This window comes from Hypanus sabinus, chromosome 24 (genome assembly GCF_030144855.1).
Source record: "Hypanus sabinus isolate sHypSab1 chromosome 24, sHypSab1.hap1, whole genome shotgun sequence".
NCBI classification, from domain to species: domain Eukaryota; kingdom Metazoa; phylum Chordata; class Chondrichthyes; order Myliobatiformes; family Dasyatidae; genus Hypanus; species Hypanus sabinus.
In genome coordinates this window covers 20,610,987-20,670,015 of record NC_082729.1, presented here as the reverse complement: position 1 = coordinate 20,670,015, position 59,029 = coordinate 20,610,987, and the positions used below count along the sequence as shown (strand labels likewise).

At 50.4% G+C, this 59,029-nt stretch overlaps 2 protein-coding genes across 4 annotated transcripts; one reads left to right on the top strand and one right to left on the bottom strand.

Moving 5' to 3' along the window:
• The first annotated feature begins 19,204 nt into the window (after positions 1-19,204).
• Positions 19,205-30,990, top strand: tsen34 (TSEN34 tRNA splicing endonuclease subunit). 3 transcript variants are annotated; one of them, XM_059949410.1, is made up of 4 exons: positions 19,674-19,814; positions 24,468-24,865; positions 28,398-28,736; positions 30,728-30,990. In XM_059949410.1, the coding sequence occupies exons 2-4, from the start codon at positions 24,472-24,474 to the stop codon at positions 30,910-30,912; spliced, it is 918 nt and encodes a 305-aa protein (XP_059805393.1). In that variant the 5' UTR covers positions 19,674-19,814; positions 24,468-24,471; the 3' UTR covers positions 30,913-30,990. The 3 variants fall into 3 exon arrangements, with proteins under 3 accessions (XP_059805394.1, XP_059805393.1, XP_059805392.1); XM_059949409.1 differs by lacking the exon at positions 19,674-19,814 and adding an exon at positions 22,772-23,732; XM_059949411.1 differs by lacking the exons at positions 28,398-28,736; positions 30,728-30,990 and having other exon boundaries at positions 19,205-19,814; positions 24,468-24,607.
• Positions 30,991-31,416: 426 nt separating this feature from the next.
• On the bottom strand, positions 31,417-41,304 carry grwd1 (glutamate-rich WD repeat containing 1). The gene is made up of 7 exons (XM_059949408.1): positions 41,039-41,304; positions 39,699-39,816; positions 38,689-38,857; positions 37,507-37,720; positions 34,035-34,177; positions 33,136-33,333; positions 31,417-32,365 (listed from the first exon to the last, which is right to left on the bottom strand). The coding sequence occupies exons 1-7, from the start codon at positions 41,289-41,291 to the stop codon at positions 32,057-32,059; spliced, it is 1,404 nt and encodes a 467-aa protein (XP_059805391.1). The 5' UTR covers positions 41,292-41,304; the 3' UTR covers positions 31,417-32,056.
• Positions 41,305-59,029: the final 17,725 nt, after the last annotated feature.

The window sequence follows — 59,029 nt, the reverse complement described above, 5'->3', positions numbered from 1 at the left end:
TCCCACCGCTGCCTGTAAAGAGTTTGTACGGCCTTCCTCTGATGATGATGCGGGTTTCCGCTGGCTCTGGCTTGCTCCCACAGTCCAAAGATGCACCGCTTGGTAGGTTAATTGGTCATTGATTAGGCTGGGGTTAAATCGGGGATAGACAGGCAGCACAGGAAGAAGGGCTGAAAGAGCCCTCTCTGTGCTGTATCTCAATCAATCCATCAGTAAATAAATAAGACTTTTGCACAGGACTATATATTGATGTATACAGTCCTGTGCAAAAGTCTTAGGCACATATATATATAGCTAGGGTGCCCAAGACTGTAGTAATTTTATGTATTGCACTGTACTGCCGCTGCAAAAAAATATTCATGACAGATGTGAATGATGATTCTCTACTGTGGACTGAGAGTGTGAAGGGGGCCCCTTATTTAAGAAAGAATGCACTGACAGTGGAGAGGAGATTCATCAGAATGATGCTGAGAATGAAAGGCTGATTATATGAGGAGTGGTTGACGGCTCTGGGCCTGCACTCACTGGAATTCAGAAGAAAGAGGGGTGCCTCAGTGAAACTTATGGAATTTTGAAAGTCCTTGATAGAGTGGATGTGGACAGGATGTAGTGGGGGAGTCTGGGGCCAGAGGGCACAGCCGCAAAATAGAGGGACATTGCTTTACAACACAGATGAGAACCCAAAGGGCTGCATGTCCTGATTCTGCTCCTGCGAGGGGTGATTGTTAAGTGCGTGGTCGAAGGTAGAAGGAGTCAATTTTAGAAAACCTAGCACATTTACTTTTCAACATAGTCCCCTCTGTTTACACACTTAGTCCAGCGCTCATGGAGCATACGGATCTCGGACCTCCAGAAAGAGTCCACAGCAGGAGTGATTGATAAGTTCGTGGCCTAAGGTAGAAGGTGGTGTTATTAACTTCAAATTTTCTGCATAATCATTCAAAGAGTTGAACTGCATGTGCATGTGACAAAAGCTGTATAACTCATCTTCTTCTACCTTAGCCATGGACTTATCATCACCCATCTGTGGCCACTTTCTGGAGGTCCAAGATCCGTATGCTCCACGACCACTGGACTAAGTGTGTAAATGTAGGAGGGAACTATGTAGAAAAATAAGTGTGCTAGGTTTTCTAAAATTGACTCTTTCTACCTTAGGCCACAAACTTACTTATCACCCCTCGTATGTCTAATGGTCTTATGGCTCTATGCGCAGGGAGAGGGGAATCATGGTTGGGAAAGAGAGAAGAGAGAGGGGAAGGAGCAGGAGGCACCAGGGAGACATCTAGTAATGATCAATAAAACAATTGTTTGGAATCAAATTACCTTGCCTCTTGTCTCAAAGCTGAGCATGTCTGCAACAGCAGCAACCCACCACCTTCCCCCAACTCCCCCACCCGGCACTCCTCTGCTACCTGTCCTACACCGCTCCTGTGGCGTTCCACCCCCGCCATTCCCAATATCCTTTGCTCCTGCCAGATTTACAAAGCTGCTCTCTGGTCCACATTGACAAATTCAGTACTGTGCAAAAGTCTTATGCTCACGAGCTGTGTGTATGTGTCTAAGACTTTAGTGCGGTTTTGTGTGTGTATGTAAATATATGTGTTTATATATATATATGACTTTAGCACATTAAGAAATATATATATGTAAAAATTACAGTGATATATATTTCTTGTAATTTATAGATTTTTTATCATTATGTATTGCATTCTACTGCTGCCACCAAACAACATATTTCACAACACATGCCAGTGATAATAAACATGATTCAGCCACACAAAATGCTGAAGGAATTCAGCAGGTCAGGCAGCATCTGTGAAGAAGAATAAAGTGCTGATATTTCAGGCCGAGACTCTTCATCAAAACTGATCTTTCATTCTTTATGATCTTGCACCTTACTGTTTACCTGCACTGCACTCATGACGCTTTATTCTGCGTTCTGTTGTTGTTTTACCTTATTCTACCTCAATGCACTGTGTAATGATCTCATCTGTATGAACAGTGTGCAAGACAAGATTTTCACTGTATCACTCACATACCCCAGGAAATTTGTCGGTTTGTGGCACCAGTACTACAAGTTACAATAAGAATATTAAATAAGTGCCAAAAGAGAGCAAAATGGTGAGGCGTTGTTCATGGGCTGCTCCAAAATCTGAAGGCAGAGCAGAAGAAACTATTACTGAATTATCAAGTGTATTCAAGTGCATTCAGGCTTCTGTACCTCCTCCCTGATGGTAGTAATCAGAAGAGGGCATGTCCTGAATGGTCAGGGTCCTTAGTGATGGATAACACAAAGTACACTGCAGATGCTATGGTCAAATCAACACATACAACACGCTGGAGGAACTCAGCAGGTCGGACAGCATCCGTGGAAACGAGCAGTCAACGTTTCGGGCTGAGACCCTCCATCCTGATGAAGGGTCTTGGCTCAAAACACTGACTGCTCATTTTCACGGATGCTGCCTGACTTACTGAGTTCCTCCGGCGTGTTGTACCTTAGTGATGGAAGTTGGCTCCTTGAGGCACTGCCTTGCGAAGACGTCCTCGATGACGACCAGTCTCTGCTTCATGTCTGGCCTGCTACAGTCTGTTTTAATGGTGAGCAAGGTGAGATCCTCACTGGGAAAGAATTCAGGGAGAAGGCAGGAGAATGGGGTCGAGAGGGGTAATAAATCAGCCATTATTTCAGTGCCAATAGTAAGCCAATTCCAGTTTCAGTTCCGATGAGGCAACCAGAACTGAATGCAATACTCCAGATGAGGCTCAGCTAGGGTTTTATAAAGTTGAACTGTAACTTCCCCACTGTTGTGCCTTGCAAAGGCAAATGTGCCCCACGCCTCTTTCCCCACCCGATCTGTCATGAGCCCTCCAGGCCTCTGCAGCTTGCTGTAGATCATTGGGTTTCTCAAGCACCTCTAATTGCTCATTGTTGTCACTCAGTAGCAACTTTATTAGGTGCATCTGTACACCTGCTTGTTAATATAAATATCTAATCAGCCAATGACACAGTGCATAAAAAAGTGGTTCAGTTGTCATTCAGAATGGGGAAGGAATGTAATCAAACTGGTGCCAGATGGGGTGATCTGAGTATCTCAGAAACTGCTGATCTCCTGGGATGTTCACGCACAACAGTCTCTGGAGTTTACAGAGAATGGTGCATGAAACAAAAATCATCCAGTAAGCACATTGCACATTTAGTATTTCAGTTATATTTGAGTCATCTGGTATATATAGATATTGGTTGATTTAAGCATTCTTGCTCCTTTAAATAATTCATTACGGGTGATTTGTACAAATATGTGAACTTCACACATCATCACTCTACCATGTGCTACGTGTGCGTCTCACTTGAAGTAAACCCAAAGTTAGAACCACATTTTCAAACCCCATTGAATTAGTTTAATGTCTCAGAGTTACAAAACACAACAAAAGGACGGTTCTGTGGGCAAAACCACTTTGTTAATGAGAGATGTCAGAGGAAAATGCTTCAACCAACACATACAATACACTGGTGGTACTCTACAAGCCAGGAAGCATCTATGGAAAAGAGTAAACAGTCGACATTTCAGGCTGAAACCCTTCTGGTTCAACTGACAGGAAGGCAACAGTAACTCAAACAACTACACATTTCAACAGTGCTGTGCAGAAGAGCATCTCTGAATGCACAACACATCAGACCTTGAAGTGGATGGGCTACAGCTGCAGAAGATCATAAATGTACAGTGGCATCTCGAGAGAGGAAAGGCTCGAGTGCTTAATCTGCTCTTCAGGCAACACCCACGCCAATGTCTCAGAATTCAATCTGCTAATCCTTCCTTGCACTAAGGGTTCGAGTTACAGAGAGAGACAGAGCAGGTTGAGCCATAGAAGACTGAGATGGGATCTTACAAAGGGGTATAAAATCACGAGGGGTAACCTTATAGAGATCTATAAACAAGGAGGGGCATGGATAGAGTAAATACACACAGTCATTCACTGCACAGCTTGATGAATCAAGAACCAGAGGGCACAGGTTTAAGGTGAGAGGTCAAGGGTTTAATGGGAATCCAAGGGCAAACTTTTTTAAAACACGGTGGTGGGGGTGATATGCATATGGAATGAGCTGGGCAGGGAAAGTGGTTGAAGCAAGTATCTTAAAAACATTCAAATATCATTTGAACAAGTACATGGATCAGAAAGATTTAGAAGGATGTGGGCCAAACTTTGGCAAATAGAATTAACATGGTTGAGGAATATACTGGTCAGCGTGGACCAGTTGGGCCAAAGGCCTGTTTCTGTGCTGTACGACTCTGTGAGTATAATCCCTTCCCTGTTACAAGGTTTTCTCTGTGGGGGGGGGGGGAGAGGGAAAGGTGGAGAGATGTGTGGCAAGGGAAAGAGATGAGGAGAGAAAAAGAGAGAATAAAGGGAAGTATAGAGGAACAGAAAGAGACAGATGCACAGAGAAAGAGAGAGAGAAAGAAAGGAGGTGGAGATCGATGCACAACACGTAAAAGGTAAACATGCTGTGTGAGGTGGAAGCAGAGAGAGATGGTTGTACAGTGTAAAAGCAATGAGGGAGGGAGACAGAGAGAGGCAGGGAGAGCTCAGGAAGATAGAAAGGTACACATAGCTAAAGAAAATGGCTGAGAAGCAAACAGAGAGAGAGAGAGTGAAAGAGGAGGAGGGAGAGAGAGTAAGTGCAGGAAATAGAGAAAGATGGAATGAGAGAGAGGAGGTGTGAAACAGAGAAAAAGTGAATGAAATTGACCATAAGACCATAGACCAAAATGACCTAGGAACAGAATTAGGCCGTTTGGCACATCATATCTGTCTTGCCATTCCATCATGTCTGACTTATTGTCCTTCTCAACCCCATTCTTCTGCCTTTCCCCCCATAACCTTTGATATCGCGATGAATCCAGAACCTACAACCTCTCCCTCAAATATACCCAATGACTTGGCCTACGGAGATGCCCATGGCAAAGAATTCCACAGATTCACAACCCTCTGACTAAAGAAAGTTTTCCTCATCTCTATTCTCAATGAACATACCTCTATTCTGTAGCTGTGCCCCTTGGTCTTAGACTCGCTCCCCCCACCCCCCCGATGAGAATCATCCTGTCCACCTCCACTCTATCCATACCTATCAATGTTTGTTAGGTTTCAATATGATCCCCCCTCATTCTTCTAAATTCCAGTGACAACAGGCCAGGAGTCATCAAATGCTCCTCAGACGTTAACCCTTTCATTCCCAGAATCATTGACATGAACCTCCTCTGAACTCTCTCCAAAGTCATCACATCCTTTCTTAAATACAGGGTCCAAACTGTTCACAGTACTCCAAGTGAGTCCTCATCAGAGCTTTATAAAGCCTCAGCATTACATCCTTGGTCTTTTATTTCAGTACTCTTGAAATGAATGCTAACATGGCATTTGCCTTCCTCACCACTGACTAAACCTGCACTAACCTTCAGGGAATCATGCATGAGGTCTCCCAAGTCCCTTGGCACCTTGGATTTTGTAATTTTTCTCCCTGCTTTGAAAATAGTCCAGGCTTTTATTCCCTCCCAATTAATTTTTCAATGGTGCAATATCTACACTCACCTCTCTTTTATTCTTCATTTATCCGAAGAAACTTTTAGTATCTTCTTTGATAGTATTCGCTAGCTTATCTTCATATTTCATCTTTTCTCTCCTTATGGCTTTTTTAGTTGCCTTCTTTTGATAGTCAGAAGTTTCCCAATCCACAGATTTCGCACTAATTCTTATTCTATTAAAATGCCCTCTCTTTTGCTTTTATGTTGCCTTTGACTTCCCTGGTCAGACACGACTGCATCATCCTGCCTTTCGAATATTTTTTCTTACTTAGGATATATCGCTCCTGCACTTTCCAAGTTGCTTCCAGAAATCCCAGCCATTTCTACTCGGCTGTCATCCCTGACGGTGTTCTTTTTCCAGTCAATTTTGGCCAGCTCCTCTCTCATGCCTTGGTAATTCCCTTTAGTCCACTGTAATATTGATATATCTGATTTCAGCTTCTTCTCAAACTGCAGTTCTATCGTATTATGATCCTAAGGATTCCTTTACCTTAAATTTCCTAATCCAATCTGGGCCATTACGTAACACCCAATCCAGAATAGCCAGTCCAGAGGGCCAAGGGCTCAACTACAATCTGCTCGAAAAAGTCATCTTGCAGGCACTCTACAGATTCCTTCTCTTGGGAAGTAGTGGGAGAGAGGGAGAAAGAGGTAGTGATACTGAGAGTGATAGAGAGAGAAAGAGAGGCAGTGATAAGGAGACAGGAAGAGACAGGCTCAAATGACAGAGAGAGATTGACAGATAAGGTGAGGTAAAGAGAGAGGGAGGGAGTTTGAAACAAACAATAAGTTCTAGAGAGACACATATAATAGAGGCAGGACCTGAGGAGCGAGGCAGACAGGGAGACTGAGGGACAGCTGAGCATAGAGACAGATAGGGAGATAGGTAGGCAGACAGCGAGAGAGACAGAGGGGGTAGGGCAGGAAACTGAAGAGGATGTCATAGTGTGATGGGGAGATATGTGAGGGAGGTACTAACTGAGGCTGAGATTCACCTGGGACCCATCCAGTCAGAGCTGAGTTCAGAAAGCAACCCCCACAAGCAGTGGACCACAGCCAGCCACCACCCACACCCCAATCCCCCCTCACCGGCGGAGACCCGGAGACGAAGTCTGCTCACTTCCTGTTCTCCGTACTTGGCGGTGATATCAAAGGATGACAGGTGGTCCCCTTCCCCTTCACTGTCTCTCCCCCACTCAGCCTACACCCCACAGGCCAATACCCACCCCCGCTAACAGACCACCCACACACTACACACACACACTCCCAAGCCTCCTTACCCTGAGTTTTGGCTGCTCGGCTGGAGTTCAAGGCAGCTGCAGATGGCTGGCACATCGGAAGGAGTGGAGGTCTGTGTGATCGGTGACAGGAAGAGCATGAGCGAGAGAGAGAGAGAGAGAGAGAGAGAGAGCGAGAGAGAGAGAGAGAGAGAGAGAGAGACAGACAGAGAGAGAGAGAGAGAGACAGAGAGAGAGAGAGAGAGAGAGAGAGAGAGAGCAAGACAAACAAAGGGACCAAGAGGGAAAGAGTCAGACACAGGGGGAGAGAGAAAACAGAGAGAGGGGCAAAGGGACAAGGAGGAGGGAGAGGGAGAGAAAGAGGCAGGACAGAGAGAGAGATGGTGGGGAGAGAGAGAAAGAGAGAGGGAGAGAAGAGAGAGAGACAGACAGAGACAGTGGAGGGAGAGGGTGCAATAGAGGGAAAGGAGTGAAGGGAGAGAGACAGAGAGTGTGCGGAGTAGCTGGGAGAGAAGGAGGAAAGAGATCGAGGAGATGGAGAGGGGGGAAAGAAAGTGAATTAGGGGAGAGAGAAGGAGATGCAGAGAGAGTGCAGGAAGAGAAGGAGAGGAGAGAGAACGTGAGCGAGAGAGGGGTGAGAGAGTGGAAGAAGGTTCAGGAGGGGATGAGAGCACAGGGAGAAGAGGATGTGAGGAGTGTGTGAGGGTGACAGAGGAGGGAAAGAGAGGAGATGAATCAGGATCAAGTTTATATTCACTGAATTATATGGTGAAAGCAGCAGTATAGTGCAGAGACATAAAATATTATAAACTCCCCTCCATCACATATCACTCCTTGGAAAGCCCTCTCCTTTGTCTCTCACTCCCCCTCCTTCCCTTCCTCTCACCCTCTTCCCACCCCAACCTTTGGACTATGATGTTGTGCCAACACTTTAACCAAGATCAAGATTAATCGGAACTTTTCCTACATAACCATTTTTCTTTCATCCATCTGCCTATCTAAGAGCCTCTTTAATGACCCTACCACCACCCCCAGCAGTCTATTAAGTCACCACTCCAAAGCGAAAGCCCCAGATCGCTCAACCTTTCCTCATCAGTACTGTTCCCTCTCAGCTGCACTGCCGCACAGTGACTGACATGCTCCTGCACACATAGCCCTCGTTGCCACGCAGATGGAATTTTCTTTTATGTACAGCGAAAGTGTTGCCCCAAAATTATCGCAGCAATACTGTAATTTCAAACACAAACAAGAGAAAATCTGCAGGTGCTGGAAATCCAAGCAACACACACATAAAATGCTGGAGGAACTCAGCAAGCCAGGCAGCATCTACAGAAAAAAGTACAGTCAACGTTTCAGGCCAAGACTGTTTGGTAGGACTGGAGAAAAAAAGATCAGGAGTAGATTTAAAAGGTGGGGGAGTGGAGAGAGAAATACTAGGTGGTAGGTGAAATGGGAGGGTGAGGGATAAAGTAAGGAGCTGGGAATTTGATTGGTGAAAGAGATACAGGCCTGGAGAAAGGAGAGTATGATAGCAAAGGACAGAAAGCCATGGAAAATGGAAAAGGGAGGAAGAGCATCAGAGGGAGGTGATGGGCAGGCAAAGAGATAAGGTGAGAGAGGGGAAAGGGGATGGGGAATAGTGAAGGAGACAGGGGCATTATTGGAAGTTCGAGAAATCGATGTTTATGCCATGAGGTTGGAGGCTACCCAGACGGAATATACACTGTAGTTCCTCCAACCTGAGAGTGGCCTTCCACTATCTCCAATCGGATCCCTCCACCAAGCATATTTACACTCCCCCCACCCACATTTTTTGCTTTCCAAAGGTATTGCACCCTATGTGACTCACTTGTCCATTCGTAGCTCACCACTGATCTCCCTCCTGGTACTTATCCTCGTAAACGGAATAAGTGCTACAACTTATCCGTCACTACCATTCAGGGCCCCAAACAGTCCTTCCAGGTGAGGCATCACTTCACCTGTGTTGAGGTCATATACTGTGTCCACTGCTCCTGGTGTGGCCTCCTGTATTTTGGTGATTGGTACGTAGATTGGGAGACTGCTTGATTGAGCACCTATGCTCTGTCTACCAGAAGAAGCAGGATCTCCCAGTGGCCACCCATTTTACTTCCACTTCCCATTCCCATTCCAATATATCTATTCATGGCCTCCACTACTGTTGCGATGAGGAGGAACAACACCCTATATTCAGTCTTGGTAGACTCCAACCTGATGGCATGAACATCAAATTCTCGAACTTCTGGTAATGCTTCCCCCCCTTCATCATTCCCCACTGCCTTTTCTGTCTCTCACCTTACCACCTTGCTTGCCCAGCACCTCCCTCTGGTGCTCCTCCACCATTTTCTTTCTTCCATTGCCTTCTGTCCTCTGCCATCAGACTCCCTTCTCCAGTCCTGTATCTCTTTGACCAAACAAATTCCCAGCTCTTTACTTCATCCCCCCACCCCCACATTCACCCTATCACCTTGTGTTTCTCTCTCCCCTCCCCCACCATTTGAATCTACATCTCATCTTTTTTTTCTCCAGTCCTGCCGACAGATCTCAGCCCGAAATTTTGACTCTACCTTTTTCCATAGATGCTGCCTGGCCTGCTGAGTTCCTCCAGCCTTTTGTGTGTGTTACTGTGATTTCAAACTTGTCCTTTCTGAGAAAGTTAGGACTGGTTCAATTACGGCATCCAATGACATGTTGAACAACGCGCTCAGAAATGAAGAATTTGAAGAACTGTCAGTTGTTGACATCGTTAGAACATTTCAAGATTGGAGAGCTGAGTGCAAACATGGATTCAGCCTTATGAATTCAATCAAATGTAAATCCAACTAGAAATGGATCATTCAGATGATCTAATGAGAACATCAAGATCTATCTTTCAATAGGAGGTGAAATTAATCTGGTCAGTGCTTATAGACAATGGATTTGTAATGAAGACAGTTCAGAAAAGTTTACAAAACATTAAAATTTTCTCTGTTGTAGTCTATTACATTATTGTTAGGCTCCTTCTCTCAGGGTCAACCATGGATGTTTCATCCTAGCTGTCTAGATCCCCAAGCCAGGGCAGTATTTTATGGAGAGCAAGCTGTTGGCCATGTAGCAGGTTCCCCTGCTCCACGCATCTGATGAATCCAAAGGGATGGTGGAGACAGATACAGCTTGGCACCAACAGATCAGAGTTGAACTCAACGTAGGACTGCCTCCAGCTCTGGATTTTTCCCTTGGGGCTTATTCCCGAATCCTTCCCGCTGAGTGGGTATAGCCGTAATTCTCTGAAGATTTGAGAACAGATTTTTCCTTCTCCTAGATAAGCTACCAATTACAGCTGATGAGCCCCATCTGCCCAAAGTGACAACATCCAGGTAAACCGCCTAAGTTCCTTCTTCTGTCAGTAGAAGTGGTTCCATTGGGCTTAGTAGCTAAGCCACACATGATGGCCAGGATCTGGACTTGGTTATCAGAGGCTATTTGAGATGCATGCCATTGGCAGCATTTAATAGGTCTCCCCACTACCACCCCTGGCTATGACAACCTTAAGGAATCGATATATTTCATTATCTTCTTAATTAATAAATTTTCATTCTATATGCATAGTATGCATATTACAGAAAAAGAGAAATATTTATACTGACACACACAAAATGCTGGAGGAACTCAGCAGGCCAGACAGCATCTATGGAAAAATTTACAGTTGACATTCTGGGTGGAAACCGTTCGGCAGGACCCTCCTCCCGAATTTCCCCTCTCCCTCACACAGATTTCCTTGTCACTCACACTTTTAATAGAGGGATGGAAAGACAGAGGGATAGAGAGATAGGTAAATGTATAACTAATATCTAGAAGTACCACGCTCTAAAAGCAGGAAAGAAGCTGTTCCTGAATCATTGAGTGTGTACCTCCTTCCTGACAGTAGCAACAAGAAGCAGGCATGTACTGGGTGACATGGGTCCTTAATGATAGATGCGACCTCTTTGAGGCATTGCTCCTTGAAGGCGTCTTGGATACTACAGAAGCTAGTGCCCATGATGCAGCTGACTGGGTTCACAACCCAGACAGTGAAGCTCTCCACGGTACATCTGCAGAAACTTGCGAGTGCCTTTGGTGATAGACCCAATCTCCTCAAACTCATAATGAAGTATAGGCCAATGACTCCTCATGAAATGATAAATATGTTAAGAAATTAAATAAGTAGTGCAAAAAACCCAGCAAAAATAGAATAGTCATTTGTGGAGTATGGTGTGGGAGGTCTAACAGATGCAGTGTGCATGGACTAACTTCATACTGAGAAGCAGAGAATGTTGCATCATACTCTGACTTCTGCCCTGTAGGCAGCAGCGTCAAAGAGGCATACAGCACAGAAACAGGCCATTCGGCCCATATAGTTCATGCTGTTCAATATGTCCATCTCAACTGAAGTTCAAAGAAAATTTATTATCAACATACATGCAGTACTATGCAAAAGTCTTAGACATAAATGTATATACTGTATATACATAAGACCTTTGCACAGTAATATATTTGTCAACATGGAGAGAGGAGAGCAAACTTGTAAACCTGACAGGAGCAATGGCTGTTGGGAATGGCGAGGCTGTAGTGCGGCGGGAAGGGTGTGGGACAGGTGGCAGAGAAGGAGTACCAGGGATGGTGGGTGGTGGCGGGGGCACAGGCGCAGACATGCCCAGCTCTGAGACACCAGACAAGGTCATTTGATTCCAAATTTATTAATCATTACAGAATGTCTGTCTGTGCTTCCACTTTTCCCAACAATGATTCCCCTCTCCCAGCCCTCTTCCCACTGTCAGTCCACAGCAGAGACCCATATCAAAAACAGGTTTGTCATCACTCACATATGTCATGAAATTTGTGTTTTTATTTTGCGGCAGCTGTACAGTGCAATACATAAAATTACTACATTACTGTGCAAAAGTCTTCGGCACCCTAGCTGTGTATACGTGCCTAGGATTTCTGCACAGTACAGTACGTGTCACCATATACAACCATGAGATTAATTTTCTTGTAGGCATTCACACTAAAAACACTGTAGAATTAATGAAAACACACACACACAACAAAACAAAAAAAACTGCAAATAGAGCATAATAATAATAATAATAATAATAAATAAGTAAGCAATAAATATGGAGAATGTGAGATGAAGAGTCCTTGAAAGAGAGTCCATAGGTTGAGGGAACAATTCAGTGCTGGGGTAAGTTATCCCCTCTGGTTCAAGAACCTGATTCAACAGTGGGGTAATAACCCTCCCTGAACCTGGTGGTGTGGGTCCTGAGGCTCCTGTACCTCCTTCTTAATGGCAGCAGTGAGAAGAGAGCAAGACCTGAGTGGTGGAGGTCCTTGATGAGGGATGATGATGACGTCCTTTCCTGTGACAACATTTCTTAAGACTCTTGGCAGAGTGGAGGATCAGAGGGATCTCGGGGTCCGAGTCCATAGGACACTCAAAGCTGCCATGCGGGTTGACTCTGTGGTTAAGAAGGCATACGGTGCATTGGCCTTCATCAATCGTGGGATTGAGTTTAAGTGCTGAGGGGTAATGTTTCAGCTATATAGGACCCTGCTCATACCCCACTTGGAGTACTGCACTCAGTTCTGGTCTCCTTACTACAGGAAGGATGTGGAAACCATAGAAAGGGTGCAGGGGAGATTTACAAGGATTTTGCCTAGATTGGGGAGCATGTCTTATGAGGATAGGTTGAATGATCTCGGCCTTTTCTCCTTGGAGCGACAGAGGAAGAGAGGTGTACAAGATAATGAGAGGCATTTATCATGTGGATAGTCAGAGCGTTTTTCCCAGGGCTGAAATGGCTAGCACGAGAGGGCACAGTTTTAAGCTGGAAGTAGGTACAAAGGAAATGTCGGGTAAGTTTTTTAATGCAGGGACTGTTGAGTGCCAGTGGCGGTAGTGGATTTGGAAATGATAGGGTCTTTTAAGAGACTCCTGGATGGCTACATGGAGCTTAGAAAAATAGAGGGCTATAGGTAAAGCCTAGGTAGTTCTAAAGTAGGAACATGTTCGGCACAGCTTTATGGGCTGAAGGGCCTGTATTGTGCTGTAGGTTTTCTGTGTTTCTATTAGATATCTCCCCAGAACTGAGGCTGAGCCAGTGGTCTGCTCTGGGCTTCACGTCTGAGGACTCACATTCATTGTAAATTCTTTTATTGTTGGCATGATTTTTTTTCTCTCTTTGCACATTGGGTGTTTATTGGTCTTTTTTCAATGTGTTATCTGGAAACATAGTCGCAAACCGAGAGTGCCTGTTGAAGTGGATGCAGTAGAGTCTTTTAAGAGACTCTTGGATAGGTACAAGAACCTTAGAAACACGGGTAACCCTAGGTAATTTCTAAAATAAGTACATGTTCAGCACAGCCTTGTGGGTCAAAGGGCCTGTATTGAGCTGTAGGTTTTCTATGTTTCTATGTTCTTTTGGGCTTCTGTGTTTTGCAGCTGCCTGTAGGGAGACAAAGCTCAAGGTTGTATAATGTTTACATACTTTGATAATAAATGCACTTTGAACTTTGAAAAGACTGTGCAGTCACCCTTTTGACATCCCACATGATCAGATGCTCCTCTGTACGATCATTTCTATATTCCAAGAGCACTGTGTAGTAATAATAACGTATTTATAGAACACTTTGCATACAATGTAGTTCAAAGTGTTTTTTTTTACACACCTTCTGCTTGTTCTTTTTGTCCCGATTGTGCTTTGGGGCCTGTTGGAGCCTGTTCCGTGCAGGTTAGAGTTTGATTGAGTGATGTGGCACTCTGCTATCCCCGCGGAGGACTGCGAGCACGGTCGGCGTCATGCAGCAGACCAGAGACGGGGTGCGGGGCCGTGATAGACTTCATCTCGAAGCGCGAGGAAGACTGAGGCATCGATGCGAATGCGGAGGAGGTCAGCGGTCACTCGCCACAGAGCCCACGAGTTGACGGCGGTTGGTAGCTGGGTTGGCAGCATCCAGAGAACTGCAGGTAGGTGGCATTGCATTTGCTCTTTGCAGAAGGACTGAGCATGAGCGGCTAGTCTCCTCAGTTCCAGCAGGAGAATGTTTTAGAAATTCTGAGATTTATGTATTATTGGACAATAATTTATATTGCTCTCCTTCAGCTTTCTGTGTTTTCTTTCATTCTGCCAATTGGCAGGTTGGGGTTCCAGGGTGGTGATGTGTTTATTTTTGTGCGAGGACAGGACTATGGATTTGGGGTTTGATGTTCTTGCTGGCTTTACTGTGTGGGCAATCAGTTGTTTTCTGTGTGTGGGAGAGGGAGTAGGGTGTTTGGTGTTGTTGTCATGACTTTCTTTTGCAATGGAGAGGTTGGGGTTTGGAGTTTTTGATGTTCTGGCTGCCGTCTTCCGGGTGGGTGATGTTGTTTTTTGTGCAAGGGAGGAGTTCCAGAGATGGGTGGGGGGGGGGGTGTTGGGGTTTGCAAGTCTGTTTCTTTTTCCCTTTTGTGCAGGGATGTCTTTTCTTTCAACAACTTCCATGTCTTTTCCTGTATTTCATGACTATCTGGAGAAGTTGAATATCAGAGTTGCATTCTGCAAGCAAACTGTGACGGTAAAATTAACCTTTAAGCATTTGCAATGGGATAAAGTGCAGACATGAATACAAATGATAATAAACATGAAAATAAAAGATGAAAAGATGTTAGCTAAACACACAGGTGTTTGGGTGTGTCAGTCCCTCTCTCTTCCTCACACTACTCCTGGAGGAAGGTCCCTGCAGTCAAAAGATCCCTCTCTCTCCCTTGCACTTGATGCTGTCAGAGGGTTATGCTGGAGTCCTGGGTCTTTGGCGAGGCTTAATCGATGCGGTTGTAGTCTGGACTCTGTAGTACACGTTAGGTTGTGTTTCTGGTCGTTCCATTCTTTGTTGTTATTTTCAGGCGATTTTGATCAGGGCAGCCTGTAACTAATGAACGACTCAGCGCCAGATTGAACTGAACTTGAGCTGAGCTGAATATGGACTCTTCAGATTTTCTGTTTTATATTCTGTGCTTTTGCTTTTCTTTTGTTGTTGTTTGTGCAATTTGTTTTTTTTCGCGGGGTGGGGTTGTGGGTTGCTGTTTTTTTCTTTGAATGGGTTTGTTTCATGGCTGTCTGTGGGTAGACAAATCTGAGGGTTGTATACTGCATACTCACTTTGATAATGTACTTTGAATCTTTGAAAACTAAGCTTAAATAAATAGGTTTTCAGCTGGCATTTAAAAGGTGTCAAAGAGTGTGCATCCCTTATAGTTTTAGGTATTGAATTCCACAGTTTAAAAGTGTAGTTCTTAAACTCTGACCTACCAATTATCTCTAGGGAGATTGTTCCCTGGTATAGGAACTGTACCTTCCTTAATCACAAGATTCTACAGAGAGTGGTGCGGAGAGCCCAGTGCAACTGCAGTTGTGAACTTCCCATGATTCAGGACATTTACAAAGACAGGTGTGAAAAAAGGGTCTGAAGGATCACTGGGGACCCGAGACTCCCTAACCACAATGTATTTCAGCTGATACCATACGGGAAACGGTACCGCAGCATAAAGGCCAGAACCAACAGGCTCCGGGACCCTCTTCCACCAGGCCATCAGACTGCTTAACTCACGCTGATTTCAGTGCATTTCTATGTGACATTGACTGTTCTATTTATTAAAATTATTATAAATTACTATGATTGTTCATTTCATACTTAGACAGAGCCATAACATAAAGATTTTTACTCTTTATGTACGTGAAGAATATAAGAAAAAAAGTCAATTTAACTGAATTCATTTCAATTTAAGAGACCAGTGGAAGAGGAACTGAAAGCTCAAGCAGGGCTATAAAATAAAAACAATTCTGTGATGTACTCCCTGCGGGGAACATGAGCATTGACTAACTCCAACCAGTCAACTGAAGAGTGCTTCATGACATTGTTGACTTGTGCTGTAGCTGTTAGAGTGGGCTGTGTGTAGTGTGGTGGATGTTGCGTGCATGGACTATAATACCATAAGATATGGGAGCAGAATTAAGCTATTTGGTCCATGAGTCTGCTCTGCATTTCAATTATGACATTTATTTTGCCCCTCAACCCCATTCTCTTGTGTTCTCCCTGTAATCTTTGACCCCTTTACTAAATTCAAAGTTCAAAGTACATTTATTCACAAAGTACATATAGATGCAGCTCTATAAGACTCTGGTTAGGCCACACTTGGAGTACTGTGTCCAGTTCTGGTCATCTCAGGATGTGGAAGCATTGGAAAGGGTACAGAGGAGATTTACCAGGATGCTGCCTGGTTTAGAGAGTATGGATTATGATCAGAGATTAAGGGAGCTCGGGCTTTACTCTTTGGAGAGAAGGAGGATGAGAGGAGACATGTTAGAGGTGGACAAGATATGAAGAGGAATAGACAGAGTGGACAGCCAGCACCTCTTCCCCAGGGCACCACTGCTCAGTACAAGAGGACATGGCTTTAAGGTAAGGGGTGGGAAGTTCAAGGGGGATATTAGAGGAGGGTTTTGTAGAGAGTGGTTGGTGCGTGGAATGCACTGCCTGAGTCAGTGGTGGTGGCAGATACACTAGTGAAGTTTAAGAGACTACTAGAGAGGTATATGGAGGAATTTAAAATGGGAGGGTTATATGGGAGGCAGGGTTTAAGAGTTGGCACAACATTGTGGGATGAAAGGCCTGTACGGTACTATTCTATGTTCTATATCATACAGAATTGAGATTTGTCTCCTTACAGGCAGCCAAAGAACCAAAAGGTACAGGAGCAAAAGTAGGCCATTTGGCCCATCGAGTCTGCTCTGCCATTCGATCATGGGCTGATCCAACTCTTCCAGTCTTCCTCACTCCCCTGTCTTCTCTCCATACCCTTTGATGCCCTGGCTAATCAAGAACCTAACAAGGAAACCCAACAGCCATGTCAATGAGACATTTAGATAGGCACAGGGATGAAAACAATATGGAGGGATATGGACATTGTGTAGGAATGAGGGATTAGAGCTTGGGGTTTTTTTTAATCTGTTTGGCACAACATTGTGGGCCGAAGGGCCTATACTGTGCTGGACTGTTCTAGCCCATTAAAAAAAGAGAAAAAAAAATCATCCAAACAATAAAAGCAAACATACGGCATTCAGGACTGAAGTCCACAAAAGAGAGTCTGTCCATAGGTCCCGAGTTCATTGGAGAGCTAAGTAAGTGTCGCAGAGCAGTGAGCTGAAGCAGCCCAGCCCACACCTTGGGCCCCGACACCTGACTTTTTCAATCGTCGACCAAACATCGGGTTCACTTGCTTCGATTCACTGCGGGGCTTGGACCCAGCCTCCTCAATACCACCTGGCACCTGAATTGTCATCCTAACATTGGGTGGGTTCTGTCTTATCAACACACCCCGGGGCTTCTATTTGGCCTGCGCCCGACCTTTCCAATTAGGCCTGGTGCCTAAATTGCCCTAGCATTGGGTGGGTTCTGTTTTGTCGACACACTCTGGGGCCTAGACCCTGCTGCCTTGATCTGGTCTGAGACCCACCTTTCCAACTCAGCCCGGAGCATAAACCTCAGGAGCTTCACTGCTTCCGGTGACATGCCCCCTGCCTGTCTCTGCTGCTGCTGCATCAAATTGTCTTTAAATCCAAAGGGAAGTTAAAGGCCATTGTTTGTGGTGGCTCACAAAATACTCAGTTATTACATACCAACTTCCACTTTAAATATACCTAATGAATTGGCCTTCATCACCATCTGCGGCAACGTATTCCACAGATTCACCACGCTCTGTCTAAAGAAATTTCTCCTGATCTCTGTTCTAAAGGGATGTCCTATTCTGAGGCTGTGCCCTCTGGTCCTGGACTCTATTGGAAATAACCTCTCCACGTCCACTCCAGCAAGGCCTTTCAACATTCGTTAGTTTGCAATGAGATTCCCCCCTTCTTCTTCTAAACTCTGGTGAGTACAGGCCCAGAGCCATTGTCTTCACTTGCACATTGGTTGTTTGTCACTCTTCACTATTTGTACTGTTTCACAAATTATTTTGCATTTCTCTATTTTCCTGTAAATGCCCACAAGGAAATGAGTCTCAAAGTAGGATGTGTTAACATATACATACTTTGATAAGAAATTTACTTTTAACCTGAAAATGCTAAAGTTCAAAAAATTCAAAGTAACTTATTATCAAACTGACATAAATGTCACCATATACACCCTAAGATTATACCAGAATTTGCCCCCTCAAATTAATCCAGTATGTTAACAGCAACTTCAACTTCTGCAACAGTAAGCGTAATTGTCCTATTTCGACCAGTAAAGCTTAAACAGGGACAACCTTACCACACTACAACACAGTCTTAAAGCCTGTGCTTGTATTATATCCAAACATTTTAAATTTGAAGATGAAGCTGATCCATAAGCCGCACAGCCATAATCAAGTACAGATCTAATCAAACAAATATAATCAACAGAGACTTCCGCGTAGCACGCCAAGAATACCCACATAGACACCCAAGAATAGTTCATGCCCCTTTACATTTGTCAGTTATCTTACTGATATGGTGCTTCCATGTCAGCTGATTATGCCGCCACAGTACAGTTTACTGTGTTCAGTTTAAGTCACCTCACTATGGGAAGGATGTGGATACTATAGAGAGAGTGCAGAGGAGATTTACAAGGATGTTGCCTGGATTGGAGGGCGTACCTTATGAGAATAGATTGAGTGTACTTGGCCATTTCTCCTTGGAGCGACAGAGGATGAGAGGTGACCTGATAGAGGTGTATAAGATGATGAGGGGCTTTGATCGTGTGGATAGCCAGAGACTTTTTCCCAAGGCTGAAATGTCTAACATGTGGGGGCATAGTTTTAATGTGCTTGGAAATAGGTACCGAGGGGATGTCAGGGGTAAGTTTTTCACTCAGCGAGTGGTGGGTGCTTGGAATGCATTGCTATTGGAAGTGGATACAATAGGGTGTTTTAAGATCCTTGTAGATAGGTACCTGTACATGGAGCTTAGAAAATAGAGGGCTATGCGCTAGGGAAACTCTAGGCAGTCTCCCGAATATTAGGCCGAATCTAAGATTCATCTTCCTTCGGGCATAGTCAACAAATCTATAGAATAGTAAATAGAACAGGATCAATGAACGATTAATCAGAGTGCAGAAAACAACAAACTGTCCAATTGCAAATACAAATAAATAGCAATAAATTACGAGAACATGAGATAATGAGATAAGAGTGAGATAATTGGTTGTGAGGGTCTCTGGACCCTCTCCACTGTCAGTAGGTATGGAGCCAAAACTATTCACAACACTTCAAAAGTGATATGACAAAGTGCTTGTAAACCCTCAGCATTTCATCCTTGCTTTTATTTTCTACACCTCGAGTAACTTATTTGTGCCTTATATATAGCGAAGTGGAAAGTACATCCTGTAACGAGATTTGCCTGCATGTGCTAATTCTTCCAAGGCCTTGCACGCTATCTTTAATTGCCTTCTCCGTTTTTTTTTGTGCTGACATCCCATTGGTTTAAAGTGTCCAAATGCAACACATGAATGGTTCTCGCCGCCATCAATCACGACAGCTCAGCCCAGCCACCAGCTGTTGCAGGCGAGAGACTGGCAGCGTGGGCTGGAGGATGGGAAAAACACTTTTCTATTTTCTAGGGACTGTCAGTCAAATTGATAGCTCTCCAATTGATCAGCAGGCACCCCAGGATCACGTGAGCGCTGGGGGGGCGGACACTGACTCGGCAATCGTCCATCAACGAAAGTCACGTTGTGATTGGTTGGAGTGGGCGGTGCCTCCAACCGGAGGTCTCAAGATGCCGCTGAACTGGCAGGCGCTGGAAAACGTGCCTTTGCTGTTGTACATCTTGGCCGCTAAGACGTTGCTGTTGTGTCTGGCGTTCGCAGGTGCGAAGCACTACCAGTCCAAGCGGCTAGAGGCGAAGCTGCAGCGCCAGCGGGAGGAAGCCCAGCGGCTGAAAGCGGAGGACAAGAAGGCGCAGTAGGGACGGTGAGCCGGGGCGCAAATGAGGCGCGGGGGCGGATACACGATCGACCAATGGAATGGGAAAGGCGCTGATTGACCGACGCCTTGGCCAATCGGAATTCAGAACGCCGCGACTGGACCGGGCAGGTCCAATCACTGGATGGGAACGGGGCGGGATTGGCGAGCCTGTAAACTCACGGACGGCTATAGGTTGGGAGGGACTTCGAAGGGCGGACAACCGGACCAGTAATATCGCAAGGATGGAGTGGGGCGGGGGAAGTTGGTGAGATGACGACAGCGGGGTGAGTGAATTGGGGAGAGAGATCTGCCGGAACAGTATGCGACTTTTTCCACTATATCTCGATACATGTTCATGGAGTACAGTCTAGTTCAGCACAGGAAGTGGTCCTTAGGACCCACATCATGTACTGAACTAATTAGATAAGCATTAAAATGCTCATTTTAACTAATCCCTTTTGCCTACAGAGTATCTACGTCCTTCCATTCTCTGCAGAATCATGTGCCTATTAGAGAGCCTCTTAAACGCCTCATTGCACTTCCCTCCACCATCATTCCAGACACCCACCACTCTGTAAGAAAAAATGCTACCCTCAATTATCTCCTTTGAACTTTCCCCTTTCACCTTAAATGCATGTCCTCCGGTATTAGAAAAGTCAATCGTCAGGAACTGGCTGACTGCTACATCTATGCCCCTCATAATTTTATAAACTTCTATCAGCATCCATGGCTGCAGAAGAAACAGCCAAAGTTTGTTCACCCTCTAGTTGTGGCACATACTCTCTAATCCAGGCGGTAACCTCTCTAAAGCCGTCACACCCTTCCTGTAACTGAATGTATTACCTCAGATAGGTCATTTGACTAAACCTTAATAAAGACCTGGATGGAGTGAATGTGAGACTGTTGTTAGAACCTAAACTCTCCCTGTTGGTAGGAGTGTCTGGGATCCAAAAGCATAGACTCAGAATAAAAAGGATTTCCTTTTAGAACTTGAGATGAGGAGGGATATTTTTTCAGCCAGAGGGTGGTGCATCTCTAGAATTTGAGGCCCAATCAGGTGGATTTGGTAGATTCTGGATAGATAAGGGGTTAAGGTTATGAGGAGTAGGTGGGAATGTAGACCATAAGACAAAGCCATTCAGCTCATCAAGTCTGCTCCGCTATTCCATCATAGCTGATTTATTTTCCCTCTCAACCAAATTCTCCCGCTTTCTCGTTGTAATCTAGGATCCTGACTTATCAAGAACCTGTCAACCCCTGCTTTAAATAAACTCAATGACTTGGCCTCCACAGCTGTCTGTGGCAATGAATTCCACAAATTCACCACTCTCTGGCTAAAGAAATTCCTCCTCATCTCTGTTCTAAATAGAAGTCCCTCTATTCTGAGGCAGTAGCCTCTGGTACTCGACTCAAGCACTACAAGAAACATCCTCTCCACATCGACTCTATCTAGGTCTTTCAACATTTGATAGGTTTCAGTTGGACTCCTCGCATTCTATTAAAATCCAGTGAGTACCGGCCCAGAGCCCTGGAATGCTCTTCATATGTTGACCTATATGCATCATTCCTGTGAGCCTCCTCTGGACCCTCTCCAATCAGCAATCTTTTCTTAGATAATGAGCCCAAAATGCTCACAACACTCCTAAGCACGGTCTGACCAATGCCTCAGCATTCCATCCTTGGTCTTGTATTCTAGTCCTCTCAAAATCAATGCTCACATTGTATTTTGTCTTCCTTATCACTGACTCAACTTGCAAGTTAAATCTTAAGGAAATCTGCACAAGGACTCCCAAGTCGCTTTGCATCTCTGATTTTTGCATTATCCCTCTGGTTAGAAAATAGTCCGTGCTTTTATTCCTTCTGCTAAAGTGAGTTACCATATAATTGCTGACACTGGCTTCCATCTGCAACTTTGCCCATTCTCCTGATCTGCCTAAGTCCTTCTGCTGCCTCAACACTACTGCCCCTTCAGGAAACCATGCTGACTTTGACATATGTTTCCCTTCTGGCGTCATCAAAGATGCTCTCACCCGCATCTCCTCCACCTCCCGCACTTCAGCCCTTAACCCATCCTTCCGTCACCACAACAGGGACAGGGTTCCCCCTGTCCTCACCTACCACCCCACCAGCCTCCGGATCCAACACGTTATCCTCCGCAACTTCCGCCACCTTCAACAGGACCTCACCACCCAGCACATCTTTCCCTCCCTACCCCTCTCAGCTTTTCACAGGGATCATTCCCTCCGTGACCACCTGGTCCACACATCCCTCCCCATAGAACTCCCACCCAGCACTTATCCCTGTAAGTGCAAATGCTAAACCTGTCCCCACACCTCCCCCCTTACCACCATTCCGGGCCCTAGACAGTCCTTCCAGGCGAGGCAACACTTCACCTGCGAGTCTGCTGGAGTCGTCTTATTGCATCCGGTGCTCCCGGTGCGGCCTCCTCTACATCGGCGAGACTCGACACAGATTGGGGGACCGCTTTGTCGAGCACCTCCGCTCCGTCCGCCACAACAGACAGGACCTCTCGGTTGCCACCCACTTCAACTCTGCCTCTCATTCCCATCTAGGTATGTTCATACATGGCCTCCTCTACTGCCATGATGAGGCCAAACTCAGGTTGGAGGAGCAACACCTCATCTACCGTCTAGGTAGCCTCCAGCCTGGTGGTATGAACATTGAATTCTCCAATTTCCGGTAATTCCCTCCCCCTCTCCCCATCCTAGGTCCCTCTCTGCCTCTCTCCCCTTTCAACTTTCTGCTCCTTTATCTCTACAGTTCTTTCATGCTTATCCTTCTCCCCCTTTATCCTTCCTCTGATTGGTTCTCCACCTGGTGCCTCTAGCCCTTCCCCCTCCCCTATCTCTATTACTGGGCTTCGGCCCTCTCTTCCCCCCCCCCCCCCCATTCCTGATGAAGGCTCTTGGCCCGAGACGTTGGCTACTCTTTTCTCACGGATGCTGCCTGACCTGTTGAGTCCTTCCAGCGTCGTGTACGTATTCTTTGACATATGTTATCATGTGCCTCTAAGTACCCCGAATCAACATTCTTACATCTTCTCAACCACTGGGGTCAGACTAACAGGGCTATAATTTACTTCCTTTTGCCCTCCCTCCTTGAAGAGTGGAGTGACATTTGCAGTTTTCCACTCCTCTGGAACAATGTCAGAATCTATTGATTCTTGAAAGATGATTCCTAATGCCTCCACAATCTCTTCAGCTACCTCTTTCAGAACCCTGGGGTGTATTCCATTTGGTCCAGGTGACTTACCCAACTTTAGACTTTTCAGCTTCCCAAGCACCTTCTTCTTAGTGAAAGCAACTTCTGCCCTGATACTCTTGAATTTCTGGCCCACTGCTAGTGTCTTCTACAGTGAAGAATGATGCAAAAGACTTATTAACTTACTCTGCCATTTCTTTGATCCCCATTACTATTTCTCCAGTGTCATCTTTGGCTAGCTTACCTTCATATTTCCTGGGCTGGACGTCCTGCTTGCTTAAGGAAGTTGAAGTGTCTCCCACAGCCTCTACTATCCAGCTGCAGTGATCGCCCCAGGACCAGGTCACTCACTTTCGACCTCTCCTACACTACTGTGTCCATAGCAATGCCTTCAAGGGCTGTCCATGTTCTTACTGAGTTTGCTATGTCATGGCGCGACTGAGTGTCCAGCAGCATAACTGGGCGGGCAGGCTGGGCTCATCAGCCTTGGTTGGCAGCCAGCCTCGGAGAAGGACAACTCCAATCCAAACCCGGGCAGATGGGACTCGTTAGCCTTGCCAGGCAGTCTGTCCAGGAGAAGGAAAATTCTGATACTTAACCGACAGCCTTTCTGTTGCCACAACGATCCGGACTGCAGCACAGGAGGGAAGAACGATTGTGCTGTTACTCCTGAGGACTCCTCTTCCCTCCTGCTCTTCGCAAGTAAAGAATCATGACCTTAATATTTCATCTTTTTCTTCTTCTTATGGCTTTTTAGTTGCCTTCTGTTGGTTTTTAAAAGCTTCCCATTCCTCGAACCTCCCACTAATTGTTGTTATATGCCCTCTCTTTTCATTTTATGCTTTTTCTGAATTACCTTATCACTCACAGTTGAGTAGTCCTCCCATTAGAATACCCCATTGGGTGTATCTATTCCGTGCTGTCCGAATTGCCCCCTGAAACTCCAGCCATTGATGTTCTGCCATCATCCCTGCGAGTGTCCCCTTGCAATCAACTTTGGCCAGCTCCCCTGTCATTTCCCTGTAATTCCATAGAGTTGAGTGGGCATGGAGAAGAAGGGGAAGGGGGCTGTGTGGGCTGTCTCTGTTCTCTGTGACCAGGAGAGATGAGGGGCAGGGAGGGAAGCAGGGGGTGTTCTGTGTGGGCTATCCATGTTCTCTGTGAATAGGAATGGAGGGAGGGGATGAATGAAGGGCTGTGAAGATGCTGTGTGAGCTGCCCCTTAAGGTGGGGTATGTGGAGGGTGGAGGAGGTACAAGGGGTGGGAGGGGGAGGAGATGGATGAGGGGTGGGATTGTCAGAACATGACTGGGGCTCATGGACGGAAAGATGTTTGGAGTAAGTGTAGCTAATAGTAACTATTTCTGTTCATCTCTCTCTGTCACCTCCTGCCATGTCTGTGTCACCCTCCCACCCTCTGTATGACCCTTTCAACAGGCCGATGCTGCTGATCCATGTGCGGGAGGGCCGTGCCCTGGTGTGGGACGCAGAGGGGGCCTCCCGCCTGCCTCGGCCCCCGGCCCTGTGGGGCCGGCCAGTGGGCTCACTGGCCCGGCAACCCCGGCAGAACACCCAGCTGGGCCTCCCCCTCAGCTTGCTGCCTGAGGAGGCATGGCTGCTGGCTGAGGAGGGGCTGGCGCTGCTGGTGAGGGCGCCGGGGCCGGAGCAAGTGGGGGTCCGAGGAGGGGGGGAGAAAGAGGAGGAGGAGAAGCTGCAACGCTCCCACACCGAGCAGAGCCGCCTGGCCCTGTGCCAGAGGAGGAAGGAACTTGAGGCCCTCGACCAGCAGATTCGGAGGGGGCGGCAGCTGAAGAACAAGAGACGGCCACAGGGAGGTGAGGAGGATTGTGGGGGAAGAATCTGTATCAGGTTAAACGTCACAGGCATTTGTAATGAAATTCGTTGTTTTCTGGTAAGTGCAGTACATCATACTAATAACTAAATTCGATTAAGTATAATGCAAGGAAATTAAATATGTAATGCAAAAAGAAGAAACATACTGAACTAGTGAGGGGGGAGAGAGGGTCGAGGAGGAGAGGAGAGGGTGTTGAGGAGAAGAGGGAGTTTTGGGGAGTGTACGGTGGGTCTAAGAGGGGGAAGCTTCGGGGGAGAGGGTTGAGGATCGGGGGTTTCTCGGCAAGAGGGTCAAGGAGGAGGGGGAATTTCAAGGGGAGGGTTGAGGAGGAGAGGGAGTCTAGGTGGGAGAGAGGTTGAGGACGGGATCAGGTGAGATGGAGGAGTGGGGTGTGCGAGGACTGTGTGGGGGAAGGGGATTGACGAGTTGTGAGGGCTGAGGGAACTGAGGAAACGGAGGGGATTTTGTAAAGGGAGAGGGCAGGCAGTGTATGACAGGAGAGTCGGGGGTGAGCAGTGCATATGAGCAGTCAGCACATGACTGGGGACGGGCAAAAGGGAATCGTGAGTGGGGCGGGGAGGGAGGGTCAGTGCTGGTGAGAGTGATGTATGTGTGAGGGGTTACTACAGGCACTCACCCCCACTGTTCCACGTTCTCGGATGTACAGAATCCATTCCATAGGGATAGAGGAGATACCACATGGGGATATGCCCCTCTGACCAACCCTCTCCTGTGCCTCCATGCACTTCCCCCTCTCTTCTGTCTCCATACCATCTGGGACGTGCCCTTATAACCAACAAATGCAATTTTTTTAAAAACAGCTTTGCACACCAACCATTGCTCTGAGCAGGAAATTTTACATAGCCTGAAAACAGTGTGGCACGAGGCACTTTAACCATATAAGAATTACAGCACGGAAACAGGCCATCTCAGCCCTTCTAGTCCGTGCCAAACGCTTACTCTCACCTAGTCCCACCGACCCGCACTCAGCCCATAACCCGCCATTCCTTTCCTGTACATATACCTATCCATTATTTTTTTTAAGTGACAATATCGCACCGGCCTCTACCACTTCTGCTGGAAGCTCGTTCCACACAGCTACCACTCTGTGAGTAAAGAAGTTCCCCCTCGTGTTACCCCTAAACTTGTGCCCCCTAACTCTCAACTCATGTCCTCTTGTTTGAATCTCCCCTACTCTCAATGGAAAAAGCCTCTCCATGTCAACTCTATCTATCCCCCTCATAACTTTAAATACCCCTATCAAGTCCCCCCTCAACCTCTGCTTGAGCAGTCGTTCCAGTGCAAAGGTTCTGCTGGGATACAGATGTGGGTCTTCCAGATTTTAAGAGCTTTGGGGTTCTATGAAACTGCATATTACCAAAATGTATTCCCTTCACATGCCTTTAAATTAACATTATATAATAAACAATTCCACCTACCCGTAAGCATTTCAGTTACCGTGTGGCCACACAGCTTAGAGGGAACAGTGCTTAAAACCTTCCGACCTCGGCCCTGTGCGCCACACCTCCTCCATCTCACACAACCCCCCCTCAATCTCCCTCTACAAAATCCCCTCTATATCCCCGACTCCCTCTGATCTCTCACAGCCCTGCGATTCATTCCCCCTTCTCCCCCCCCCAACCCATGCAGGCCCCTCCCTGCCTGTTATGTCCTCAGATGTGCCATACTACTCCACGGAGGGAGGGGGAATTGCAGTTGGTTTACTATTGTCATGAGTACCGATGTATGGTGAAAAATTTGTCTCACGTAGTGTTTGTACAGGTGAGATTATTGCACAGTGCATTGAGGTAGAGCTAGGTAAAACAATAACAGATTTAGGAATAAAGTGTTAAGAGTTACAGAGAAAGTGCAGTCCAGGTGGACAACAAGGTACAAGATCATAATGTGGACAACAAGAATCCATCTCATTGCACTTGGAGACGGTTTACAGTGGGTTTGACGCTGTCCCTGAGCTTGGGGGTACGGGCTATATAATGGGACAGCGTCAGTCCAAAATTTAATTCCAGACCAGTATTGGTTGTGGCGGGGCTGATGTGCTATGACAGGCAGCATCGCTGACAATAGCACAGCCTTCCCCAGTGAGCCTTAAGCATTATGTGCATATAGTCCTCAGTCCGGTCACCTCTGCGTGCGTGTGATGGGTCTTCCGGAGGCTGAACCCGTTGGAAGCATCTGGCCCCGATGGTGTTAACACTGCAACCTACCTCCATAAACCCTCTTCCTCCCATTCAGATGAACATAATTTTCCTCCCCTCTCCTGGGTCCTGCCCCAAAAATACCAGATTTTCAGGTTCTCTGTACAGAGGAGGGAAGGATTCAACACTGAGATCTAACCCCTATCTTCCTCCTCGTGTGTTTCCAGATGTCTAGAATCAACCCTCCCTCCCCCCGCCCATACAGTGGGAAGGGTTAACACTGAGACTTGCCACTGTAATACCAAATCGTAAGGATTTATATACGGGGGGAGGGGGTAGGTTACTACTGAGACCTGCCCCTTCCCCTTGTGTGTTCTCAGATGGCTAGAATCAATCCTCACCCATATGGAAGGGAGTGTTTGACACACACCTGCCCTACGTAACCAACCGCCTCCCCGTTGTGTTCCCAGATGAATAGAATCGCTCCTCTTTCTCCAGACAGAGGGAGTCGAAGCTTAGAAACAGGTCATTTGGCGAGCTCATTCAACCAACCAAGATTCCACTAAAACTAATCCTGTTTTGCCTGCATTTGGTGTGTTCCTTTCTAGACCAGAGGTTCCAAACCTGGGGTCCACAGAGCCCTCTGTTAATGGTAAGGATCTATGGCTTAAAAAGATTGGGAACCCCTGCTCTAAACCTTTCCTACCGATGATGCTGTCCAAGAGTCTCTGAAATGTTAACTTAATTGCCTCAAACAGCTTCCTCTGGCAGTTCGTTCCGTGGACGGTCCACTCTCTGGGTGAAGAAATAGCCCCCTGTATTCCTATTAAATCTCTCCCATCTCATGGCATTTAAAACTTTGACAAACTTCAAGAGATGTGTAGTGGAGAGGGTCTGGCTGCATTGTGTCCTGGTATGAAAACACCAATGGCTGTCAAATGGAATAGCTTATAGAATGTAATGTACATCCCTGGTAAAGCTAATTGAGCATATCTACATGAAACACTGCTGTGGGAAAGCAGCGTCCTTCATCAGAGATCCCCTCTCCCCAGGCCATGCTCTTTCCTCGCTGCTGATAGCCGATAGAAGGTACAAGAGAATCTGGACTTGAGCCCTGAGTCAAGAACAGTTACTTCCCCTCAACCATCAGGTTCTTGAACAAAAGGGGTTAACTGCTGTCACTTGCTCATTCATTGATATGTTCTCACAGCCAACAATCTCACTTTCAATGACTACATTTGCATTCTAAACAAAGGAGATTCTGCCGAAGCTAGAATTCCAGAGTAACGTGCGTGCACAAGGTTAAGACCAAGACATGCCCCCACAATTAACCCTCTCCCTTTTGCATGTTCGCAGATGTCCAGGAGCCCCGTGAGGAGGAGGAGGGGTCAGAGAAAGGAGTAAAGGAGACAGAGGAGGGGGAGCCCCCAGACACCCCTGGCCCCCTGAAGGAGCTGGCCAAACTGGAGGAGACCTTCAACTTCCCGCTGGAGAGCTGCCTGGTGCAACTGCATACTGCCTGCCCCCGCCCGCGTTCCCTGCAGCCCCTGGACTGGCGCCTGCCCTCCCCAGACTGGCCTTACCCTGGCCTCGAGTGCCACCAGCTGCGCTATGCTGTCTTCCGGGACCTGCGGGCCCGCGGATACCACCTCACCGCCGGCGGAAAGTTTGGCGGAGACTTCCTCGTCTACCCGGGTAGGTGTGACTGTTTCTTCTGGGGAAAGTTGAGGGGCGTGTAGGGGATGGCCGGGGGGGGGGGGGGGAGAAGAGAGAGAGTGTTGGAGGGTATATTTTGGTGGGGGGGGGTGCAGGTGAGGATGGCTGCGAAGGGAGACGGAGACTCTGCTGGGGAGTTGCAGAGGCTGGGATAAGGGAAGGCTGGTAAGTCACGGAGTCCACTGAGTTTACACACCTCCCCCTCCTGTTAGCTTCCTCCCCATCTCCTCTCCCGTGTAAACCCCAAGACTCCCCATCCTTGTGTTCAAACTTCTACACTCCACGTTCTCCTCTTTAAACCCTTCCCTTGCATCCCCCACTTCTATAACCTTGTACTCTCCCCTCATACCCCCCCGCCTCTTACTGAGGGCACGCCTCCTTGCCCAGGGCTGATGTCCCAATGTGTGACAGTTCCATCATTACATGACCCTGTCCTGTTTTGTCACAGGGCCTCCCTCCAGACATCAGTGTTACCCGGCACCCCAGAACTTTCTCTCTCTCCCCCCCCCCCCCCAAATTCTTTCATTTCCTCTGCCTCTGATCCCTTCCATCTCAAGGAGGTGGTTAAGAAGGCTTATGGAATGTGTGCTTTCTGAGTTGAAACATTGACTTCAAAAGTCATAAGGTTGAGTTGCAAGTTTATAAAACTCTGGTTAGGTTCTAGAGATTTGCATACCGTCCTGTTAGTCCACAACAGGAAGGCTGCTGACGCTTTGGAAAGGGTGCAGAAGTTGTTCACCAGGGTGTTTAGAGTGTATGTGGACAAACTTGGATTGTTTCCTCTGGAACATCGGAGACCGAGGGGATATCTGATAGAGATTTACAAGATTGCGAGGCATAGATACACTCCCTGTCTAAAGTGTTTCCCAAGCTAGAAATGTCTAATACCAGAAGGGATGCATTGAAGGTGAGAGGGCGTAGGTTCAAAGGGGATGAGACTGGCAAGTTTTTTTTTACTCAGTAGTGGATGCCCGGAATGCCCTGCCTGGTGTGGTGGTCAGTGGCAAATACATTAGAGGCTTTCAGGAGTTTAGGCACATGAATATGGGGAAGATGAAGGGGTATGGACATTGCGTAGGTATGAGGGATTTGTGTGTTTTTTTTAAAGAGGTTTTTGATTTACTTTCAGTTGGTTGGGCATAACATCAAGGGTTGAAGTGCCTGTTCCTGTGCTGGACTGTTCTATGTTCAGCTCTCTCCCTCCTGAACCCCCCCCCCCACCCCAAAACTCTTTAAATTCAACTTCACACTCCCACCTCTCCCGGTAACATTACTACACTACCCCCACCCCTCCCACTGCACTAAATCACTTAGCGATCTCTCTTCACCTTAAGGAGACTCTCAGCCTGTGTTTCCACCTTCCTCTGCCAGGAGAGTACCACAGACCCGCTGGGGAATGATTCCCCTCCACTCTGCCTGACACCTTTTTTTTAAAGCCTTGGTCAGCAGTAACCGATAGGGCTGAGGGGCCTGTTTCCTTGCTGCATGACTCGAAGCAGTATTTAGTTTCACACTAATGGATGAGGTTTGGATGATACGGTGCTAATGAGCGAATGGGATATTTATAGACAATAGGTGCAGAAGTAGACCATTCAGCCCTTCGAGCCTGCACCGCCATTTTGAGATCATGGCTGATCATCTACTATCAATACCCGGTCCCTGCCTTGTCCCCATATCCCTTGATTCCCCTATCCATACCTATCTAGCTCCTTCTTGAAAGCATCCAGAGAATTGACCTCCACTGCCTTCCCAGGCAGTGCATTCCAGACCCCCACAGCTCTCTGGGAGAAGTTTTTCCTTAACTCTGTCCTAAATGACCTACCCCTTATTCTCAAATATTCCCATATTTAGATGGGAGAATAAATGGGCCAGGGGGGAACCGGTCTTTGTGCCGTCTGACTTGTGACTGGGAACCATCTGTCCATCGGGCTCGCTCATCTGTCTCCCCTTCATCCCTCTGTGACCTGCAGGTGACCCACTGCGGTTCCACGCTCACTTCATCGCCCTCTGCGTCCCTTACGGCCGGCAGTTGCCGCTGCAGGAGACTGTCACGGCTGGGCGGCTCGGATCCAACGTCAAGAAGACAGTGCTGCTGTGCTCCGTGGTGGAGGGGGGCCCGGTGGTTTACACTTCGCTGCGCTGGAGTGGGATCTAGTGAGCGTGCCCCGGGAATCGCCGTTACAGTGGAATGCCTTTGGACATGACTTTGCTGAATAAATTATATTTGGATGCACTTTCACTGTGACTGTCTTTCCTCGGGGGAAGTACCTGGTAGAAAACTGAATGCACCTCAGGGGCCAGACACGCAGTGAGGCTTCCTGTCGCACACTCCCAAAGCCCAGTGTGGACCAAGTCAAAACCTCCCTCTTCTACACCATCACCTTTCCCTGCACTGTTCAGTGAAGGGTTTCCCCCCACCGTCGTCTCCACACCTGTCCCAGACAGAAACCACCCCCAGCTGGAGCAGACACACCGAAGGAGAGCATCACACCCCAGCACGCACCAATGGAGACCCAGAGAGAGAATCTTGGCAGCAGAGTTCTTCCCCTCAATGGAGAGAGAACTTTGCCGCTGACCTCTGGGGCCAGTTTACCCGGTCTTTCCTTCGCAAGCGATGGTGAGTGTGCAGGCAGGAAGCAGAGTTGAATGAGAGACATAGTGGGGTAAAAGTACTGTCCTTTATTGTGCAGGCAGTTCTCTCTCTCTTTTCGGGCTGCCAGTCTGTGGGTGTCATGCACATGTGGACCCTCCTGCTGGTATACAGAGAAACAAGTCTTCCTGTTGCATAATTTTCAGCTCTTCCACCCCACGTCCTCATGGAGGATGGGGGGGGTGGGTAGGTGAACTGTATCAGACGTATCGGGCCACCTTTGCGCAGAAGACCCCTCCCTTTCTGCTTGTGTGCACCTTTCCTGTAATGATGGAGTCTAGGACCAGAGGGTACAGCATCGGAATAGAAAAATGTCCATTTAGAACAGAGACTGAGGAAGAATTTTTTTAGCCAGAAAGTGATTGATGAATCTGAAATTCATTGCCACATTCGGCTGTGGAGGCCAAATGATTGGGTATATTTAAAAACGGTGGGTGATAGGTTGTCAGGCCGTCAAAGGTTATGGGAAGGCAGGAGAATGGGGGATAATAAATCAGCTGTGATTGAATGGCCTATCTGCTCGTATGTCTTACGGATCATTGCTCCTGCACTGCCAGTTGCCTAGCGGGTATCATAACAGTAAAGATGTTTAATTACACTCTTCGTTCTTGTTCTGTGTACAAGTATCTGGGGAGGGGGCCACCCGCTCTCACACACTGATGGTGCGGAAGACATCGAAGCCGGAGAGGGCGGTGCTGAGCATTAGTCCCGTGCACTGGGGGTGCCAGTGCAGCTCCTTGATGTCCTGCTGGCCTTGGTGAATGAACAGCAGCTGCGGGGGCAGCTGATCCAGGTCGGGTGTCTCCTCCCTGTCCACGTCGCGCTCCACTGCCAGGTCCCACTGGGTCAGCAGGTCGTCGGCCCCGGCTGCTGCCAGCACGCTGCTCTCCGCCGGGCACCACTCCACCGTGGTGATGGGCGCCGAGTGCAGCTTGAAGCGGGCCAGACTTGCCCCGTCCTGCAGGGTGGATTGGGGGGGGGGGGGGGGGAGAGATAGAGGGAGAAAAACACAAATGTTAGAAAGGAAACCAAGTCACAGACAACCTCCCTCCTCCTGCTCCCCCACCCCATCCCGATGGCTGAGACATTATGACAGTAGAGAAGACAGGCATCACTGCAGTGAAATCAGCATTGGGCTCGAGAACGGAGGTTCCCTAAGCTCGATCCAGTGACAGACCGCTCGAGCGTGCTTTCCATCCGTGCTGGGTTGTTGTCGAGCTCGCAACTCAACCTCGTAAAAAGAAAACACTGCCACCTCCAGTTTGAATTCCCATGCGGAATATTTATAGTTCCGCTTATGGGCTACGCCATAGGCCTGATCTTCACTTCTGCGTTGCTCTACACCGTAGTGAGTTCGCGTTGGTGTGCGCCAAAACGCTAGTTGGTGGTGGCGTTTCTATGCCACTGTGCTGAGTTTCTTTATGAGAGACATGGACGAGGAAATGTATTTCAAACATTTTCACATGTTGGCAGGTAGGTTTGACGATTTGGTTCATCTATTTCTCATCGGTGTACAGGCGTGGCGGAGAAGAAGCAACTGGGAATGCGATGCTACCAAGTAGACCAATCACAATTGTTGTGGTCTGCGTTGCCGTGACGCGAGTTACTTTATGGCTGGGTACAGCGTAGAAGCAACACATAAGTATAAATCAGGCTTTACTCTCCCTCTCTCCCGCACCCTGCTCGTGTGTACCCTGCCATGCCCCTCCTCCCACCTCCCGTACTTACCCGGAACTGTCGCAGGTCCCAGACTTTAAGCAGTCCATCGTCGCCCCCTGAGGCCAGGAAGGGCTCTCGCCGGTTCCAGCTGATGACGTTGACATCAGCGTCGTGCGCCCCCTCTGTGCTGAGCATGCAAGCCCGGGCTGGACCGGCCCGTGTGTCCCAGATCCGGATAGAGGCGTCCGCCGAGCACGACGCAAACACCTGCGAGTAGGGAGTGTGAAACAGGATTAACGTTGTGGATTTGCAAGGCATTGGTCAGACCCCACTTGGGAGGATTGTGAGCACTTTTTCAGCCCCGAGTCTAAGAAAAGATGTGCTGGCATTGGAGAAGGTCCAGAGGAATTAACGAGAAATTCCAGGAATGAATGGGTTAACATGTGAGGAGCATTTGAAGGTACGGGGCCTTTACTCATTGCCGTTCAAAAAAAGTGGGGATCTCACTGAAACCAATTGTATATTGAAAGGACCAGATACTGTGGACATGGAGATGATGTCTCCTGCAGAGGAGAAGTCTAGGACCAGAGGTAACCTCGGAATACAAGGAGTCGCTTTAGAACAGAGATTAGGAGTAATTTCTTTTGCCGGGGAGAAATGGTGAATTTGTGGGATTCTTTGTCAAACACTGCCTTGGATGCCAAGTCATTGTGTACATTTAAAATGGAGGTTAGTAAGTTCTTGTGTCAAACATTACAGAAAGAAGGCAGGAGAGTGGGGGTGAGCGGGACAAAAATTAAGCCACAATGGAGTAAGTAGACTCAATGGGCTGAATGGTCTAATTCTGCACCTATGTCCTACTGCCCTAGTTCCCAGCATACCCAGTCTCTCCTGATAACCTCACTCCCTGCCCCTCCTGTTGCCCCCGAGGTTACGGTCAGCTGGCCGCCCAGGCCCCCCCTCATTACCGTGGGCTCATTGGGTGACCACTGTATATCCTCCACAGAGCGGGTATGCGCGGTGTACGGTCGCTGATCTACTTTCCAGGTGCCCCCCTCTCCGGGCTCCCACACGTGGATATTCTTCTTGCAATCCCCAGTGGCCAGGCGACCTGTCGGAGAACACTCGACGTGAGAATCAGCATGGGTTACTTTGCCCTAGCAGTGAGGCTGATCGACACCTCCACCCACTGACACACTCCACCACCACTAAGTTATCATTTCCTTATGTGTATCCTAGCATTACTTGATGGACATACAATCAATCTACGTATATAAGCTATCTTATGTATTTATAGTTATTTTGTTTTTATTGTGTTCTTTATTGTGTGTGTTTTTTTTGTGCTTTATCAGATCTGGAGTAAAAATTATTTTGTTCTGATGGAATCATAGAAAAGTACAGCACAGAAACAGACCTATCTACTCTGTTCCAAACCATTTAAACTGCCTAGTTCCATTGACCTGCAATCCAGGACCAAAGCCTTCCATATCCCTACCATCCATTTATCTATCCAAACTTTGCTTAAACATTGAAGTCGAGCTTGCATGCACCACTTGAATTCCACACTCTAACCACCCTGTGAATGAAGAAGTTTTCCCCCCTCATGTTCCCCTTAAACTTTCAACTTAACACTTCTGACATAAAAACGATCTTGAATCTTGATTACTGTTTCGGGGAAGGAGAATGGAGGAGGGTGGATGGGTATCAGGGACTTACCGAGAGAATCAAAGGTGGAAAGGGTTCAGCAGCTTTAAACTCCCAGGCTGAAGATAGTTGAGCAGTCCTCATTGACCCTCAATAATTTTTTAAATTAAAAGTATCCTATCCCTGTGCAAACACGAGGAAATCTGCAGATGCTGGATTTCGTCAGGACGAAATCTCGGCCCGAAACGTCAACAGCGCTTCTCCTTATAGATGCTGCCTGGCCTGCTGTGTCCCACCAGCATTTTGTGTGTTGCTATCCCTATGCATCGCATTTTGGTATGGCAAGAACCAACTGCTGTGTGTTCTGCTGACTTCCCCATCCTTAAGCCCAGGATCAGTACCAAACCCCACAAACAGTTCTTTGGTCTTCCCATCACTTGCACACGATGTTAAGGCCAAACTTGGAGTAACGTGTGCAGTCTTGGTCACCCAGTTATAGGAAGAGAGTGATTAAACTGGGGAGCGTGCAGAAAAGATTCACGACGATGTTGCTGGGACTGGAGGGCTTCAGTTACGAGGAGAGAATGGATTGAGTGGGACTGGTTTGCAGCGCAAGTTGATGAAGGTGGTTAAGAAGGTGTGTGGTGTGCTGGCCTTCATTAGTCAGGGGACTGAGTTCAAGAGACTTGAGGTAATGTTGCAGCTCTGTAAAAAAGTTATAAAACTGTAGCTCAGCGCGTAACAGAAACCAGCCTCCCCTCCACAGTCTATATCTACACTTCCCGCTGTCTCAGTAAAGCAAAGTAGTGTAATCAAACACCATACCCACCCCAAACATTCTCTATTCACCCCCCCATTGGGCAGAAGATACAAAACACTGAAAGCACATGCCAACAGACTCGACAGCATCTACCCTGCTGCTATAAGACAATTGAATAGTTCCCTTGTAAATAAGTTGTTGGGACTCTTGACCTCACAATCCACCTGTTTGATTTTGCACCTTATTTTCTGTCTGCACTGCACTTTTGCCTGCAGTTGTTGCAATTTATTCTCCAATGTTATTGCTTTAGTTTGCTCTACCTCAAGGACCTCTACATTCTAGATAGTATGGCGACGGACAGGTCAAATGCCATCTGTAAATTTGATTACAATACATCCGTTGTTGGCAGAATTTTAGATGGTGATGAGAGGGCGTACAGGAGCAAGATACATCAGCTAGTTGAGTGGTATCGCAAGAACTTTGCACTGAACATCCGCATGACCTAAGAACTGACTGTGGACTTCAGAAAGGGTAGGTGAGGGAACACACACCAGTCCTCAGAGGGATCAGAAGTGTAGAGAGGGTGAGCAATTTCAAGCTCCTGGGTGTCAAGATCGCCGAGGACCTAACGTGGACCCAACATATTGATGCAGCTACAAAAAAGGCACAACAGCAGCTGTCTGAGGAGATTTGAGGAGACTTGCAATTTCTACAGATGTACCACGGAGAGTGTCCTAACTGGCTGCGTCATCGTTGGTATGGGTGGGGCTACTGCACAGGATTGAAGCAAGCTGCAGAGGGTTGTAAACTTTATGTAAACTTTGCTTCATTATGGACACTGGCCTTCACAGTACTGACACCTTCAAGGAACGATGCCTCAAAAAAGGTGGCGCCATTATTGAGGACTACCATCGTCCAGCCTTATTCTCATCAGGAAGGAGCTACAGAAGGTATAAACAAAACTAAGTTACTTCAAGTCTGTTAAATAGTTAAGTTAAAATAAGTATTGAAAAAAAAAAGCAGGAATGAAAAAGTAGCAAGGTAGTGTTCATGGGTTCAATGGTCATTTAGAAATTGGATGGCCGAGGGGAAGAAGCTGCTTCTGAATTGCTGAGTGTGTGCCTTCAGGCTTCTGTCCCTCATTCCTGATGGTAATAGTATGAAAAGGGCATATCCAGGGTGGTCAAGATCCTTAATCATGGATGCTACCTTCCTAAGGCACCACTCCTTGAAGATATTTTAGATACTATGGGGGTTAGTACCCATGACAGAGCTTCTGCAACTTATTTCGATGCTGTGCGGTAGCCCACCCACCATATCAGACAGTGATGCAGCCAGTTGGAACACTCTCCACAGTACATCTGTAGAAGTTTTAGTTGACAAACCAAATCCCCTTAAACTCCTAATGAAATACACATGCTGTCTTGCTTTCTTTATAGTTGCATCAATGTGTTGTGTCCTGGTTAGGTCCTCAGAGATACTGACACCCAGGAACTTGAAATGGCTCACTCTCTCCACTTCTGATCCCTCTAGGAGGCCAGGTTTCGTACCCTTTCTGGTCATATTGACAGTTTTGGGTGTAAACCCCGTGGAAAAATCTGGAGCTGGTGTCCCTAAAGAAGCCCTACGTGGAGTTCAACGCTGACCAGCAACTCCGCTGGTGCCAAATTATCTTGGTCTCTGCTGTTCCTCTGGATTTTTCACCTGCATGGAAAGGGGGAGACTGCTGCGTGGCAACAGCTTGATCTCCATATCGTACTGCCCTGGATTGCGTATGGCAGCTCGGACGCGACATCCATGGTTGACTGGTTGACCTTGACCAATGGACGGCCTCATAAAAAGACCATGCGGCTCCACCATCTATTTGCTTCTGTCTCCCCTCACTGTCCGTTTTTCAATTCTTTGTTCTATTTGTACTGAATACAACAGTCATGAAGTGACAGGTTTTGTGCCTCTTTCCTGACTTCTGGGAGGAACTTGGATCAACGGTAACAGAATACGACAGGCTGGAGCTGGTAGGAGGGGAGGGGACTCACCAGGCATGGTGGGCGACCAGTCCACGGCGAAGCCCTCGGCCATATGGCCGGCGAAGGCAAACAGGGGCTGGAGTTGGTTCTGCCGCTCCTGGAGGAAGACCTGCATGGCGCGCGGGTCAGAGACGGCTTCGAGCTGCGGCCGCAGGTCCCACACCTCCACTTGGCCCTTCTCGGACCAGAGCGCGGCCAGCGGGCAGCCCTGCACTTCGCTCACCTGTCAGGAGGAGAGGGGGGGAGAGAGAGATCGATAAGACATCTGTGTGGGTTAGTGGCCCTCACCTGTTGGGAGACAGAATAGACAGAGACCTGAGGGTGGAAGAGGTAGGGGGTTTATAGAGGCACCGGTGAGAGGAAGGGTTGGGAAATAGACTCACATCTATGAGTGAGAGAGGGGACATTACAGACGCACATCTGTGTGTGTGTGTGTGTGTGTGTGTGGGGTGCTTTATAGATGCTTATTTAGTGAGAGTGTGGAGTAGACCCTCCCAGACCCTGAGCCACGTTGACCCAGAAACCAAAAATCCCCAGTTAACACTAGTCTAATCCTGGGACAGTTTAGAATGACCAATGAACCTGTCTGGAACATCTTTGGACTGTGGGAGGGAAACTAGAGGACCCTAGGAAACTTATGCATTTGTGGTGCCCAAATGGTTGGGGGGGGTGGGAAGAGGGGAGGACCAGAGATAGTGGGATAAGACAGCTGGGGGGTAAGTGAGACATGATGTCTCGAGGGAAGAATCAGAGGATAACGGAGTTTCCAACAGTTCAGGGGAGATGGATGAGTTCAGCAGATGACATCTTGGATGTGGGGGGAGGACACAGTTTGGGGTTAATGAGAGAATGAGCCCAGGGGTGGGGTGACAGTGAGAGCACTATGAGGGAGGCGATGAGGTGGCGGAGGGGTAGAGGGTGGGGACTGAGGGATGTGGGCCAGGAGAGGGAGGTGTGATGGACGAGAGCCTGGAGGTGGAAGAATAATATTGAGGGGGTTATTGAGAGTGGAGGTGAGGGCGGTGGGGGGGAGGGGAAGAGACAGGATGCAACAGGATTGGACAGAATGGGAAGTGGCGACGGGGGAGGAGTTGATGGCAGGTGCCTCTCCCTGACACTCTGGGATGGAGTGGGCTATTTCTGAGGAGGGTGGAAGGCGAGGGTGCAGGGGAGCCCTGATCTGCCTCTCACCCGGACTCGGTTGATGGCCCCATAGTGGGGCACCATAGCGAGTTCAAGCCGCGGACTGCACTTGCTCTCCTCCTCCTCATCCTCGCTGTCGCTGCTCTCGGACTCTGAGCCAGAGTCCCTGTCCGACTCCTTCCTGCCCCGCAGATTGTGCATCTTCATCACCAGCAGCCTGAGGGGGAGCGAGAAGAGCTCAACCACAACCCCAATTACCCCTTCACCTCTGACCCCTCCCCGACCCAAATCCCAAACCTGACCACTAACCTCTGACCCTGTCCTCCAACCTTATATCTGATCTCATCTGTCACACCTCAACCCCGATCTTGACCACTGACCCTTAACCCCTCACTCTGACCCCACCCATTGCTCCTTCACTCAAGCCCTGACCTCTCACCTAACCCAGATCTGCATACCCTAACATGACCCCTGACCCTGGATATTGCTCCCTTGTCTCGAGCCCTGACCCCTTACTCCAACCCCTAACCTCTGACCCTGTAGTACATCACTCCCTTAGCATCTTGACCCCTTTATCTGACCACTGACCCTGCATGTCTCTCCTTCACCACATCTTGACCCCGTAACCCCACACTCACACCCCTGCACTGCCCCTTCTCTCCCCGATGCTGTTCCCCGTATATCGCCCCCACCCCTGACCGTACTCCTGCACATTGCTCCCCCACTCCAACCTTGACCCCTCACCCCGATCTTCATTTCCACACCCTATTACCCGACCCCTTACTCCGCTTGTTGCCCCCGCGCCCTGGCACTGCATGTCACTCTCTCACTGTGCCAACCCCCAACCCCATCAGCTGCTCCTTCACCTCTGACCCATCACCCTTTTGACGTCTTACTTCCAGCCCACCCCCTCCCCCAACTTCTGACCCGTATACCAAGAGCACAGTCCATCCCACACTCCTGACAAGCTCCTCGCACAGCCCACCTGCCCAGTCCGCTTCTATGCACCATAAACACCCCCAACTAAATCACATGCCCATGGCCCGTCTGCCACCGACCTGTTGGCCTGGGCGGTAAGCGCCTGCGTCCCTGCGCACAGGTAGATGGTCATGGGGAACTCCGTCCGCTCCTCGCCCAGTTCGTCCCGGACGATGTCAAAGCTCAGGCACGGCGCCCCTGGGTGACGGGGAGAGGAAGTGAAATTTGTTACTTACTATTATATGTTCCGAGGTACAGTGGAAAGCTTGTTTGTACAGATCCGATCATGACACAATGCTTTGAGGTAGAACAAGGGGAAAACAATAGCAGGATGGAGAATAAAGTTTAAAAGCTATAGAGTAAGTGCAGTGCAGGCACACAAACAGGTGCCACAACGAGGTTTAGAGGGAGGTTGTTTCTGAATAGAGAGTAGCTGTTTCTCAAGGTTGAAATCTCTAATACCAGACAGCTTGAATTGAAGATAAGAGGGGGCAGGTTCAAGGGGGATGTGAGAGGCAAGTTTTTTTTTACTCAAAGAGTGGTAGATGCCTGGAATGGGTAGTTTGGTTTTCAGTTGATAAAGAACTAATAGGGGTTTGATTTCCCAACTCGCTACACCACACTTCGGTCCAGTTGGTGGCAGCAATGTATCTCTTTCAGTTGGACTGCCAACTGCCATTAAAATTGAGGAGGAATGGAAGAAGAGTCAGACAACAGATGGAGCAGACAGCCAGCATCTTCAGAGATGCGCAGGGCAAATTTTATTTTACAGAGCGAGTGATGGATGCCTGGAATGTGCTGCCAGGGGCGGTGGTGGCGGCAGTTTGAATTTCGGAGATACAGCGAAAAGCTTGTCTTGCGTACTGTTCGTATCGATCAGATCATTACACAGCGCATTGAGGTAGAACAAGGGAAAAAATTAACAGAATGCAGAATAAACTGAGACATTTACAGAGAAAGTACAGTGCAAGTAAACGGCAAGGTGGAAGATCACAATGAATCAGAGTCCAATCTATCGCTATTATGGAAGTACTTAATAGTTCAAAGTATGTTTATTTATCAAAGTATGTACAGCTGCAAGGAAAAGTTGGTAACCCACTGGTTTTCTGCGCTAATTACTGATAACGTGAGAACCGTATAGTCTTTATTATGTATTGCAATGTACCGTCGTCACAAAACAACAAATTTCACTACAGACGCTGGTGGTATTAAACCCATTTTGATTACGATTCATACTTGTACTCTGATTATAAATTTACTTTAAGGTTTTGAACTGGAGGGGCATGGGCTGGGTTGGCACTGTGGTCAGCATGGACTAGTTGGGCCGAAGGGTCTGTACCCGTACTGTGCGGCTCTGCGGCCCCTCTAAATTCTGCCCCATTTGGAGGAACGCTCCCCACCATCCCGTCTCTCATATTACCGCTCTGCGCCCGGTGGTACAGCCGATAGACGGACTCCTCACGGACCAGCTCCTCGCCCTCAGCCAGCGGCTGCCCCGGCAAGTAGACTCGGGGCGCCGGTTCCTCCGGCTTCCCCCCGTTGTCCTCCTCCTCCATGTCGCTATCGCCGCTACTCCGCGAGTTGCGCCCGTCCTCTTCCGCCATCTTCCGTAAAGGCAGATCACCGGAAGTGGGCGGCAGCTTCCGGCAGGGCGCACATGTGTCGGCCACCATCTTTCATCAAGGTAATGGCATGGGGGCACGTGCTCGATTCTACCAAGCCCGGTGGGGGGGGGGGGGGGAGGAATCAGAGCGGCCCTTCAGCCCGTCCTCTCCGTACTAGCCTGTACGGAAAACAAGACCAGGCTGTTCAGTCAGTCTAGCCTGCTTGAGGAGTGCAGGATGGAGAGAGAGAGAAAATGAAAGGGGGAATAGAATGAGAGAGCAGAGAGGGGGGAGCAATGGTGAGTCAGAGAAGGTAGGGAGGGAGGGAGGGGAGAGAGAGTGAGGGAGGTGGAGAGGGAATGGAGGGAAAAAGGGATGAGGAGGGAGGGAACTAGAGCACAGAGACTGGGAGGGAACAAGGTTGACAGAGAGCGACTGAAGTCCCACACCGCCATGTACACATCTTCCCTTCGACCATTCGTTTTTTGATCCACCTGGCACAACCCTAATCACTCCCTCAGTACAGCAACACTGTGACCACTTTGCATTACAATAGACTTGCTTTTGTTCAAGTTGCATTCGTTCTTGCATACTTTAAAAAAATTTATAATTTTTATTTAATTATGTGGTGGGGCTCATCACCACCGAAATGTTCCCATAACATTTGAGGCATAAATAGGGTGGATTGAGGCATAGATGGGGTGAATTGTCAGTACCTGTTTCCCAGGACACCAATAGCAAACACCAGAGGGCATATGTACAAAATTAAAGGAGGGAAGTTTAGGGGAGACATCAGGGGTAAGTTTTTTACACAGAGGGTTGTGAGTGCCTGGAATGACTTGCCAGGGATGGTGGTGGAGGCTAAAACATTAGGGGCATTTAAGAGCCTCTTGGACAGGCACATGGATTAAAGAAAAATGGAGGGTTATGGGGTAGTGTTGCTTTAATCCTTGTTTTAAGGATTATATGAGTTGGCACAACATGGAGGGCTGAAGGGCCTGTACTGTGCTGTAGTGTTCTATGGTTCTATAACCAATAAACTCACTTTCAAGAATTTCATTTCTTATTCTCGTTATTTATTGCTACTTATGTATATTTCCATTTGCACAGTTTCTTGTCTCCAGCATTCTGGTTAATCTTTCATTAATCCTGTTATAGTTAATATTGCATAGATTTGCTGAGTATGCACATAAGAAAATGAAGTGAGGGTGGTATATGGTGACACACATGCACCCTGACAACAAAGTTTCCTTTGATCTTTGAGGTGAAAGGGGTGAAGGTGTGATGCAGGCAAATTACCTCTTCCTCAATGTCAACAAGACAAAGGAGATGGTTATCAACTTCAAACACCTGGGAGTGCACATCACACACAACCACTCCCTGTTCCAGATCATTTTATGGACATGCAATCAATATATGTATATAAGCTATTGGATATATCTATATTAATTGTCTTTCTTTTTGTTATTGTGTTCTTTTTTTTTAGTGCTGCATTGGAATCTGGAGTAATAATTACTTTGTGCTCCTTGACGCTTGCGAACTGGATGTGGCGTTAAACAATCTTGAATCTCGAATGTTCGGCCCCTGACGCTCCGGGCCTGTGATCCAACCGCAGTCAGCGGTCACTTTGATAGGGGCACCTGCAATTATCTAATCGGCCAATCATGTGGCAGCAACTCAAAGCACGCAGACATGGTCAAGAGGTTCGGGTGGGTTGCGGATCGAGAAGAGTTGGAATCTGAGCACCATTCAGAGCGACAACAGGGTGACAGAAGTGTCGGTTAGGCACAATCTGAACTGTGATAGCAGTAGTGGTGGGACGGAAGAGGAGGTTGTAAGGAGTGCAAGAAAGCGGAGACTGATAGGAAAAGTAGAAATAAACAAGGAACTGATGATGACAGAGGACAAAGATCAACTCGAAGGACGGTGATAGATGAGGAGTTTAAAGTGCTGTTTAAGTTTAAGCCCTTCAGGTCCAGGAATTCAGCTCAGGGCTAATAACCCTGACTGGTCAAACAAAATTGTTATGGAAACAGCAATAAAGAATCCTTCTACATCTGAGTGCGAAGGTATTGGTCTCCACCCGGGACTTGCATGCCTGACAGTAGTGAAAACTGCGAGGAAGCTACTGACATGAGGAAGGAAGCCCTGAACACCAGCAGAGATGGAGGATCTTCACTGTTGCTCTAAATGCCAGGGTGGTAAATTAAGTTTAAGGAAGGGAGTGGAGTATTGAGTCCAGTAGCACTGACTAATAATCTAATAGGGCATATGAGTATGGCAAAGATGGAGTTCTGTTGGTTGTTTATAAAAACTTGGAGCAGAGGGACAAAGCAATGAAGGTACAAAATTTTGGTGAAAGAGGTTATAGAAAAGAGAATGCTAGGGGGAAAATAGTGTTAAAGGGATCATAACATTGGACAACAATTTTTTTTAACGTGTTGCTTCCTCAGAATTTTTTTTGTTTCTGTTAGATCACCTGAATCTGAACGCAGACATAATTTCAGGCTACTTGTATCATGTAGGAATTTGAAGAAACACAAAATTAACTTTTATTGAATATAATGTGTTTAATTGCATAATGGTGCTGATGCTTTGCAATAGTTCAACTAAGCTAAAAATGTTTTGTTCATGATTTTCATTTGTACTCAGTGTCTGAGGCTTCTCACTTAAGTATCTAATGATAGTCAGCCACATTGATGGATTCCAGTTGCTTTGATACTGTTTTTCCGTGCCTGTCATGTCTTGGCGAAACCTTTCACCACGTTGGACACTAACAGTGCCAAGATTTGCAGGGAAGAAATCTAAATGGGAATGCAGAAAGTTAATCTTTACTGACTTCCATGTGATTTTCTCTACTCCCACTAGAAATTCTTCAAATTACCTGTCATTGATGATCTGCTTAATTTGTGTACCAACAAAAGTCCTTTCATCACTCTTGGAATCAGTTATTCTGGGAAGCATCTGTCTCAAATATCAAACTTCTTTACACCCAGGGCATGCCCTTTTCTTACTGTTACCATCCGGTAGGAGGTACAGAAGCCTGAAGGCACACACTCAGCATTCAGGAACAGCTTTTTCTCCTCTGCCATCTGGTTCCTAATTAGACATTGAATCTATGAACACTACCTCACTTCTTTTAAAAATATACAGTATTTATGTTTTCACATGTTTTTTCAAAATCTATTCAATATACATAATTGACGTGCTTGTTTATTTATTATTATTATTTTTATTCTCTGCCAGATTATGTATTGCATTGAACTGCTGCTGCTAAGTTAACAAGTTTCATGTCACATACTGGTGATAATAAACCTGATTCTGATACTGTTTCTGAAACTTACAGCCCTTCTAAACCCTGTACTGCTGTCTGAGCATGCCCAGGCAAGATAGAAAACTTTGCCGCTTACATTGTGGACAACTTTTTAAGTGACTTGAATTATGAATTAAAATAACAAATATTACTGATTTTTTTAAAAGATAGGGCATATTATGGAATATTCATGCATATTTTCATGATCAGGAGCCCAAAATCCATAAGACACACCCAGAAGTATTGAGGAAGCAAGATCTTTGTTGCCCATTGTAACAGGGAATAACAATTGGAGAAAACTGAGAGCAGAGGTGGCCAACCTATGGCGCATGCGTCAAAAGTGGCACATTGGATGATTAGAAGTGGCACATTGCACCCCAGTGATAATAATTAAGAAGTAAGCCTACTCATGCAAAAAGTATGAACCAAAAACCGATTTGTAGAGAAAAAAAAATCTCTAACAGGAATTCAAGTAGCTTAGAGCAAGAAATGAGCTTTACTGAGAATAAATCTAAAAAAGCAATTACTTTTAGTGATTTTATTATTTCATGCACATCTTTTGGCGAATGTTATCTTCTTTCACATTAATCTGTTTTCAATTTAAAAAAAGTTCAATGAGTCAAACTAGGAAAGAAGGACTTTTGCTCTGCAGTCATTCCATAACTGTTCAATGCATATTTGATACTTGTTTGATCCTGAGGCACCAGGTGCCTGCTCCAGCAGTGTGTTGCAGGCTTTTCCCAGTCAGTTTACAATTGACACTTGTGCACTACGGAGTTGTGCTCTGTTTGTCCTTTGTGAACATTTGCAGTTTTGTACTTTTTTGAAAATTAAGCCTTGTTTTCACATTCAGTCACCCATCACAGTGCAGAAGAAAATGAGCAAAAGAAAAGCAGAAAGTGATACTAAGCGTGAATTCAATGAACAGTGAGAAAATGAACTCTAACTTGTAGCGGGTCTGTCAAACTGTTGTGCTTTGTTTATGAAAATACTTTCTCAAAAACTAGAAGACATGATCTTAATAGACACTATATAACACAACATCAGACTGAAAGAGAAGGAAAACTGATGCTCGTGCTTGGGTCTGAGTTACGGAAAGAATACGTGATTAAGGAAAAAGGAAGAAATCAAAAGAAGACAAAATATATTTGTTAAAAATCTCATTAAGGTAAATAATGTTTATCTTGCTTTTATATTAAATCAATATATCATGTAAGAATGCTGAATATGTCTATGTTAGTATACTTTTAGAAGAATTGAATTGTTGTAGTTGTATGGCACATCTGAACTCCATGCGTGAAAACATTGACACATGAAATGTAAAAAGTTGGCCACCCCTGACTTGGGGGAACTAAAGGAAAATATTAATTATATTAATTTATGATTGGTGACTGAGATAAAGAGATTGAAAGCAGTGAGGAATGGAGAAAAAGTTGACAACACATCTGCTATATTAATAATCATTTATTTATTGAGATACAGTGCAGACTGCTCCACTATTTCATCGTGGTTGATCCATTTTCCTCTCAGTCCCAATCTCCTGCCGACTCGCCTTCACACCCTGACTAACCAAGAATCTATCAACCTCTGCTTAAATGTACCTGTTGTAAATGAATTCCACAGATTCACCACTCTCTGGCTAAAGGAATTCCTCCTCATCTCTGTTTTAAACAGATGCCCCTCTATTCTGAAGGTTTGTCCTCTGGTCATCGACTCCCCCACTATGGGAAACATCCTCTCCATATCTACTCTTCTCGAGGCCTTTTGACGTTTGTTGGGTTTCAATGAGAATCCCCATCCCCCCATTCTTCTGAATTCTAGTGGATAGAGGCCCAGAGCCAAAAACATTACTCATAAGATAAGCCTTTCAATCCTAGAATCATTTTTGTGATCCCACAAGGTAACTAATAATAATCCCCGTTAATTCTTCAGTGGAATGCGAGAATTTAATAGCTAATGAACAGGAATTGAGGAGTTACGTGAGGGATTTTGCTGAGAAACTGGAAGTATCTGTGAAAGAATCGTGCCTTAAACCAACACCAGATTTTGAAATTAAGTTCAAAGTTCAAAGAAAGTTTTATTATGAAAGTACATATATGTCAACATATACAACCCTGAGATTCATTTTCCTGTGGGCACACTCAGTTAATCCATAGAACAGTAACTATAACAGGATCAGTGAAAGATCAACCAGAGGGCAGAAGACAACAAACTGTGCAAATGCAAATATAAATAAATAGCCAAAACTAACGAGAGCATGAAGCAACAAGATAAAGAGTACTAAGAGTGAGATCATTGGTTGTGGAAACATCTGAATGGATGGGCAAGTGAGTGTAGGTTTCCCCTTTGCTGATGGTTGTGGGGCAGTAACTGTTCTTGACCCGCTGATGTGAATTGTACCTTCCACCTGATGGCAGCAGTGAGAAAGATAGCTTGGCCAGGGTCTGGTCAGAGTGTAAGAAATCATTAAGTTAGTGGAAAAAGGGGTGGGTGTGCAAATTCTTGTTTGCTTTTTTTATTGAGATACAGCGCAGAATAGATCCTTCCGGACCTTCGTGCCTCCCCGCCCAGCATTCCCCCAATTCAATCCTAGCCTAATCACAGGGCAATTTACAACACCAATTAACCTACCAACCTCTACATCTTTGGTCTATGGGAGGAAGCCGGAGCACCTGGTCACAGGGAGAGCATGCAAACTCCTTACAGGCAGCAGCGGGAATTGAACCCAGTTTAACAGTGCTGTAAATCATTGCGCTAACCACTGTGCTACAGAAACGCTGAGACAGTCCGCAGTGTGCTTGCTAATTGCCGGCTGCTGTCAAAGAAGGTCCCTCTACTTGATGGAACCTCTCTCATTTGATGGATTGTGTGTGCCTGCTGGTCCTCGAGATGCTGGGGACTTGGAGAAGTGAAGTGGAAGAGCTTAGTGTCATAACAACGAGCTGCTGGCATCCTCTCTCACTGTTGTAAGAGCAACCTCTCTCTCTTAATGGGGGGAGAGGGAGAGGGAGAGACAGGGAGTGGGACTGGGACTGGGAGAGGGACTGGGAGAGGGAGTGAGACTGGGAGAGGGAGAGGGAGTGGGACTGGGAGAGGGAGAGGGAGTGGGCGAGGGAGAGGGAGAGGGAGAGGGAGTGGGACTGGGAGAGGGAGTGAGACTGGGAGAGGGAGAGGGAGTGGGACTGGGAGAGGGAGAGGGAGTGGGCGAGGGAGAGGGAGAGGGACTGGGACTGGGAGAGGGAGAGGGAGTGGGACTGGGACTGGGAGAGGGAGTGGGACTGGGAGAGGGAGTGGGACTGGGAGAGGGAGTGGGACTGGGAGAGGGAGTGGGACGGAGAGGGAGAGGGAGAGGGACTGGGAGAGGAAGAGGGAGAGGGACTGGGAGAGGGACTGGGACTGGGACTGGGAGAGGGAGTGGGAGAGGGAGAGTGAGAAGTAGAGGGAGAGGGAGTGGGACTGGGACCGGGAGAGGGAGAGGGACTGGGAGAGGGAGAGGGAGAGGGACTGGGAGAGGGAGAGGGAGAGGGAGAGTGAAAGTAGAGGGAGAGAGAGTGGGACTGGGAGGGAGAGGGAGAGGGACTGGGAGAGGGAGAGGGAGAGGGACTGGGACGGACTGGGAGGGAGAGGGAGAGGGACTGGAACTGGGAGAGGGAGTGGGAGAGGGAGAGTGAGTAGAGGGAGGAGTGGGACTGGGAGAGGGAGAGGGAGAGGGACTGGGTCTGGGACTGGGACTGGGAGAGGGAGAGTGAGAAGTAGAGGGAGAGGGAGTGGGACTGGGAGAGGGAGAGGGACTGGGAGAGGGAGAGGGACTGGGACTGGGAGAGGGAGTGGGAGAGGGAGAGTGAGTAGAGGGAGAGGGAGTGGGACTGGGAGAGGGAGAGGGACTGGGACTAGGACTGGGAGAGGGAGAGGGAGAGGGACTGGGAGAGGGAGAGGGAGAGGGACTGGGAGAGGGAGAGGGAGAGGGACTGGGACAGGGAGTGGGACTGGGACGGAGAGGGAGAGGGACTGGGACTAGGACTGGGAGAGGGAGTGGGAGAGGGAGAGTGAGAAGTAGAGGGAGAGGGAGAGGGACTGGGAGAGGGAGAGGGAGAGGGACTGGGACTACGACTGGGAGAGGGAGAGGGAGAGGGACTGGGAGAGGGAGTGGGAGAGGGAGAGTGAGAAGTAGAGGGAGAGAGAGTGGGACTGGGAGGGAGAGGGAGAGGGACTGGGACGGACTGGGAGGGAGAGGGAGAGGGACTGGGAGAGGGAGTGGGAGAGGGAGAGTGAGTAGAGGGAGGAGTGGGACTGAGAGAGGGAGAGGGAGAGGGACTGGGTCTGGGACTGGGACTGGGAGAGGGAGAGTGAGAAGTAGAGGGAGAGGGAGTGGGACTGGGAGAGGGAGAGGGACTGGGAGAGGGAGAGGGACTGGGACTGGGAGAGGGAGTGGGAGAGGGAGAGTGAGAAGTAGAGGGAGAGGGAGTGGGACTGGGAGAGGGAGAGGGACTGGGACTAGGATTGGGAGAGGGAGAGGGAGAGGGACTGGGAGAGGGAGAGGGAGAGGGGACTGGGAGAGGGAGAGGGAGAGGGACTGGGGAGAGGGAGTGGGAGAGGGACTGGAGAGGGAGAGTGAGAGGGACGGAGAGGGAGAGGGAGAGGGAGAGGGACTGGGAGAGGGAGAGGGAGAGGGACTGGGAGAGGGAGAGTGAGAAGTAGAGGGAGGGGAGTGGGAGAGGGAGAGGGACTGGGACTAGGGACTGGGGGACGGAGAGGGGACTGGGAGAGGGAGAGGGAGAGGGGACTGGGAGAGGGAGTGGGAGAGGGACTGGAGAGGGAGTGGGACTGGGACTGGGAGAGGGAGAGGGACTGGACTAGGACTGGAGAGGGAGTGGGAGATGGAGAGTGAGAAGTAGAGGGAGAGGGAGTGGGACTGGGAGAGGGAGAGGGACTGGGACTAGGACTGGGAGAGGAGTGGGAGAGGGAGAGTGAGAAGTAGAGGGAGAGGGAGTGGGACTGGGAGAGGGAGAGGGAGAGGGACTGGGAGAGGGAGAGGGACTGGGAGAGGGAGAGGGAGAGGGATGGAGAGGGAGAGGGAGAGGGACTGGGACTGGGACTGGGAGAGGGAGAGGGAGAGGGACTGGGACTAGGACTGGGAGAGGGAGAGTGAGAAGTAGAGGGAGAGGGAGTGGGACAGGGAGAGGGACTGGGACTAGGACTGGGAGAGGGAGAGGGACTGGGAGAGGGAGGGAGAGGGACTGGGACGGACTGGGAGGGAGAGGGAGAGGGACTGGGAGAGGGAGTGGGAGAGGGAGAGTGAGTAGAGGGAGGAGTGGGACTGGGAGAGGGAGAGGGAGAGGGACTGGGTCTGGGACTGGGACTGGGAGAGGGAGAGTGAGAAGTAGAGGGAGAGGGAGTGGGACTGGGAGAGGGAGAGGGACTGGGAGAGGGAGAGGGACTGGGACTGGGAGAGGGAGTGGGAGAGGGAGAGTGAGAAGTAGAGGGAGAGGGGAGTGGGACTGGGGAGAGGGAGAGGGACTGGGACTAGGATTGGGAGAGGGGAGAGGGAGAGGGGACTGGGAGAGGGAGAGGGAGAGGGACTGGGAGAGGGAGAGGGACTGGAGAGGGAGTGGGAGAGGGACTGGGAGAGGGAGAGTGAGAGGGACGGGAGAGGGAGAGGGAGAGGGAGAGGGACTGGGAGAGGGAGAGGGAGAGGGACTGGGAGAGGGAGAGTGAGAGGGACTGGGAGAGGGAGAGGGAGAGGGACAGGGAGAGGGAGAGGGACTGGGACTGGGACTGGGAGAGGGAGTGGGACTGGGACCGGGAGAGGGAGAGGGACTGGGACTAGGACTGGGAGAGGGAGTTGGAGAGGGAGAGTGAGAAGTAGAGGGAGAGGGAGTGGGAGAGGGAGAGTGAGAAGTAGAGGGAGAGGAGTGGGACGGAGAGGGAGAGGGACTGGGAGGAGAGGGACTGGGACTAGGAGAGGGAAGTGGGAGAGGGAGAGTGAGTAGAGGGAGAGGGAGTGGGACTGGGGGAGGGACTGGAGAGGGACGGAGAGGGAGAGGGAGTGGGACTAGGACTGGGAGAGGGAGAGGGAGAGGAGAGGGAGTGGGACCGGGAGAGGGAGAGGGACTGGGAGAGGGAGAGGGAGAGGGACAGGACTAGGACTGGGGAGAGGGAGACGGAGAGGGACTGGGACTGGGAGAGGGAGAGGGACTGGGACTAGGTCTGGGAGAGGGAGAGGGAGAGGGACTGGGACTGGGAGAGGGAGAGGGACTGGGAGAGGGAGGGAGAGGGAGAGGGAGTGGGACTGGGACCGGGAGAGGGACTGGGAGAGGGAGAGGGAGAGGGACTGGGACTAGGACTGGGAGAGGGAGAGGGAGAGGGACTGGGACTGGGAGAGGGAGAGGGACTGGGAGAGGGAGAGGGAGAGGGACTGGGAGAGGAGAGGGAGAGGGACTGGGAGAGGGAGTGGGACTGGGACTGGGAGAGGGAGAGGGACTGGGACTGGGAGAGGGAGTGGGAGAGGGAGAGTGAGAAGTAGAGGGAGAGGGAGTGGGACTGGGAGAGGGAGAGGGAGAGGGACTGGGAGAGGGAGAGGGACTGGGAGAGGGAGAGGGAGAGGGACTGGGAGAGGGAGAGGGAGAGGGACTGGGACTGGGACTGGGAGAGGGAGTGGGACTGGGGACCGGGAGAGGGAGAGGGACTGGGACTAGGACTGGGAGAGGGAGAGTGAGAAGTAGAGGGAGAGGGAGTGGGACAGGGAGAGGGACTGGGGACTAGGACTGGGAGAGGGAGAGGGACTGGGAGAGAGAGAGGGAGAGGGACTGGGAGAGGGAGAGGGAGAGGACTGGGAGAGGGAGTGGGACTGGGACTGGGAGAGGGAGAGGGACTGGGACTAGGACTGGGAGAGGGAGTGGGAGAGGGAGAGTGAGAAGTAGAGGGAGAGGGAGTGGGACTGGGAGAGGAGAGGGAGAGGGACTGGAGAGGGAGAGGGACTGGGAGAGGGAGAGGGAGAGGGACTGGGAGAGGGAGAGGGAGAGGGAGAGGGACTGGGAGAGGGAGTGGACTGGGACCGGGAGAGGGAGAGGGACTGGGACTAGGACTGGGAGAGGGAGAGTGAGAAGTAGAGTGAGAGGGAGTGGGACTGGGAGAGGGAGAGGGACTGGGAGGGAGAGGGAGAGGGACTGGGACTAGGACTGGGAGAGGGAGAGGGAGAGGGACTGGGACTGGAGAGGGAGAGAGAGAGGGACTGGGAGAGGGAGAGGGAGAGGGAGAGGGACTAGGACTGGGAGAGGGAGAGGGACTGGGACTAGGACTGGGAGAGGGAGTGGGAGAGGGAGAGTGAGAAGTAGAGGGAGAGGGAGTGGAGAGGGAGAGTGAGAAGTAGAGGAGAGGGAGTGGGACTGGGAGAGGGAGAGGGACTGGGAGGGAGAGGGACTGGGACTAGGAGAGGGAGTGGGAGAGGGAGAGTGAGTAGAGGGAGAGGGAGTGGGACTGGGGGAGGGACTGGGAGAGGGACGGAGAGGGAGAGGGAGTGGGACTAGGACTGGGAGAGGGAGAGGGAGAGGGAGAGGGAGTGGGACGGGAGAGGGAGAGGGACTGGGAGAGGGAGAGGGAGAGGGACAGGACTAGGACTGGGAGAGGGAGACGGAGAGGGACTGGGACTGGGAGAGGGGAGAGGGACTGGGACTAGGTCTGGGAGAGGGAGAGGGAGAGGGACTGGGACTGGGAGAGGGGAGAGGGAGAGGGAGAGGGAGAGGGACTGGGAGAGGGAGGGAGAGGGAGAGGGAGTGGGACTGGGACCGGGAGGGAGAGGGACTGGGAGAGGGAGAGGGAGAGGGACTGGGACTAGGACTGGGAGAGGGAGAGGGAGAGGGACTGGGACTGGGAGAGGGAGAGGGACTGGGAGAGGGAGAGGGAGAGGGACTGGGAGAGGGAGAGGGAGAGGGACTGGGAGAGGGAGTGGGACTGGGACTGGAGAGGGAGAGGGACTGGGACTAGGACTGGGAGAGGGAGTGGGAGAGGGAGAGTGAGAAGTAGAGGGAGAGGGAGTGGGACTGGGAGAGGGAGAGGGAGAGGGACTGGGAGAGGGAGAGGGACTGGGAGAGGGAGAGGGAGAGGGACTGGGAGAGGGAGAGGGAGAGGGACTGGGACTGGGACTGGGAGAGGGAGTGGGACTGGGACCGGGAGAGGGAGAGGAACTGGGGACTAGGACTGGGAGAGGGAGAGTGAGAAGTAGAGGGAGAGGGAGTGGGACAGGGAGAGGGACTGGGACTAGGACAGGGAGAGGGAGAGGGACTGGGAGAGGGAGAGGGAGAGGGACTGGGAGAGGGAGAGGGAGAGGGACTGGGAGAGGGAGAGGGAGAGGGACTGGGACTGGACTGGGAGAGGGAGTGGGACTGGGAGAGGGAGAGGGAGAGGGACTGGGAGAGGGAGAGGGAGAGGGACTGGGAGAGGGAGAGGGAGAGGGACTGGGACTAGGACAGGGAGAGGGAGAGGGACTGGGAGAGGGAGAGGGACTGGGACTAGGACTGGAGAGGGAGTGGGAGAGGGAGAGTGAGAAGTAGAGGGAGAGGGAGTGGGACTGGGAGAGGGAGAGGGAGAGGGACTGGGAGAGGGAGAGGGACTGGGAGAGGGAGAGGGAGAGGGACTGGGAGAGGGAGAGGGAGAGGGACTGGGACTGGGACTGGGAGAGGGAGTGGGACTGGGACCGGGAGAGGGAGAGGGACTGGGACTAGGACTGGGAGAGGGAGAGTGAGAAGTAGAGGGAGAGGGAGTGGGACAGGGAGAGGGACTGGGACTAGGACAGGGAGAGGGAGAGGGACTGGGAGAGGGAGAGGGAGAGGGACTGGGAGAGGGAGAGGAGGAGAGAGGGACTGGGAGAGGGAGTGGGACTGGGACTGGGAGAGGGAGAGGGACTGGGACTAGGACTGGGAGAGGGAGTGGGAGAGGGAGAGTGAGAAGTAGAGGGAGAGGGAGTGGGACTGGGAGAGGAGAGGGAGAGGGACTGGGAGAGGGAGAGGGACTGGGAGAGGGAGAGGGAGAGGGACTGGGAGAGGGAGAGGGAGAGGGGACTGGGACTGGGGAGAGGGAGTGGGACCTGGGACCGGGAGAGGGAGAGGGACTGGGACTAGGACTGGGAGAGGGAGAGGGAGAGGGTACTGGGACTGGGAGAGGAGAGGGAGAGGGACTGGGAGAGGGAGAGGGAGAGGGACTGGGAGAGGAGAGGGAGTGGGACTGGGACCGGGAGCGGGAGAGGGACTGGGAGAGGGAGAGGGAGAGGGACTGGGACTAGGACTGGGAGAGGGAGAGGGAGAGGGACTGGGACTGGAGGGAGAGGGACTGGGACTTGGACTGGGAGAGGAGAGGGAGAGGGACTGGGACTGGGAGAGGGAGAGGGAGGGGGAGAGGGACTGGGAGAGGGAGAGGGAGAGGACTGGGAGAGGGAGAGGGAGAGGGACTGGGAACGGGAGAGGGACTGGGAGAGGGAGAGGGAGAGGGACTGGGACTAGGACAGGGAGAGGGAGAGGGAGAGGGACTGGGACTGGGAGAGGGAGAGGGACTGGGACTAGGACTGGGAGAGGGACTGGGAGAGGGAGAGTGAGTAGAGGGAGAGGGAGAGGGACTGGGACTAGGACTGGGAGAGGGTGTGGGAGAGGGAGAGTGAGAAGTAGAGGGAGAGGGAGTGGGAGAGGGAGAGGGACTGGGACTAGGACTGGGGGACGGAGAGTGACTGGGAGAGGGAGAGGGAGAGGGGACTGGGGAGAGGGAGTGGGAGAGGGACTGGGAGAGGGAGTGGGACTGGGACTGGGAGAGGGAGAGGGACTGGGACTAGGACTGGGAGAGGGAGTGGGAGATGGAGAGTGAGAAGTAGAGGGAGAGGGAGTGGGACTGGGAGAGGGAGAGGGACTGGGACTAGGACTGGGAGAGGGGAGTGGGAGAGGGAGAGTGAGAAGTAGAGGGAGAGGGAGTGGGACTGGGAGAGGGAGAGGGAGAGGGACTGGGAGAGGGAGAGGGACTGGGAGAGGGAGAGGGAGAGGGGACTGGGAGAGGGAGAGGAGAGGGACTGGGACTGGGACTGGGAGAGGGAGAGGGAGAGGGACTGGGACTAGGACTGGGAGAGGGAGAGTGAGAAGTAGAGGGAGAGGGAGTGGGACAGGGAGAGGGACTGGGACTAGGACTGGGAGAGGGAGAGGGACTGGGAGAGGGAGAGGAGAGGGACTGGGAGAGGAGAGGGAGAGGGACTGGGAGAGGGAGTGGGACTGGGACTGGGAGAGGGAGAGGGACTGGGACTAGGACTGGGAGAGGGAGAGGGAGAGGGACTGGGACTGGGAGAGGGAGAGGGAGAGGGAGTGGGACTGGGAGAGGGAGAGGGACTGGAGAGGGAGAGGGAGAGGGACTGGGACTAGGACTGGGAGAGGGAGAGGGAGAGGGACTGGGAGAGGGAGAGGGAGTGGGACTGGGACCGGGAGAGGGAGAGGGACTGGGAGAGGAGAGGGAGAGGGACTGGGACTAGGACTGGGAGAGGGAGAGGGGAGGGACTGGGACTGGGGAGAGGGAGAGGGACTGGGACTAGGACTGGGAGAGGGAGAGGGACTGGGACTGGGAGAGGGAGAGGGAGAGGGAGAGGGACTGGAAGAGGGAGAGGGAGAGGGAGAGGGAGTGGGACTGGGAGAGGGAGAGGGACTGGGAGAGGGAGAGGGAGAGGGACTGGGACTAGGACTGGGAGAGGGAGAGGGAGAGGGACTGGGACTGGGAGAGGGAGAGGGAGAGGGGACTGGGAGAGGGAGAGGGAGAGGGAGGTGGGACTGGGACCGGGAGAGGGAGAGGGACTGGGAGAGCAAGAGGAGAGGGACTGGGACTAGGACTGGGAGAGGGAGAGGGAGAGGGACTGGGACTGGGAGAGGGAGAGGGACTGGGACTAGGACTGGGAGAGGGAGAGGGAGAGGGACTGGGAGAGGGAGAGGGAGAGGGAGAGGGAGAGGGAGTGGGACTGGGAGAGGGAGAGGGACTGGAGAGGGAGAGGTAGAGGGACTGGGACTAGGACTGGGAGAGGGAGAGGGAGAGGGACTGGGACTGGGAGAGGGAGAGGGAGAGGGACTGGGACTAGGACTGGGTGAGGGAGTGGGAGAGGGAGAGTGAGAAGTAGAGGGAGAGGGAGTGGAGAGGGAGAGGGACTGGGACTAGGACTGGGGGAGGGAGAGGGACTGTGAGAGGGAGAGGGAGAGGGACTGGGAGAGGGAGAGGGAGAGGGACTGGGAGAGGGAGTGGGACTGGGACTGGGAGAGGGAGAGGGACTGGGACTAGGACTGGGAGAGGGAGTGGGAGAGGGAGAGTGAGAAGTAGAGGGAGAGGGAGTGGGACTGGGAGAGGAGAGGGTGAGGGACTGGTACTAGGACTGGGAGAGGGAGAGGGAGAGGGACTGGGAGAGGGAGAAGGACTGGAGAGGAGAGGGACTGGGAGAGGGAGAGGGAGAGGGACTGGGACTGGGACTGGGAGAGGGAGTGGGGACTGGGACCGGGAGAGGGAGAGGGACTGGGACGAGGACTGGGAGAGGGAGTGGGAGAGGAAGAGTGAGAAGTAGAGGGAGAGGGAGAGGGACTGGGAGAGGGAGAGGGGACTGGGAGAGGGAGAGGGACTGGGACTAGGAGAGGGAGTGGGAGTGAGAAGTAGAGGGAGAGGGAGTGGGACTGGGAGAGGGACTGGAAGAGGGACGGAGAGGGAGAGGGAGTGGGACTAGGACTGGGAGAGGGAGAGGGAGAGGGAGTGGGACTGGGAGAGGGAGAGGGACTGGGAGAGGGAGAGGGAGAGGGACTGGGACTAGGACTGGGAGAGGGAGAGGGAGAGGGACTGGGGGACTGGGAGAGGGAGAGGGAGAGGGGACCGGGAGAGGGAGAGGAGAGGGACTGGGAGAGGGAGAGGGAGTGGGACTGAGACCGGGAGAGGGAGAGGGACTGGGAGAGGGAGAGGGAGAGGGACTGGGAGAGGGAGAGGGACTGGGACTAGGTCTGGAGAGGGAGAGGGAGAGGGAGTGGGGACTGGGAGAGGGAGAGGGAGAGGGAGAGGGACTGGGAGAGGGAGGGAGAGGGAGAGGGAGTGGGACTGGGACCGGGAGAGGGAGAGGGACTGGGAGAGGGAGAGGGAGATGGACTGGGACCGGGAGAGGGAGAGGGACTGGGAGAGGGAGAGGGAGAGGGAGTGGGACTGGGACCGGGAGAGGGAGAGGGACTGGGAGAGCAAGAGGGAGAGGGACTGGGACTAGGACTGGGAGAGGGAGAGGGAGAGGGACTGGGACTGGGAGAGGGAGAGGGACTGGGACTAGGACTGGGAGAGGGAGAGAGAGAGGGACTGGAAGAGGGAGAGGGAGAGGGAGAGGGACTGGGAGAGGGAGAGGGAGAGGGAGAGGGAGTGGGACTTGGAGAGGAGAGAGGGACTGGGAGAGGGAGAGGTAGAGGACTGGACTAGGACTGGGAGATGGAGAGGAGAGGGACTGGGACTGGGAGAGGGAGAGGGAGAGGGACTGGGACTGGGAGAGGGAGAGGGAGAGGGAGAGGGACTGGGTGAGGGAGAGGGAGAGGGAGAGGGAGTGGGACTGGGAGAGGGAGAGGGACTGGGAGAGGGAGAGGGAGAGGGAGTGGGGACTAGGACTGGGAGAGGGAGAGGGAGAGGGACTGGGAGAGGGAGAGGGACTGGGACTAGGACTGGGAGAGGGAGAGGGAGATGGACTGGGACTGGGAGAGGGAGAGGGAGAGGGAGAGGGACTGGGAGAGTGAGAGGGAGAGGGACTGGAGAGGAGAGGGAGTGGGACTGGGACCGGGAGAGGGAGAGGGACTGGGAGAGGGACTGGGACTAGGACTGGGAGAGGGAGAGGGAGAGGGTCTGGGACTGGGAGAGGGAGAGGACGGGAACTAGGACTGGGAGAGGGAGAGGAGAGGGACTGGGACTGGGAGAGGGAGAGGGACTGGGACTAGGACAGGGAGAGGGAGAGGGACTGGGACTGGGAGAGGGAGAGGGACTGGGACTAGGACTGGGAGAGGGAGAGGGAGAGGGACTGGGACTGGAGAGGGAGAGGGACTGGGACTGGGAGTGGGAGAGGGAGAGGGAGAGGGACTGGGACTGGGAGAGGGAGAGGGAGAGGGAGAGGGAGTGGGACTGGGAGAGGGAGAGGGACTGGGAGAGGGAGAGGGAGAGGGACTGGGACTAGGACTGGGAGAGGGAGGGGGAGAGGGACTGGGAGAGGGAGAGGGAGAGGGAGTGGGACTGGGACCGGGAGAGGGAGAGGGACTGGGAGAGGGAGAGGGAGAGGGACTGGGACTAGGACAGGGAGAGGGGAGAGGGACTGGGACTGGGAGAGGGAGAGGGACTGGGACTAGGACTCGGAGAGGGAGAGGGACTGGGACTGGGAGAGGGAGAGGGAGAGGGAGAGGGACTGGAAGAGGGAGAGGGAGAGGGAGAGGGAGTGGGACTGGGAGAGGGAGAGGGACTGGGAGAGGGAGAGGGAGAGGGACTGGGACGGACTGGGAGAGGGAGAGGGAGAGGGACTGGGACTAGGACTGGGAGATGGAGAGGAGAGGGACTGGGACTGGGAGAGGGAGAGGGAGAGGGACTGGGACTGGGAGAGGGAGAGGGAGAGGGAGAGGGACTGGGTGAGGGAGATGGAGAGGGAGAGGGAGTGGGACTGGGAGAGGGAGAGGGACTGGGAGAGGGAGAGGGAGAGGGAGTGGGACTAGGACTGGGAGAGGGAGAGGGAGAGGGACTGGGAGAGGGAGAGGGACTGGGACTAGGACTGGGAGAGGGAGAGGGAGAGGGACTGGGACTGGGAGAGGGAGAGGGAGAGGGAGAGGGACTGGGAGAGTGAGAGGGAGAGGGACTGGGAGAGGGAGAGGGAGTGGGACTGGGACCGGGAGAGGGAGAGGGACTGGGAGAGGGACTGGGAGAGGGACTGGGACTAGGACTGGGAGAGGGAGAGGGAGAGGGTCTGGGACTGGGAGAGGGAGAGGGACTGGGACTAGGACTGGGAGAGGGAGAGGGAGAGGGACTGGGACTGGGAGAGGGAGAGGGACTGGGACTAGGACAGGGAGAGGGAGAGGGACTGGGGACTGGGAGAGGGAGAGGGACTGGGACTAGGACTGGGAGAGGGAGAGGGAGAGGGACTGGGACTGGGAGAGGGAGAGGGACTGGGACTGGGAGTGGGAGAGGGAGAGGGAGTGGGACTGGGACTGGGAGAGGGAGAGGGAGAGGAGAGAGGGAGTGGGACTGGGGAGAGGGAGAGGGACTGGGAGAGGGAGAGGGAGAGGGACTGGGACTAGGACTGGGAGAGGGAGAGGGAGAGGGACTGGGAGAGGGAGAGGGAGAGGGAGTGGGACTGGGGACCGGGAGAGGGAGAGGGACTGGGAGAGGGAGAGGGAGAGGGACTGGGAGAGGGAGAGGGAGAGGGAGTGGGACTGGGACTGGGAGAGGGAGAGGGACTGGGACTAGGACTCGGAGAGGGAGAGGGACTGGGACTGGGAGA

Excerpts from the sequence above, each read along its gene's own strand:
- tsen34 (XM_059949410.1), top strand. The coding sequence starts at position 24,472 with ATGCTGCTGATCCATGTGCGGGAGGGCCGTGCCCTGGTGTGGGACGCA. Across the intron at positions 24,866-28,397 it reads CAAGAGACGGCCACAGGGAG|ATGTCCAGGAGCCCCGTGAG; the intron begins GTGAGGAGGATT and ends GCATGTTCGCAG. Across the intron at positions 28,737-30,727 it reads AGACTTCCTCGTCTACCCGG|GTGACCCACTGCGGTTCCAC; the intron begins GTAGGTGTGACT and ends TGTGACCTGCAG.
- grwd1 (XM_059949408.1), bottom strand. The coding sequence starts at position 41,291 with ATGGTGGCCGACACATGTGCGCCCTGCCGGAAGCTGCCGCCCACTTCC. Across the intron at positions 37,721-38,688 it reads GGGCCATCAACCGAGTCCGG|GTGAGCGAAGTGCAGGGCTG; the intron begins GTGAGAGGCAGA and ends TCCTCCTGACAG. Across the intron at positions 34,178-37,506 it reads CTGGTCGCCCACCATGCCTG|GTCGCCTGGCCACTGGGGAT; the intron begins GTGAGTCCCCTC and ends GTTCTCCGACAG.